A 72,089-nucleotide genomic window follows, 5' to 3' on the forward strand; every position below is an offset into this window, starting at 1 on the left:
CTGCAAGGAATGTAAAAGGCTTCGTAATCTATAGGCCCACTGAATAAAATCATTGTGATTTTTAACTTTATCTGGAAATCCTTTAGATATCTATTGTAAATGTATGTATTTTTAAAAAATTTTCAATCAATAAAATTGAATGCAAAACTTAAATTTCTATGTGCTGGGAGTGGTTCTTGCTTCTAAACGATCTACATGGACAAAGAAAAAGATCATAAACCCTTGAATATGTTACGACTCATTGAAATCAGTTGAGAAATAAATATTATAGGTAAAATATCAAATGTTGATTCTTTGTGGAATTGCTGAATTTAACTATAAACCCTACAAAAATATTGCCTGTGTCTTTTTCTTTTCCTTCTATTCCTCGATCCCATGTTATCAGTTATTATGTGATTAAAATAGAGTTTGGACATTTCTAATTTCTCTTGCTTTTAATGAGGAGCACTGCCAGTCAATACTAGAAACGTGGAACATCAAAAAGATGGGTGCAGCTACTTAAAACGGTGAGTAACCTCCAAACAGACACACACATAAGTAGACAAGCTCATCAAAACTGCACTCACACACAAACTGCAACAACATCCATGCCTGTAAACATGACTGTGCATGAACCCTGAACATTTTATGAAAAGACAAAGACAGTTTCAAATGGACTTGGGACACATGCACACGCTTGTCTACAAACACTGTACACACACACACACACACACACACACACACACACACACACACACACACCTCTAATATTGTTATATTGCTGTCAGGTTTTCAGTGGTGTGGGTTAATCAGAAAGGCAAGGGGAAGGGTGCTTTCTACTCACCACACTGCCACATTTATCGATTCCATTTACACACAAGCAAGCGCACACACACACACACACACACACACGCACACACACAAATTGACACCCTTTTCCACCACAAGAACAGGCACCCATAACACCCCTTTAACTATTCTATTGGCCCCAAATAGATTTTCCCATTTTACGCTGTAGAGGCAGGGGAAACACTGGAGCAGAACTGAAAGTGATATAAATGTATCAAAAAACAGATGAACAAACATTGGGGGAAGATTTATTACTGGGGATTTTAATAAAAATTGGAGGCGGATGAATTGATTTTGGTTTAAGGGAGGGTGTTATAAGGAACAATTTATCGGGATGGCCCAGGTAAGATGCATTATTTTCCAATTGTTATCCGGCTCCACTGTTTAAAGGGCTGATTTGTGTTGTGTATTGCATTTTATGGGAATGAAGGAAAGGGGAACTTTCGATGATTTAGGTAGGATGTATTAATCAAAGGCAGCCGGTGTGAACCATAGATCGCCAGGAAAAGGAGGTACAGGTGACAGCTCATTCGGCTAAAGAATGTTTTGGAGCTGCACATCACCGCTTCTCAATTCCCCTTTCTTCTTCTTCACACTTTCTCCACCTCCCTCCCTATCTTTTCTCGCCTCATCATCTAAGTCTTTTTCTCTTCCCTTTCTTTCTTGCTATCTTTCTATATCCATGCCTCTTCTCCACAGTTCGGTGCACGCTTGGTTTTAATTTTATGAGGCTGAGAGTAGCTTTTAACCATCCATGCGGCAAATAAACGGGGGATTAGGAGTATTTAGTGTTTTCCTCCTCCCTAAAAGCCTCATACTTCCTCGGTGCTCAGTGACCTTTGCTGCTGCCTCTGACATGTGAAGAGACAAGCCCATCATCATCAGGTTTACACATTCACTCTGCTATCAGTTGGTATGGTAATGCCTGTAAATGATGTACTGTTTGCCTTACTACCAACTGCTTGGTTTCTGCTCTGTCTGGCTCATGGTTTAGCTGTCTTTGTCTTGGTCTCTTGAGGTCTTTTAGTTTTTGCCGATTTTGTTTCTTTTACTGTCACTGTGTATTTAAATATCATCTTTCTTTGTGTCTCTCCATTTCCATAGATTTGTTTGCATCCCTTTTTTTTTATTGTATTTATGGATCTGTCTACACGTTTTCATGATCTACTACTGCTGTATGTTGCATTTTCAACAGTCAGTCACATTTTTAGCCATTAACAATTTCAACCCTCTATCATTTACTCAAAGGGATAGTTCAGATTTGTGGATGTGAGATGGTACAACATAGGCCTCCTTATCAATAGTCAGTGTATTAGCTACAGATGTCAGTCAGCACGCCTCCAGTGTGGAGAAACAGAGAGAACAAAAAACAACAAGAACAAAAACAAACTAAAAGATCACGGCAGCAGTAGACCAGCACCTCCCGTGTTGTGGGAGGTAAAATAACTGATTTCGCCCATGGAGTCTGGTTGGTTTGGAGAGAATGACCTGCTGACCACCATCTACTGTAGGTAATACACTGAATGAGTACCTCATACAACCTCACATTAAATAATCCACACTAGCCCTTTAATTCTATCAGGATAATCCACAAACTAACATTGATGCTTTCTAGGAAGTTGTGGGTACACAATTAAATACAAATAAATAAATAAAAATAAATAAAATTGTCTGACTTGGGCTTTTTTGACCTGACCATTGTCTTTATATTGTTCTTTTTAGGGTTTTTGCTTTTGGCATAATGTAAATTATAATAAATGCAACACATTTTGGCCCTTCAGTATTAAAAAAAACCCGTCCTCTGAATCTTCTAATCCACAACAAAAGACACAGGCAAACACGCATGCGTGAGCACACACACACACACACACACACACACACACACACACACACACACACACACACACACACACACACACACACGCGCACACACACACACACACACACACACACACACACACACACGCACACACACACACACACATTGTGAAAGGCTATTTGGCCAGGCCAGTCACCTGTGGCCAGGTCTGATTTCTGTTGATTTGAAAGTTAGATTGGTTCTGTGAGGAATGAGGCTTTTGTATGTGAGTGGGCAGATTTAGAGTGTAATGGTCTATATAAATACATTAATGTAATCTGATTACATTTAGTTCACTCTTAAAAGTTTTCTGTAGTTAAAGAAAAGATAAGGAGTGCAATTTACATAGAAGTAGAACTGGTTTTATAAACCTACTGAAATGAGAGTAAATGTAGGGGATATCTGCAAAACAAATTTAAATGGCATATCAAGTAATCATATATTATATATTTATTTGGAGTAATTTTGTATTACCTTTAAATTATACAGCATACTTTACAAAAAAGACTGTGAAGTAATAGTCCAATCATGGCAATCAGTTAGTGGTAAATAGCAATGGAAAAACCAATCCATCAGTGGGGACAATGGCCAAAGGCCAAAGCCAGTCAAAGTTCTTTGGACACACACAGTGAACCACAAATGCAAGTGTGTTGATGCGTGTTATAGTGTGGTCACTGGTAACCAGTAAGTACTTCACATTCAAAAGCATGGCCAGAGTCAAGTACAGATTGAGTAAAAGCAAGCATATGTTACCACAGCTAGGCCAATACACTGTCTCATATAACAAACATCGTGGAAAAGCACCCAAAATTACACTGACAAACGTAGTTACTTTCAGCCCTTCAGCTTTGTCCCTTCATATGGATTAGTTGGTATGTATTTGATGTTTATGTTTAGTATGAAAAGTTACCTACTATGCACTTTGTGTGACGGACATTGGGCAAGTTTATTTGTTTGTTTGGTAACATTGCACAAGTGAAATTGGCTCTACATGAGCGTGCACACAAACACATATATTAACATTAGATGCACACTTAAAAGCAAACCTTAATGTACACTCCCACATGTGCACACACCACACCAACACACACCACAAACAGATAAATGGGATCAGGGGTCTCTGTAGCCCGTGAATCATGCACAGAGGCCCAAAGGGGCCAAAGGTCAAGGTCTTTATGAGAAGCGGAGAGCCCCGTGCTCTGAGGAATGTAATATATGTTTTGCCCCCTCCTTTGCTCTTTTGCTTCTCTCCCTCTTTGTTCACATAAGAGCCAAGTGAGTACAAGATAATTCGGGAGTAAAAAAAAGCTCTATCTTGCCATAAGGATGATGGTTCTTGTGGCAGTGAGCTGTGGTTTTGGTATCAGTCACAGCGTTGCAGTAGCAGCTGCCATACATCGGTTGGTAATTAGCGCTCATGTCTATTTATCTGTCTAGCAGAGAGGCTAGGAGTCTGTTGTCATATCGTCAGTACACCTCCTGGAACCAGACATGAGTAACTGTTTGATCATTCAGTTGGGATGCAAAAGAAAAGCAACCAAAAAACACAACTAAAGAAAGTGAACCCAGTTGTGGTGGCCCATTAAGAAAGAACAGAATACTGCTCTGCATGGTCCTCTCTGTGGACCACAGTGGGAGTCTCTAGAAATACAACTTCACCTCACAGTGTTTTCCACAGCTTATGAAGATGATGTCATCACTGTAGCTGACATGTGGGAGCCGGTCTGCAGATGGGGGCTGTGGTCCTGGAGTCCCCAAGGCAGGACTCACAGGCAACCCCTAAAAAGTGTGTAATTGGGCGGGGGGAAATTCAGTGTCTGGGGAAACTCCTGGCCCAAAGGCAGGTGTGCCTCCAGCTAGACAAGTCCATCGCCATTACCGCTTGCCTGAAGCCCAGACTTAAAAATGATGTGAGGTGCTTAACATGGCTGGGCACAGCTTCTGGCTGCTGGTGCTTCATTCTCAACTTTTTGGTGTTGACCAGCCCCCTGACTGATCTTGCTTGGATGGGAGATCCAGCCCAGTAGACAGAGCAGTGCCATTTCTTGCATTTGACACCCTGGTTTTAACGCTGTCTCCATATGCACAGGTGGAAAAGTGACCGCACGCTGGCCTAGTCCTCTATTTCATCCGCCTTCTAGTCATTGTTCACTAGATGCAAAGAAAGCAGAAAATCCAACATGTTCATGTTTCTTCATGTTTCTTTAAATGTCCAACAAATTCAAACAAAAAACACAGAGTGCAAAGGCCTTAAAGAGACAATTCACCCCAAAATCAAAATTAGATATTTTTCCCCTGGCCTGTAGTGCTGTTTATCCATCTAGATTGTTTGGTGTGAGGTGCACAGTTTTGGAGATATCAGCCATAGAGTTGAGAGATGTCTGACTTCTCTCCACTAGGAATAGATGGCTCTTGGCTTGTGGTGCTCAAAGCACCAAAAAAAAAAAAAAAATACCCTTGAAAATTCAAAACCAGCATCTCTTTCCAAAAATCATGACCCGGTTACTCAGGATAATTCACACACCTTGTTGTGAGCCGTTTCGTGTAGGAACTACTTTTATTCTGCAGTAGAATCTTAGAGAACTACTTTTTTCTGCCAAGAGAAAGTTATTGGATGTATTAGATTAGATGGATAATGATAGCAAACAACATAGATGTAAATCTATTCTGCTTTTATATAGCATCAGAAGTTTGTCAACCCTGTAACCATCCAACATCCACAGTTCACTGTAGCCTCTGCATTTCCCCATGCAGTAAAAACAACTACTCCAGAGGGGCTGAGCATGAGTTAAACAAGCATGCAAAAAGGAACTTTGACAATAGCGACATATGTAGCTACAGATGTTCACACAAGAAGAGATTCAATTAATCATTAAGTCACTCCACATGTCACTGCCTCAACTAAACAAGGTCCAATGTATCTGAGCCAGAACCACTATACATCCCTGCATGTGTGTGTGTGTGCATGTATGTGAGTGTGTGTGCATGCGTGTGTCGCTGTTTGTGTGTCAGGGCTGATTGCTCTTGACTTCATTAATCTCTGCAGTGTGGTTATGATTAGCTCTCTGAGGCATGCCAGAGGACATCTGACACACACACACACACACACACACACACACACACACACACACACACACACACACACAGTCACTGTCAGGTCTGGCCACCTCTTCAGCCTGCCTCTCTCATGGTCCAACCAATTAGCTGTGAGCAAAGAGAAACAGACTAGCTCCTGTGGTGACAGGATATATACACACGTAGGCATCCTAAAGGTTTGTTATATTTCACTCAAAAGCAAGAGAGTATGTGTGTGTCCTTCTCCTCCAAAGCACTAGGTGCTCTGGAAAAGGAGAAAGTTGCAAGGGTGCAAAGTTTTGTTCCAGGAACAACAGACTAACACAAAGAACAGTTGGTTGATTGCAGTGCCTTGTATTTTTCATTGATAAGGTATCTGGAGAGGTGATCCTTCAGTTCCCAAATGGAATTTCTCAGGCGTGTAGAGATCATGTGATTCTAAACAAATAGAACCATAAAATCAATTTTTGAGACTCCTGTAAGCCGAATCACAGCTGAATTATTTGATGTGGGGTTGTATGAGGCACTTGTCATGTGTGTAGCGTGTAACCTACAGTAGCTGGTGACTGATATACCCCCAGTTTGGAGGCAAGCAGCATGGAAGCTAAGCAATGTACCAGGGTGGACAGGGTCAACAGAAAACATATAGCCATTTAAAAAAGATCCATATAAAAATCATCTGTATCAGTTTAACTGTACACTATATTTAGAATATTTTTCCTGCTCTACTTTGTCATCAAACAGCCATTTCTAATGGAAAACCACCAGGGTCATGATTTTCAAATATTCGAATAGTCATTAAATTATAAAAAAAAATCAAATACTTCATGTGACTATCATTTTGTCTTTTAAAATCTGTTTTCTCTTGTTTGTTTCCCTTATTTTACTGGCACCTGGAAATAACGCGATACTGCCAGATGTTGCGCTATTACAGGCCCAGGTAGTATCACTGACGGGACATCTGCAGACCCCGATGTGTTTTATTTTAGAGTGACAGGCTGTTTACTGCTCTACCAACTGATCTATAGGGGCATCCCAAAAAGTTTATTTTTGATGACAACATGTGTGAATGACTGCATTCTGAACAAGCGCCTGGCAATATCGGTTCAAGCTCAGTGATGGTTAAATACCAGCTGTTGTGACTTCAAATGGGAAAACTGTGAGTTTTTCCATGTTTTGTGTTGTTTTGTTTCTCCGATCTTCAAATAATTGTTGAATAGTGCCCAGTGAATGCTGAATAGCATTTTGGCTTGAAATGCCCATCCCTTCTACCAAACTCTTCAGGAAAAATCAGTAATTTAACCTTGCAGAACACAGGAGTTGCTGGTCTACTGCTGCCTCTATCGGTTAGTTAAATTTGTGTTTCTGTATGACTTTGGTGTTTTAACAGGACAGTTCGGATTCACTGAAGTCACATAATAACACAATCAAACTAACAGACAGAGGCAGTAGTAGACCAGCAGCTCCTGTGTTCTGCAAATTACTGATTTAGTTTGATTTTGGTTGGTCTGGAGGAAGCAATGGCTTCTTTAATGGCTGTTTCCAATCAAAAAAGGCTGTCTGATAGCAAGGTAGAGCCCTGAAAATATTCTGAATATCGTGTTCACTTAAACTGATAATAATTGTTTTTAGCTGGACCTTTTAAAGTGCTTAGTTTTGCTGCTGACCCCATACACAACAGTCCATTCGCTTAGTGTCTGTGCTGGCCCTCCTCTCTGCTTCTCCAAACTGCTGGCATGCTGACTGGCATTCCCTGTAGGTAAGATGCTGACTATCGATCAGTACCTCACACCACTCAAACAATTCAAACTATCCCTTTAAGTGACAGATGGGCACAGAAATAATGTCAAAGAAAGGGGAAAGGGAAAAGAAGAGACAAAGAGAGACAGTCGTGTGCAAGAAATGAAAAGGCCCGGGAAGACAAAGATAAAGCTAGTGCATAATACAAACCAGACAGAACAAGCAAAAGACAGACGCGAATCAGAACAAGAGCAAGAGACGAGCGTAATAGCGGATGGGTAGGGGCAGATGAAAAGAACAAGTGAAGTGTAAGTGGTGAAGTGCTACAGAGGGGGAGAAGATGGGGAATCCTCAGATGCTTGCCCACACCCTGCCATGATCAGAGTATGCACTAGATGATTTATTTTCCCCCTCCAATATTGAGTCCCTGGAAAAAAAAAATCTACATTCCATTAAACTACTGAGGGTTTTATTTTGAAAGGAGAATGTGATTGTGGGTGTGGATGTGTGGGGGTAAAGGAATGGCCATCAGATGTGGCAATCATGCAACTAAAAATCTCTCTCCTTATCTTTACTCTCGTGTTCTTGTCTTTGATTACTGTTCTCTTTTCCTCTCCTTCCTGTAAAAAGTGTAATGAACACACAGGAGAAAACTTCTGATAAAGTCTTGTGGTCACATTTACTAAGCCTTAGTTTCTGATGCAAATTGCACCTGTAGTCATGTTAGTTAGCAAACTGGAACACCGACCTGAGAGCAGTTTGTCTGACATCTGAAAAGCTCTCTGTGTTTTAGGATTGAAGCGCACCTTCCTTAATTTCACACATACGTTGAGACAGTGGTTTTCAAACTTTTTTTCAATAATGTACCCTGTAACCTGTGAAAATTTTTTTTCATCCATTTTCCCCTTGACCAGCACAAAAAAGTTTTGATAGGCCAAAAAGCTTATATAAAGAGGAATAATACAGACAGGTAAATGCAACTGAAGCACATTCTTTCTGATGGTTTCAGAAAGAATCAGTATCACTATCAGTACTGATATTTTGTTGGCTCTGTTTTTGTTTCCTCTCTCACTTCTTTCTCTGTGTTTTCACCTGTATTACTACTATGTTTCAACCACAAACCCATTTTCTTGATTTTGATTGCATTTGTTGCTTTCTTCCTGTGTGGGGTTTCATGCAGTTTACAGTTTTCTGTTATGACTGCATTGAAATATTGTATATAAAATGAAGATTAATCAAACTTACATTTACTTTTTTTGTTGAACATAATATAGTATAACTATTTTAGGAATTATGGATGACAGAAGTGCCCCCTGCAGTACTCCAAGTTTCACTGAGGAATACTTCAGTAGGATGTGGCTCACAGAATTTATGAGGGTATAGAGATTTGGAAAATTCTACAAAAAGCTATATTTTGATCAAACAATCACTGGACAGAGAGAGACTATAAATTTGCAACAATACATCCAAAAACGCGTCAACAGTAATAACTACATTTATTCAACATGTATAATCAGACAACAATTGTAACATTTAAGATAAAATGACTGTCAGAAATGAATTCATAGTATCAAGGGTGACGCGGAGAGAAAGTGGGTGCGTTATTTCAGCACCATGAACAGCGCCATGGATTTATTATTATACAGCAACCTGCTGATATTTAAGCAGCTCAATCAATAATCATCATTGATGTGCTCAAACCTCAGTCACATAAAGAAAAGTGCTGCAGATTTAAGTAGCAGGACAGACAACTAACAGCCACACAGACATGTAACAGGAGTCTACACAATAAAGCCACATAATGAACCACACAGACAACCAGCTACACGTGTGCCCTGTTGTTACTACGATGACCAGCAGACACTGCTTTAAAAAGGCCCTGACAACCAGCACGACACGGCTGTCATCTCAAATAATGAATCAGAAACAACTTACCATTGATGTTTTCATCAGCAGCTGTCAGTTTGAATCCAATCCAGCAAAATCACACTGTAGCGTCCATGAAAAGTCCAAAATGTCCAACATCCAAAGACTCTAACATGTTTAAACTCGCCGAACTCGAACTGAAACCACAGTAATATGAACTTGCTGCTAGCTAGCTGCGTCTTGCTAACAGCTGCACTTGCTCGGCCTTGTACGGAGCGAGCAGCGGGACACCTGGGACACGTGGAGGCTTGTGAGAAGTTTGTGCCTCTGCTCTGTTCTGCTCCTCAGTGTGCCACACTTTCACTGTTTAAGCCAAAACACAATGCGGAGCTAATTTGCACACCGCGGCAGAGTAAATGATCAGAGATCCAGCAGACAGACTGTAGCTTTTAAAACTCCCGCAGTCAGTCAGACGCCCTCAGAGTGGTGCAGCCTAGTTAAGAGGTAACTACAATACAAGCAGGCCTCAGTGCCCTGCTGCTGCTCCTGCTTCCTCCTCTGCGCCCTCCTGCTCTCTCAGCTACAGGTTACATCCACCTTGTTGCCATGACAAAAAGTGCATTAACCCCTTTTACTGTCAACCTGGAACACTTGTTGTAAAATTAGTTGGCTGGTTATTAACTTTGACATATTTCTTCATAAAAAAAATAATAATAATTTGCAGTGAACTGCACCTAAACAACTCACATTACACAGTTTGTTTGAGCTGTCTTACGCAGTTTAAATAGAGCGCACACATTTTAACACTGTAGGGCACCCTTTCCTAATTTTCCTGGCTCGCCGTGAGTTTCACCTTTGATCTTTGACTATGAAAATTTGATGATATCATTTTTGATTCCAAGTGAACATTTGTGCCAAGTTTTAAGAAATTCACTCAAGGGGTTCTTGAGATATGGCTTTCACAAGCATGGGATGACCTGAAAACATAATGCCTCTGAAAGATAACAGATGTTTGAATAATTTCCCCACTCAGAATTTGGTTTTGGAATATTAAAATTTCATTGACTAATTTCTATTTTGCCATCAGTATTTCTGGATTTTTTCAAATCCAATTAAATGTTTGTAATTCTTTGCTTAACTTTCTGCACAGAAAACATGCTGCCAAAGAAATGTGTGTGTGTGTGTGTGTGTGTGTGTGTGTGTGTGTGTGTGTGTGTGTCAACACAGACAGCAAAATGACAAATTGTTGAAAAGAAGAATGAGAGGAGTAATGATGGAACAATAATGCCACATGTGTACTGTAGCCTGTGTGTGTGTGTATGTGTGTGTGTGTGTGTGTGTTTGTGTGTGTGTGGTGATGAATCTCTCATTGTGACAGTGGGGCCGGCAGCAGCGAATGTCCTTCTGGGTGGGACACACACACGCACACACACACACACACACACACACACACACACACACACACACACACACACACACACACACAGACACACACACACACACACACACAGACAAACACACACTGAGACACGCATACACAGATGGAAACGACCACACTAATGGATCACCCCTGTCTGCACGCAATCCGCCACAAATAATGATGAACCACCCCTGCATTAAACTATTTTACACAATGCTCAATTCATTACTTCTCTCTCTGCCTCTCTCTGCGGGTATAGGTGAGCTAATAAAGGTATGATATTTCTCCTCTACCGGCACAATCATAGTTTTTATCCATTAGTAGGATATTAGGATGGGGAATGAGGAAAGGTGGGAGGGAGGGGACGGGATGGAGAGGGAAAAAGTGATGGCTTCAAATTGGTTTAAAAGCATTGCCACTGTAAAAAGTAACAGCAGCCCCAGGTAGAAAATATGAAGGAGCAATTTGCATAGTTTTGCTATGAAGACGAGGGCCAGCCTCGGGCCTTTTGAGGCCCCAGGTGAACTTTTGGTTTGAGGGCCCGCTCCATATTTTCACTAACAGTTTTGTGTCACACTGATGAACAAACTTAAAGTGTAAGTACTTTAATCACTTTCTGGAGTCAGCCCAGTGCACATGATGGGCAATTTTAATTGTCTTGGTGGCAAAAACTGTGAAAATAAGGCCTGTGGTGAAAATAACCTGAATTACCCTAAAACGTAGATTCAATAAAACTTTAAGCAATGCATCAGTAGTTTATTAAACACTAAACTCATTTTGGAGAAACAAACTACCCTCATGTATGTGTCACTGTCATAAAGTTTAAACTTTAACATTAACATTAAAGCTACTACAGTGAGTTTTTGATTATGAAGCAGTCGTTTCGAGACAGTTGAGACCATCTACAAGAAAATCAGCTATTTCTTTATAGTTTTTCTGCAGTGGATTCACAGGTCAGATTAAACAATTCTGTGTTTATATTTTACAGTGAGTACTATTCTACAATTAAAATGAAGCAAGATAATTATTTTAGATAATTTTATTTTTTATGTTATATTTTGTGGTTATTATGGCAGAAAAACTACTGCTTCTGTCCAAACGGGTTTTCAAAATCATCAAATTTATTCTGAACATATTTGTTGTAATCTAATCATTCACATATCCTACCCTCCAAAAACTGTCCTATTGAGAATTTGTGAGGGTGAATAATAACAAGTAGTTGTATTTTTAAAATTAACATTTCCCCTATATTTAAAAAATGATAGAACTATCCATAACCCCACTTAAATATATATACATTTAGCCATTGGGATAGACACTTGAATTAACATAAAACTGACACACAGAATTGTCATTAAAATAGGGATTTTTATTCACAATAAATCTCAATAAAATTACTGATGACTAGTATTACCATTTAAAAATGTAATTATCATAAAAACAGTGTTTGATTACTCCACATTGAAAAACTCACCGTAAATGCTGTTGAGCGTCAACCAAAGTTAGCAAAGTTAGTTTTATCAGTATTTTCAGCACATTTGAACACAGCTGTGGTAATACTGACAATTACGATAATGTTGTTCACTGCAATCCTGATGTGAAATTTTCATATTGTTTCCCCTCTACATTAAAATGAGAGCCAGTGGAAGGAAAAATTATGACAACAAAGCCCATGTATCCCAAACGGTTTTTGTCTGTTGATTGATTTGGCACAGTTTCTTTGCAAACTTGTGGAGCTCAACATTCTTAAATGGTAAGCGAGTATTTGAACAGGTGCAATCAAAAATAAGCCAAATAAATAAATAAATAAATAATTAAAATTTAAATTACAAATAAAAATAAAAGTTGAAAAAAAAAAATCTTTGTGCAAAAGAAACTGTGAGGCGGTGCACCTTTCCTTGTTTGCTGGTGGTTCAAGGCCAAAATAACACCATCATCATCAATCATACAATTCGTCTAAGCTTAACATATTTTGTGTTCAGCCTAAGTCTAATTTATTCTTATAATCTTTTGTCAGCTATGTATTTCATCACAATCTTTTGGTTTGTTTTGTTTGTTTCTATATTTTCTGTAGTTATATTTATTTATAATATGCTTAGAATTAGTTAAATATTTAATATTTTCTAATCATTTTATACAGGAACTAATGGACCAACTAAATGACACAGTTCAACATCTAAACATGCTTTATTAGTGAAATGTTTCAGGAAACACAGCCACCATATTTTATTTGTTTTGCACCAACCCTAGATGTATGTTAAAAGTGTGCAGGCTGTTAAAAATGTGAGAAGTGGTGATAGAATGATTTGATAAAAGCTGAGAGAAACCTCTCCTTTTGTCTAAAATACGTTTCCCAGCTTCACTTTGCTCAGTGTGGGAGAGAAGAGAAGAAAGAGTCATTATGGATTTCAATTAAGTGATCCCTGGGCAGAGAGGGATGCGTCAGAGTCGGGGAATTAATGTGCTGCGGACAGATGTTTAATAATAATGGCCGAACTGGTCCTGCAGAGAAACACACATTCCATCCACCGCACCCTACTGTGGCTGTAGGAACACACACACACAGATACACACACACAGAGACAGGCCCACATACACAGACACTCACATGTAATCACTCATACACTGTCACACACAACAATGATTCATATACACGCACTGTGCAGAGCAATGTGTGACAGTCACACACACACACACGTTCACCCATAGACACTGGTATCTCACTGGTGTGTGTGTGTGTGTGTGTGTGTGTGTGTGTGTGTGTGTGTGTGTGTGTCTTTATGACCAGTGCTGGCCACAGCGCATATGGCCCTCATTTAGGAACAATGGGCATGGAGAATGACTGGTTGGATGAGCTTCCTGACTGTGAGAGGTGACTGGAGGCATGTTAAATGACATGCCCCGTATGGAGAGATGGAGCGAGAGACAGAGAGAGAAGGAGAGGCAGAGAGAGGGTATACATGGGTAATCCTGGATAAGAATCATTGCCTCACTGAGCAACAAAAATGTTTTGATTGAGACAGTGGTGGACTCCGGCTGTCTGATAGGCAGGGGTGGAAAAAATTAAAAGGGCACCAACACATCGAAAGTCGTGATACACTTACAGCACCCAAGAGGGCACTGATCTCATTTTCTCCACTGGAAGGGCACTCTAAAGGGCATTTATCGCATTTTTTCCACTGCAAGGGCACTCCAGAGGGTATTTCATTCTGTTTTGTTTACTTGAAAGGCGCACAAAAGGACACTTTATCACATTTTCTCCACTGGAAGAGAACTCTAGAGGGCACTTCATTCTGTTTTGTCTATGGGAAGGGCACCCTAGAGGGCACTTTAGTGCATTGCCTTGGACATCGCACCACTCTAGAGGGTATTTAGCATGTTTTATCTACCAATCTCCTGCTCCAACTCTGAGTCCAGAAGTGGATTGAGAAGGCACAAAGCATGGGAAAAAGATAAAGGAAAGCTGGAAAATGAAAAGAGCAGATGAAAGCACAGAGGAAGAAAGAAGACAGGAGGAAGATATCCAAAGAGATGAAAGGGGATGAACTTGATGGAAGAGCGTATTGCAAGAGGAGAGGGACGACATGGAGAAGATGATGGTCTGACTGGGTCTAGAAGTGGGTCATTAGACAGTGTGTAAACAGCGTGTCTTCTTATGAAGTGTTCTCAGTCTCCTTTTTGTACTGTTCTCTCACAGATACACTCCTGGTGACACCTAATCAGTGTTGTGGCAGGACGAATGGCTTCCAGCCGTCCTTACAATCTTGTCAAAAACAACACTTCCCTAAAAATCTCTCCGTCTCTTTCACACGCTGTTCATACTGTCTTGTCACAACAACATTTCTCCGGTAATTACCAGGGTGGCCGCCCTCCTGCCGCCCCTCGATGGATGGACTGAGCCACCATGGGTTCGCCCCTCCAGCCATAACTCTACCTAGGACATCTGCCGACCGCTCTTCAGCACTGTGGTGGCCCTCAGACAGCAAATTGGCCTGAGGGAGAGACAGAGAGACAGAAAAAGATACTTAAATAAGCACTCCGCCTGGCTCACAGAGAAACAGGAATACCAAGACAGATACACACATTCATTCACTTTCACTATGTGTCGTTTGCCTGTCTCTAAGGAATAATTTATAATACAGACAGGTTTTTCCTTTGACCACTGGCCAGACAGATATCTTTCATCGCACAGATGCACAAGTGCACACGCGCGCACACACACACGCTCACCCTGCTGAGGTGATCATTTTGACAGGTGAATATGGCTGAGGAGGAGTGACGAGGAGGGGAAATAAGGAAGGAAGGAAGTGTGGGGAGAAATAACCTGATAACTGTATGATGAAGGGTGATAACGTCAGGAAAGGAGGCAAATGGATGGATGGAGGGATGGATGGAAGAAATGAGGCAGGTGCCAGATCAATACTCAGATCCACAATCTGCATCCAGAGAGCAGGCATTTTTATTAATGTCTTTTCTGGTCAGACCCCCCCCCCCCCCCCCACACACACACTTTTTTCCTCCCATTCCTATATTATTTACACTGTATGTCTGCTTCAGTACGGCAGATAAGACTGAAGAAGAAGCAGAGAAAAAAGTAGATTGCATGTGGTACATTTCATTTAATCTGACTGAACCAGTAAGGACACCAATAGTTAGGGCTTTTTCTACAAATAATGTCAGTACATAATATAAGATTACAATATACAGTAAATGCTGTCCCAGCAAATTAAAACATCAGTTACTATAAACCTTTAATTGCAAAAAAATAAATTAAAATATTGTAGGTAACCATTAAATCTGTAAATAAAAATTTGTAAAAAATGTTAACAAAAATATGTCATGCCATCTTGATTTTTTAAAGAAAATGACATATAAATTTTAAAAGAGAGGTGTTTTATGTTAAAACACTGAACAGAATTTATAGAAAATACCTAGTCTGTGTCAGAATGATCTCAATAAAGTGCAAATGTAAATGTTTTAGAGGATAAAACAAACAAACAAACAAAAAGGCTGATTTAAGTTAGTACTGCTTGGCTAGTAGAATAAGTTCAGCAGGTGCCTTTAACCTTAATGTTATACTTGACAAATATGGACAATTAGATCATCAGAGGTCAGACATTTCTGAAGATGACTTTGGTACAATAGGATCCGTGAAATAAGCATCTTTCCTCGGGTAGAAAATTCCTACTTTCTAAATGCTCTGGACACCTCTTTGAGAGGGTCATGTCTAGAAGGGAACCCTTGATTTGTGAAACTATCACGAAATACGCAAGAGTTGTTTCTCTATTGTGCACGCTGTATTAACTAATTATGCTTAAATCAGTGTAGGTTTACGGACAAAAAAAAAACACACGATTAGGGTTAGAGAAAGGTCATGGTTTGCGTTAAAATGATAACTCTCGCGAGAGTTGTCGCTGGACTGGGGTTCCCTTCTAGACACGACCCCTGAAGCTGTTGTCAAGACGACAGGTAAACTAGTGTGACCTGAGTAAAAATGGCAGAGTTGCTGAAAATAAAAAGTGAAGTTGAGGAGTTCCAAAAGGAATACGTCTACAGAAACGGGTATGTTATAAATCATATGTATGATTATGTTATATCCAGATATGAAAGACCATGGTGGCTGTTGTTAAGCGGTTTGGCAGGCAGTCAAACCCAAATAATTACACCAGTTAGCTAGCTAACGTTAGCCGAAATGTCAACAAACCATAGCGTCATACTAGCTTAAGTAGCATGTTAAGTTTATAGTAAACGTTAAGCCAGCTATCATTGCTTTGACCCTACTAGGAACAGCCGTTGCTGTGTTAATGTATACAATAGAGATTTTATCATGTTTTAGCGAAGATGGTATTTTAGCATAGACTATAATTTGTGCTTAAAATTACAACGTAACTTGTATATATTGGCAGTAGTGACATAAAACAGGTCATTTTGAAGCACCTGCAGAACACAGACCCACAGCCGGCCTTGTTACTTGAAAGTACAGATGTTAATATTGTTTTACTAAATATTAGTCAACATTAATGCACCATCACTGCGAGATAATGCAGCTGCAATAACTTATTTGTAGTAAACAATACAAAGGATTTCATAAATAATAGCATTAGTATTGTGGTTCATCACAGTGTTTCAGTGTGACATAACAATATAAAATCAATTCAGATGTTCACAAGTACCCTAGAACGCAGATAGGAGGCCACATCATACAACACAATTTAGTATTACTGCCCTCTACCTTAAAAATAAAGCAAAAATAAAAGGCTCAAATAACAAAAAATAGGTTTTATTCAGCTTGGTAAATGCAGCAAGCCTTTAGATTATGCTGATTTAAAGTGTTCCCACCATATACACAAGAACAAAGAGAAAGAGAGAATAGGGAGAAACAGAGATTTACATGCAACCCCATACTTTCAAAAAGCCAAATAAATAATGTCATTGTAATGTTGCAGGCATACAGGTTTTTGTCACAATGGTTTGCGAAAACACTACAGCTTGAGTGTCTTTATAGCGTAAGCCACGGGTGGGTGGGTAATGATCGTAACTCATATCACCACTGAGCAGGATGAATAAAACTTAAGTCATATCAAAGTTATATACACATTGTATATATCCTGTAATATTTGATTTAAAAAACAGCCCAACTCAGATGGTAAACCAGCTCAAATCATGTCCACCCACCCAAGCTCATTTAACCTGCAGAATTCAACCCAGAACAGTCCAGTTGGGAGAAAAAAACTGCCCAGTAAGGAAACACTGAGGTACACTGTTAATTTTATGTGTCTGTGTGCTTTAGCCAAACTGAGGAGAACAGACAGAGGGAAAACCAGGCCGCCACCCGGATTCAGAGCTGGTTCAGAGCCTGCAAGGTTCGGGCTTACCTCAGGTATAATATGTATGTGTGGTGAAGGTGTGTTTGTCCAGTTTGAATCTGTAAACTAGAAAAATAGATTTTTAGTACTCCTTCATATGCCTTAGGCAAAAAAGAATACAAGCCTTAATATTTTATATAGCAATTTGAGGTTTGCTTTTTTCCCTCAGGGTTTGAAAAACATTCTGGCAGGACTCTAAGAGTTAATTTCAATGGAAACCCTGATCCTAGCTCACTCTCATAATTATCCCACTTCTAGAGCTTTGCAAATGGCCTAGAGGAATAAATGTCGCTTGCACTCTGTGCTCCTTTCACGCACAGAGAAACTAATGCCTCTATCTCTGTGCTTGTTCCTGTACTGTGACCCCAGCACCATTCTGCAGGGTCAGCAGACAAACTTCCAGACAGTAGGTTAATTCAGATTACTTTAGTTAATTGATCAATGCGTTAAGTGGATAATTAGCAACAATTTTAGCTGCCTAAGTGCAACTCTGGGGTTGTGCTATCCCCACTATAAGCATTGATTTTCTGGGCATATGAATGGCCTTTTGGAAATTGATGGCCTCATTGGAGGCAGAGAATCGCAGTGGACTTGCATTTAGAGTATGTTTGAAGATGAATACAAATGTGTGCTGCCGACTAAAGGGGGTGAAAGGCTCATCAGACATGATCGAAAAGCCTGGAAGAGCAGAAATGTTGTGTGTGTCTTTGAGCATGTGTTTGTAAGTGTAATGTTTCCCTGACCTTTTAATTAAAGTCCTTTACAACCTAACATTTGTATGCAGAAAACAAACTCTTTTCTTTCTTTTCTAAGCAAAAATGTAATTATTTAATTTCCTTCCTTCAATGTGTATCTAAATGTGTTTTCAGTATTTTCCTTTCATTTTAACTTCTGAAAAATACACACCCAATCCTTTTTCAAAACAACTGTTTTTTTTTTGTTTTTTTTACAGCCATCTGCACAAGAAGGCAATCATTATACAGAAGATATGGCGGGGCTTCACAGCAAGGGCACGTTTCAGACAAATGGTGAAGGTAAGCCAGTGCCTGGAATGGCTATAGATATATTGATTATGTTATGATAGCATGCATTAGAATTCAATTGCTATATTCCTAAGTCCCTGCGTCTGACCTTAAGAGATATAATTCACTCATTACACATTGGGAAATTAGCACTTAGGAAATATGATGCAATATGATAAGGAATTCCATCTATATCACAACTCCTGGGATGTGTATAGAAAGAGTATGGAGAGGAATAGAGAAAAACAGAGAGTGGAGGAGTTTGTGTGTATGGTATGTGTGTGTGTATGTGTGTGCTTTACTAAAAACAAGGCCCCATTTTCAGCATATTGCCTCCAACTGCTTCTTAATTGAACAGATTGTTGATACCGGATCCAATACCCAGCGCTCTCACGTATAATTTTCCCCTGGATTGAGTTTTGTAAACGTATCACAACAAGCTATTTATCATGCCTGTAAATTGACTGTTTGCTAAAGCATAACTGCCAGCCGCCGTTTGGGAGGCGTTCAAGAAATGGAAAGGTGGGGGGTAGTGGTGGTGATAGTGGGGGTGGGGTTGAGGGGTGTTGAAATAAACGATGAAGGATGTGTCACAACACACATATGGGCTAAAAAGAGGCTGTTTGGTCTCATTTGGAAACAGACGAGCGCTAATTTGAATCACTCAAAATTGCCACAGTGCACTATTTTGAATTAGCCCTGAGACATTCTGTTCTGCCTGTCTTTTTTTTCTCTCACTCTTTGCGGACCTTATCATGTGCAATGTGACGCGCACAAAGCCTCATCTCAAAACATCAAGCTGAATTTACAACCTCCTTTCAAGTCTTTGTCTTCCTTCCCCTTTCTCTCCTCTCTCTCTTCCCTGTCGTTATTAAAAAAGACGTGTTGAGATATGAATCCCTTTTATGGCCGACTCTCCAGTTTGCTCCTGAAATGTGCCCCCAGTGGTTGGGCCGCCACGTTTGGTGTGTGTGACGGCTCGTCGAGTGCGCTGCTGAATATTCTCTGGCCCTTTTGTTTGTCACTTCTGGCAGCGCTGTCATTGATTATGAAATCCAGAGGAGAGCGTTTGGCCATCATACATCTCCATTAGCTCGCTGCTTGACTACCATAGATTTTCTTGGCCCTTGTCTGCGTTGGTGTATTAAGAGAGTCCCGTCCTCCCCTTGATACAAAGCCCCGCTAACTACTCTCTCTCCATTCCCCTGACTTTTTTCTCTTGTTCCTCTTGTCTCTCTTGCTTGCCCTCTCTCCTTTTCTGCCCCCTTCCCTCCTCCCTCCCCTCTACAGTGGCCCTATCTGTGCTGCCTCTGTGCAATGTATTATGTATAAAGAGCTCTTTATCTTTGACGCCTGCTGTGGACAGATCAGAGGACCGGGAGACAAGATGTAACGCCATCTTTTCCTTTGTGTTCACAGGCGGCATATTTTATCATGAAGATGAATTTCTACGAGGAGATGGCGGTCAGGGTAAATATCACCACAGTGTCTTGTTTTAGCAAATGGAGTGTCATGGTAGGGGGACACTCTTTTTCTCTGTGTGTGCTGTGAATGGGAAGTCCCATGAATAAACAGCCTGTAAGCACTTCATTGCAAAAAATCGTCCATCATAGCAACTTTTTAAATCTTACATGTGTTACAGGAGATTTTTCTAACATTTTTGCTATCATGTTAACTTTCCTGTACAATTTTATTTCATTCATCATTTAGGCCTATTAGAATGATAATACACACAAAAATTTAAGATTGTTTTATTTGGCTATTTCAAAATGATCTGTCTTTTTTCACTCAATTTACCATAAATTCCTTCTCTTTAATCGGTCTGAGTTAAAACATTTTATAATAAGTGTATTTGTGCTTAATGACACACATAACTGATAAATGGGCAAATAATAAAATGATGAACTTCAAATTCACAGTGTAAACGCCCATAAACTTATGGGTAATGTTTGCACATTATTTAGATAAAATCACAACTGTACTTAAAATTTTAGTTACTAAATATCATACTTATACATGATCATAAAGCTGGGTATGGCCCATGTGCCACCAACTGAATAGGCCAGATGCACACTTTTCATATATAAACTTCAAGGAGCAATATCTAACCATGTCACATCCAGAAATTAGTACTGCAGTGCAAATAGTGAGTTGGTACCAGGGACGGCATATTAAATAGGTTGAGTCTCTATTTTATATATGATCTACGATTGAAGGGAGTTGTTTCCCACCCCCTCCTCTCCAGACACGAGGAAACTCAGGCAGGTTGCAGGAACACTGCGGAAGTGCAAGACAAGCACAACATTGTAATTTGCAAATAACAAGCGAAAACAAGTCCTACACTCTAAGTTAATCAGCTGTTAGTGACTGTCAGTTATCTGCCAATGTAAAGCTAAGTTAGTTATCCTGAAAAGACAAGCCCACTGTTCTGAAAATGGAGAGTTCAGTGACTGCCTGCCAGGCACCATTAACATATTACTGAATTTATCCGTTATAAATGTCTACACCTTCTAAAGGTTATTAATGATTTCTTGGGACTCATAAACAGACACTGACTCAATTGATAAACAGTCAGCATTAATTTGAATTCTAATTAACATGAAACAAGCAAACAATAATACAAGTTAAAGACTGGAATAGAAAGAGAGAAAAGAGAGACACCACTGCTGTAGCGTTGTTGTCAGAGAAGCCAGTATTTCAGCTTAGCATGTTTCCTTAATCTCTGATGACATATCATGGCCATTTTATGACTTACTATTTATTACAGTAAGTATATTACAGATGTTTCCTTTAAAACCTATTCCCTTAATGCACAGTGCTTGTTAAGAGGCCACCTGAATACAAGTGTGGTCTGTATCCTCTATCCTTTATCTTAAAATCTTGCTTGTATTGCAGTTTTAGCAACATTTACTTTTAGTTTATCTTTTGTTTTTCCTCAGTGCCCATGGCCATCAAGCAGCTACTACTATTCAAGCCATAAATCATACCACCGTGCCTGTGACTGATGCTTTGACACTTTTACACAAGGATATTGCACAGAAACTTTATATTTTTTACAATTCCATATAGCATACTGTTTTGGCTAACAGTTTCATTCTGCCTAAACCATTAAAGTGTTTTATAGGCCAACAAAAAAAAATCCACTAGTGTTTATTGAAAAGGGTGTGTTGCTGTCCAGCTGGACAGAGAGGGTCGCAGTATTTTCATACTGGTGCAAAAGCCTGGAAAAGGCTTCAGGTTTTACACTTAATAGAAAGTCAAACAAATAAAGCTGACCACCCCGTCGTTTCAATAAATGTCACATAATAGGAGAGACATAGATCCAGGAGTAGTGTTTGACCCAGCTGTTTTAGGTCACAGGGTGAAAGGTTAGGGGTGATGTCACCATGTAGAGCAGAGCAAAAGCTTCTGAAGTTAGAGAAAAGAGGCCTTTATTACCCATATAAAATAACCACAGTTTCCTAAAGGAAGCAATAGGAGTATTAATAGAGAATGAAAATATGTGAATGGGGCAGCAAAGAGGCTCAGCGGTTAGCAATTCAAGAAGGTACTGAGTCTGAACCCCACAAGGGCTAAATGAGGTTTTTCTGTGCAGAATGTGTAGTTTATTCTGTGTTTTCTGGGCTGATCCATTTTTTTCCCACCCCAAGAGACATAAATGAAGGTTTTAGGAATAATCCTGCTACTGTCCTTCAGCACTGCACTGTGTACTGCACTAATCCTTAAGATATATCATGGAGCAAATGCAGAGAGAAATCAATTAGGCATAACATAAAAGTTCAAAAGGTTAAAAGTATAATAAAATGTAATGTGAAAATTAGGGGTGTGTATCTCACTGACTGAGACCAATTCGATGCATATCTCAATACATGTTCAACAATGCGATATAGCTTATAACGATAGTGATCGATTCGGTTTGATATGATTCAGCCCTGTCATGATACGATACGATATGATGATTGCTGTTAGTTGCAAAAAGAAATCCTGATAGTTTTACTAAATATAGTAACAGGAGAGACAGAGAAAAGGAGACATTACAGTGGCGTTAACATCTTATTATGAGTCTTGTGTAAATGAGATACTGAAGCCTAATTGAGAATCTGTGAACAAACTTTAAAACTGTTTAAAATATTAGTGTTTTTGCAGTAATATGATGTGCTGCTCTGTTTCATATGAAGAGTGCTGTGGTTTTGGTTAGCATGGGGGAACAGTGATGCTCCGTGTTACCTGCTCTCACAGTGACATGACTTCTGTGTGGCTCAGACTGCTGTCTCTGCTGTCTCTGCTGTCTGACACGCTTTGCATAAATGATTTGCAGCAGTGTTTCTCATCTTTCTTATAAAACCCAAACTTATTCTACACTTACGTATTATGAAAGTTTGGTCGTGCGACGTGGTGCAATGTCACGTCTGTCACTGTTTCCAGTGCGGTCTGTTTAGAGGAAATGAAGAGGAGACACAGGAGAGGGAGGAGGGAGCACATGTTTTGTGTAAGCGCAGCAGCAGGCGTCCAATAAGAGCGATGCAGACAGAGGCAAAAGGCGAAAGAAAACGGAGGAAAGTTAGAGCAGCAGCTCCTTTATGCCAAAAATGAAACATATGCGCGTCCTAATGAGAGGTATTGGTGTGCTAGTGCTTCATCGATTTGATTCCGACTCATGTTTAACATTTAACCCGATACAGGCTGTCTGAACCAATGCACTTGTATCTTACACATTAAAGTTCAAGATAAATTTTCTAAATAAAAATCTCTAAACAAAAACATCTGAACATGAAGAATATACAGTGTAAAATGAAGTATTTAGTTTCTTTCAAGGGGGTCAGGGGGGTCCTGTAGGGGACTCATCATAACATTGGTAGGGGAAACACCAACTCCTATCCTATGGCTGTGACAAGCCTTTCTGCTCTGTTGTCAACAAAGAAAAAGTTAAACTTCGAACATGTCTTCTTTGGAATGTAGCCATAAAACTATTTATGACAAAAATCAAAACTATGGTGGAAATTTCCTTAAAATATTTAATGAAAGACATATATGATGGTGTTAGGAACACTCCTGCCACTGCTTTTGAGCGCTACACTGTGTATTGCCCTCTGCTCCTATAGAGATACCGAGGGGCAAATACAAAGAGGAATCGAAATTGGTGTTGTGAAAATATATCTAGCATCTGGATTCTCCCACCTGTTGAAAGATAAAGAAGTTTTTTTTGACTATGTGTGCCAGCTTTAAAGATATACTAGATTTTCTTACATTGTTTGTATCCTGCAAAATATTGGCAGGACTGTGAGAACTACACTACAATATTAGAATCTCTTCTAATACATTGGCCATGTGGACAGAATAAACCAACAGTGTTTGTTTGTATGTATGAAACTGAAATAGAGAGACACACTAAAAGGAGAAACAATCATCTCAGAATCCCCTTGTGACACTTCCTTCAAATCAATTTTGATTCTTTTCTTTTTTTCTCTCTCCTCTTGTTGTCTTTATCAGGGCTTGGTAGCTAACAGAGGATAATGTATTAGGGCCGTAATAGAAACCAGTGTTTACATGCCGCACCTCGGATTTGTATTAGATTCAACAGCATCGATTTCACTAGTCAACAAAGGTCAGCAAGAACTGGGGAGGCGGCAATTACTTTATTTAAAATTATCTATTGACTGGCAGATCAATGCTAATTCTCATTTTGCTCTTTGTTGTTTTTCCCCATCCTCCACTTCTCCTCTCCTCTCTTCTTCCCTCTTCTCATACTGTGATTATTCTTTTACCTGCCATTGTTTTAATCTCCTAATTAGTCTGAAGGACATCCGCCCCCTTGCTTTAAAATGGTCCACTGGTGTGTGTGGGAGTGTGTGCGAGCTAGCTGATCTGCAGCCTCCACAATCAATGGGGACTGATACAGTTAAATGTGTGGAGCTGTGACGGCTGTCTGTACCCCCTTGGATTGTCCCTCCATCACTAAAATACTGTATGCATGTTTATATATGTGTTCTCCCATTATGTTCATACCTTGATCTTTCTTGTCTTTTGTGTTAAATGTGTCCTCTGTGAGTTTAAAGGGACAGTTCACCCCCAAATCAAAAATACATAATTTTAGTCTTACTTGTAGTGCTGTTTATTCATGTAGATTTCTCTGATGTGAGTTCCCAAGTTTTGGAGTTGTCAGCCATAGAGATGTCTATTTTTTCTCCAATATGATGGATAACATATAATTTGGCTTGTGGTGCTCAAAGCCAAAAAAAGTGGATCTACCTTGTTTGTATGGTATAATCTGCTTTGAGCCTCACAAGCTGAGTGGCATCTAGGTCCATTATTTTGGAGAGAAGGCTGATATCTCCAAAACTTGGCAAATCACCAAAACAATCTAGATGAATAAATAGCACTACAGGCCAAAAATATGTGATTTTGATGGTGGGGGGAATCAGGATCAGAGATCAGCAAGACTGTATGTAGACAGTAAATGTAACGATGAGATAAATAACAATGCCTTTGTTTCTGTGACTTGGTATTATGCTGGTATATTTTTTAATATTGTAAGTTAGAAGAGAAAAAAAATCTGAAAAATTAAGACCTGAGCATCACCATGACATGCCACAGTGCTTTATTTTACCATCTGTCAAGGGCAGCCCTATTAAATTTTAGCCATTGAAATGATTGCTCTGTGAAACAAATTGTGTATTTGATATTTGTTAACAGTTAAGTATCAAAGTTGCAACACTGCCAGATTTCCCAACTCCTACATTTCGCCATGTCGTTGGAAAACTTCTCTAGTACACATCTGTCATGTTTTAATCCCTCACAGATCCAGCGGAGATGGAGAGGATTCTTTGTGAGGAAGTATATTCATAATTTCTATGCACGCAAGAGCTATCTGGAGGGACTTTCAAGGAACAATGAACTTGTCAGGTAAAACAAAATAAAACGAATATTGCAGTATAAAAGGCTGAGTTGCCTGCTCCTCCTTTACTTGAATTTGTAGGTAGCCTGTTGATATTATACTGACTTTCTGTCGTAGCCTGCATCCCATTCTGTTGCTTTTGTTATATTTTTCAATTATACAATACAGTTGACAATACTCTTCAACAGAAATTACAACTGACATACTGCACAATACAACAGCTGCTTCACCAACAAGAAACAAACAAGGTGCATCTTTTTGTAAATGTGTTGTACAATTTTGAAAGAAATGGCAGTTGTTGAACACAATGCATCACTGCTTCTCCCATCTTTTCCCATCTCTCTTCTGTCACACTCGCTCTGTCTTGGTGAGTTTATCTACCATTTACCCTTTATGTATTATGTTATAACATATTTTTGCCCAGGGACCACTACAGGACCACAAAGGGTACCCATAACCTTAAACTGTACGTGTGTGTGTGTGTGTGTGTGTGTGTGTGTGTGTGTGTGTGTGTGTGTGTGTGTGTGTGCACGTGCATGCGTGTGTGTGTGTGTCGGAGAGAGGGAGAGTGAGAGAGGTGTTGGTGAGATCTGTACTTGTTTAGTTGTTACCTCAGAGGAAGAGAGCAGGGGCAGGGGAGGAGGAGAGGAAAAGTAAAGGAATGAAAGAGACAGAGTGACAAAGAAGAGAGAGAGAGAGAAGTCCTCTAAAGTGCTTGAGGCTAAGAGAGAGAGAGAGAAGTGAACGATGTGAAGAAATTAAAAATTAGCCTCTGATTTGAACCGCAGCTCGTGCATTAATAAAACATCCTGTGCTCCAGGGCTTACTGCTAGAGATACGCCATCTTTTATTTTTGACAAAAAAAACCATCACGTTTAGCTAATAGTCACATTTTTAATGTTGCTAATATATTTTACTGGAAAATATCTTTAGGCTTCTGCTAAAATTAAATGTAAATTTGTTAAAGTGCTCCTTGGATCACTGACTTCCCCCCTCACTACCCCACCAGCGTTCCACCTTTCCTCCACACTTCTTGCCCCTTTTAGAGGTAAGGGGAACTAAGCTGTTAGAGTCCATTAAGGAGGAGTTGCCTCTTTAGTAACACACAAAGACAGACACACAAACACACACAACTTTATCAAGTGTTCTGACACTGACAGAGATGAAACACTGGTACAGTTGCGCTTATAATAGTTAATCTTTTCCATTGTGCCATGAGAGATGCCAGAATTTTGAACTTCAATACAATAGCAGTATAAGAAAACAATACTCGATACCCCTTTTTATACCATGGCAAAGCCACACTAAATAGGATAATTATCTTTTTTTCATTTAGTAACATCCTGCACACAGAAAAAGTCACTGAAACCTGGTTTTGCTGTGCTGCAAGCCAATGTTGGGGCAAAACAATGAAGGCTGAATTAAGCTGAGGACTTGATTTTTTTTTTAATATCTCAGTACTTTCGATACTATGGGTGTGTGCTATATTGTATTGTTAATGATATAATATTTTTCATGATAAAAAAACCCCCAACAGATTCTGATAATGGCATTGGTGAAGGAGTTAATTCCAAAAAGGGAAGTGACTTCAGTTGTGGAAGTGGTTTGGTTACAAAGATCAGATGTACAAACCACTGTAAAATGTAAAACATACATGACGACTGTAACTGCAAAAAGGGGGCAATACAACAAATTAATTTCACTAACTTCTAAACCAAACACATTTATCAGTATTTTGCTGTATCATTGTGAATATTGTTATGGGAGAATATCCTAAAATATTGTGATATTATTTTCACCCACCCAAATACTATAGTTAATCAATATAATCAACTTATCTAAAAAGTACTTTGAATAAGCAGCAAATCCTCTCTCTTGGATGGTCTTTTTTGGTTATGTAGGTCAAATAAAGGCACCAGTAATTAATTGAGATTATTTCATAGCCCATTAAAAACTCTTTGTAGTAGCTTTAAACAATTCTACCAACACATTAGTTATGTGAAACATTAATTAATGAAGGACAAACAATTTGACCAAACAGAATGATAAACAGAGCAGGATAATAAAAAAGTTTGTTTGTTCCAAACGGCTGCTCTTGTCCACCTGTCCTTATTCAACAAATGGCTCTGCTGAACCAAACAGTGTTAAATGCAGTGCAATTACTGCCATTTCTAGACTAACAATGTAGACCAAACCAGATCATTAGACAGCCTGTGACCTCTGGAGAAATGGCGCACAAAACAGACATTATCGGTTAATACATTTATAATTGGTTAAATTCTTAACAGCGATTAATCGATTAATGATTAATCATTAACATCCCTAATGTGATGTCATTTAGCTGTTTGGTCTCACTGTTTCAGTGTCAACTGTGTGACATCCCCAGTCTCCTCATACACACACACCCACCCACACACACACACACACACACACACACACACACACACACACACACACACACACACACACACACACACACACACACACAGCCCCTCCTCCACAGTGGTTTGGGGTGTTGAGGTCACTTTCTCTCCAGTTAATCACATGTTTATTTAGTGCTGCCGGGGTCACGATCAATTAACGCCGTGCAGGCATTTATTTAAAATATCCTTTCTGTGTTAGCTGCTGAGCCCTTGGATCGCACGCCGCCTGATCACTCACCCCGCAAAGGTCCGCTTTTTAATCCACCTGCTCTCTCCCTCTTGTAAGTCTGTCTGTCTGTCCAACCCGCTGCATAAATTATTCAAAGTTGGACTAATGGTCCCCATTTAGTGCAGGCTGATCGGCTGCACATGGTAATGATATAGGAGTAATACATAGACTGCCGAACCTCTCTCTCTCTGTTTCAGTCCCTCTTTCCCGCTCATGACAGATCTCCCCCGCACGAAACCATCTGTATCATTTCATTAGATACAGCATCCAGCTAATACACGCTACTACTTACACTACCTTCTTCTATCCCCTGCTCTCTCTCCGCCTCCCTTCCTCAATCTACGGTCTCTTTCTCCTTCTCTTTCTCAATCTGTTTTGCTCTATATCTTTCTCTCTCCCACCGGTTCACTGTGCTTTAGTGTCCATCCTCATTCATCCTTCCTCTCCTTTCTGCATAGCCTAATGAAGTCAGGACCCCGGTGCAGTCCCCACTCTGCCACAGTTTTCCTTGATACCCCAACAATTTATCACTTTGTCAGGGAGACACTTAAAGTTCCTGGGCTTTAATAAGGGCATGCAGTGGGACGATGGGGGCAATTAGGAAAGCAGAGCAAGCCCGCTTTGCATATTTACTAAATGTGCTGGTGTCATCGGCGCCGCCACCACCAACACGGCCTGTTGACTGCATGAATTATTCCTCTATCTGCAATAAACAGCTGGGTAATTATTACCGCCATAATCAGATAAATAATTCTCTCTGTGATGTTGCAGCGACATGGCAAAATCTTTTAACTTATCCTAAAGAGAACAAGGGAGAATTTATGGACTTGGTGTTGCTAGGCTGAGCAGCGCCAGTGTTTTTTTTTTTTTTTTTTTTTTTTATTCTTCTCTTCTGGTGGTCTGCTGTCTCTCTTCCTCTCTCTACTTTTTTCCTGTCTCTCTTTGCTCCAGCCGTCTTCATTCCTCCCTCTCTCGTGTCCCTCTCAAGGACATTCATGAAAGGAGAGCTGCTATAGTGGAGAGAGTGAGGGCCTGCCTGCACGCCTGCCCTGCGATCACTCTCCGCTACTATGCGTCAGTCTTTCTTTTCCTGCTCTTTCTTTCTGATCCAGTTTGGGTGGAGACAAGTTCACTCCCTCAGTCTGATTGGATTTGTATATCCAGTGTGTGTGTGTGTGTGTGTCATCTGGGTGCTGTGCCCTTCCTGCCTCTTAAGGAAATAACTTATGAGAGTAAAATAATGGGTAAAAAGTTGTAAATTTTTTTTTCTTCTGTTTTTGATTATTAGCAGTATTTATTGGATACTTGCCTCCACACCTTTTCATGGCATCAGTTTTACTACGTTAGTGAATTAGTTAATCAATCAGTCAGTCACTTAACTGGAAATGCCGTGTTATGAGGGTGTTGAAGGCTCAATACATTGAGCCGGTCACTGTCTAAATTGACCGGCTGACTACCCCCTCCTTGCCAGCTATTGAATCATTTAATTGGAGCAATTAAAACAGCCAATCAGGTCAAACCTCCATTAAATATTTAGAACCTGGCCAATTAGCTGCTCTGGTGCTGGCCTGGACGACCGCAGGTGTGTCCTGCTGTCCCACAATGCCTCACTCTCTGATATCCCATCAGCCCCTGATGCCCCATTGTGAACCAGGGAGTAAATAATTGAAGAAGTAGTGAGGAATTTAGCTGTACTATATTAGCCATTTAAATAAGTTAACAGTCCGGGGTGAAAATGTCAGTTCAGTTTCAATTATTTGAAAGTGGTTCAAATATGCTTGATTAGCTTGTCCAACAGGTCAGCAGCCGTCAAAAGTAATCTGTGGTCCGAGTGCTAGCACTGCATTATATCATGTGTTAGGCACATTATAAGCAGCTGATAATCATTATGGGGTATGTTAGGGCTGCAACTAATGAAAATTTTCGTTGTTGATTAATCGGTCGATTAGTTTCTTGATAAATCGATTAGTTGTTCAGTCAAGAAAATGTCAGAAAATGGTGAAAAGTGTTTCCCAAAGCCAAAATTGATGTCCTCAAATCACTCACACTGGTTAATCTGTTATCAAAATAGATGGCAATGAAATTAATAATTTATTCATAATTGATTAATCATTGCAGCTATAGAGTATACTGTTAAAAAATAACGCTATGATGTGCAAAAATAACTATAACGGTAAACTATGTATCAAATAACAACTTTATAGCACAATGAAATGATATAAGTAATAGATAGTAGATAGTAGATAGTAACAAGATAATTGGAGTTCATTTGTAGTAATACTTTTGTCTAGACTTCCACTTGACTTCCAGGTAGAATTATGTTAGCTCTAAATATATTTTCCAGTAACCAGAACACAATAATAGATGGGTTTACAATTTTTGTTGTTTAAACAATAATCAAGTGGTTGTTATTATTATGATTATGATTATTATTATTATTATTATTATTATTATTATTATTATTATTATTATTATTATTATTATTATTATTATTATTATCATTTATTTATTATTATTATTTGCTTCATTCCTCCTGATCATACTGACTGTAAAGACACCACTACCAATGGACTTTGAATGTAAATGATGGCAGACAGCTGGAAGATACCCACTTTATATGTTTAGCTCAGAATGCTGAAGCCTCATATTTGCTTCAGATAAGCTTAAAAAGCAAAAGCTGTTATGTGGAAAAACTGCACTTATTGTGGTTGAGATAAAAGAATGATTTTAAAAAGTAGATGCGTTTTAATGAGCGGTCATTTTTAAAATGCTGTTTCCATTGATTATGCACATTAACATTCACTAGCAATTCAGCCTGTTCACCAAAAGTTAATTTGCACCCTGTATATATAACAGTAAAGTTTCATAGGTATTTTGAGTAATTTTTAAAATTAGACTTAAATTAAGAAGAAATATCAAATATATGTGAAAATGCTACCTATAAAACTAAAAGAAACAAAAACAATCTGCATTATGTTCTACAAAACAAAAAAGTCTTCATATTGGTGTGTTTCGGACAACAAAAACGGCAATACCAATATAGACCAGTATAGCTGTGATAGGCCAGCATTGGGCCGATATCATCTGACCAATATATCTGTCTGGCCTGATTTAACAACATTACAATATAAGAGAATGACAAGCCGATGCGAGACTGCACTGTTTCTTTCTTTCACTTTCACTCAGTCAAACACACACATACACTGACACACACGCACACACGGGGCACGTGCTGCGTGCCGAACAGGGCTAATGAGGGTTGTATGTTGTGGCGGCTGGTTGGGTCGACACAGATCGAGGTGCCTTCAGCCGTTACAAATCTGTTTGGCTTTTGTCCACTACACAGCAATTAATAACACTGGGGCTGGGGGCAGGGAAGCAAAGGTCACCCATTCAGCCTGACACACACACACACACACACTCAGCCTCACGTACACACACACATGCACATATATACACATGTATGGACATGCATACCAGCAAAAGTGTGTGAGCACATAGTTTGTACATTGCCGTACACTTGCAGCTCAGACATACACAGACATATGGGAACAGGTCCTGACCCCTGAAAACATTGCCAGTCAGTTTTTAATATGTGTTTTAAATACACACATATACTGTACTGTAAACACACACATGCACCAATTGGTTTGTGAACCAGACTGTCCCACAATAAGCTGAAACTTTATATTTTACATTAATAAGTAATATCCCTGTTAGCCAGGTGGACAAATAGGGGCCAAGCAACCTCTATATTTGCACACACGCAAACACACAAGCACAGTCTTAAATTACTATGCTTAATATTACATAAACACACACATTTAGACTTGCTCTCACTCTTGCCACACACACGCCCACACACACCACACACAGAAACACAGTGCTCTGCATATTTCATTTATTTTGTAATTTAATCTGGTGCCGAGGCAGGAATGAGAATGCAAAGGCAAAGGAGACGGTGTTGTGATTTCTTTTTAAATGTCAGTAGCCGCAGAATGTGTTAACCTCACATTACAGACACACTATGAATATTCTGATGCCTCTGTGGAGGCTTGTAATTGAAAACAGAGGCTGGGCAGAGAAAGAAGGTTGAGAAGGAGAGAAAAAATGAGGGATATAGAAAGAGAAAAGAAACAAGGATCGCCGATGAGCTTCAGCTTTATTCTTAGCTGTGTGTGTGTGTCTGTGTGTATTCACATTACTATGGCATGTGTGTTTTAGTAATTGTTTCCAATTCCCTCTTTAAGTTATTACCCCCTTGTAACAATAAGGCTGCGTGATTGCGGAATGAAATTGCTGTGTATGGGCTTTTAATGCATCCCATTTAGCCAGCTTCGCTTAACAGATGTCACAGACAGACCTGTCCTGGCTGCGGTGATGAAATATATCCATCATCCTCCCACTTATAGCCTCTTACGCTTTCACTTTGCTTTTTTCTGTCCAAGCAGGTTCATTCTCTTGTTTTTCTCCCACAGCTCCTCTGTCTTTTCACGTCTGTCCCAGTCTCTCTCTTATCGTTAGCCAGTTTTTTTTTAATCCATCTGAAGGATGCTTCAGGGAACAGTCAGCTTTTACGACAAAGTGCTGTGTTCAGAATACACACTAACAAGTGTGTGTATGAAGTTAAGTTTACATTGTGTACAAGTCTTTCATTTTTCAGCAAAGATGTGACATGACTCAAAGAGTATGATGTACTGTTGCTCCTGTATGATTTAAACTGATTTGACTACTTATAAAGTCATGAAATAACATATTTATTACATGAAATAACATATGTTTGTATACAATTATGTTTAAGTTAATTATTCATCTAATATTAATTTATTGTGCAGTGTATATTGATTCTGTTTATATTTGGCAGTGGTCTGTCAATTATCCATCATGTAAAATAATTAAATAGCAGTTTGAAGTTTAAATTGTGAACGTTTTTGTTGTGTGTGCCCTGTAGGAGGGAGCTGGATGAACTTGAGCAGCTCCAAAAGAGACAGAGAGACTGTCTGGAGATGGTCAAAGTGCAGACAGCCAAGGTCTACCAAGCTCACCGCTTACACCACCTCCTCAGTACGAAGCAGGTTAGTCTATAGGAACACAAACAGACACACATGCAATCTCACACATTTGACATAGAAATGACTAGGATTAGACCAATATTTGACTTAGGATGAGATTAAATTGCGATTCCTTTTTTAGATAGATATGTAAATACATTGTGTATAATAATCGTATTGAGTAAAAAACAAACCTCAAACTATAACAGAAATTAACACCATATAACAGGACCTTTGCCTTTGCAGAGTGAGTGTCAAAACTAATAACTAACCATCAACAAGATTATGTGTTGAGCTTGCAGCATAGCAACATCTACTGTCCAGTGTTACCAGTCATGATATCAGTGAGATGAATGTGATCTGTTATGTGATGGGAGTTGGTAATGGGTGGTACTTTGAGAGATCAGCTGATGGTCCTCTAAATTTAGTGCTGCAAATGATGTCATGCCTCCATCTATATTGTGTACTTATATATACAAAATGTGTTTTATAATCTGTATTTGTCTAATTTTGTGAAAAATAGTTCTTTAATTTCTTTTTAAAATGGTAATTTTAAATGATCTGCCATTAAATTAGTTAGGGTTTAGGATTTTGGGTTAATCCCTCGTCATTGCTGTGAAATAAAGATCAAGTGTAATTCTGAACAATATTTAAACAGAATTAAACCTGACTCTGTAAAAAAATATTTTTCTTTGTTTAAATTTTGTAAATTTAATTTAATTTAATTATTTTAATTCTTGGGGCTTTTTAGCCTTTATTTGACAGTAGAACTGTAGACAGACAGGAAAGGGATAAGAGAGGAAAGGGAAGACACACAGCAAAGGGTTACAGGCTGGAATCAAACTCAAGCTGCTGCTGAGGACTCAGCCTCTGCATTGGTCACATACTCCACCAAGTGAGCTTCCAGGGTGCTCCATCTTTTTGATTTTATATGAAAAGTTAATACAGCATCTTACACTCATATATTAACATTTTCTCTAAGTTTGAAAAGAGCACAATTAAAGTTTCAAATTCTTCGACTCACTATTAATATCTACAAAATATACTTAATACCTCTGTGGATACAACGGCAAAAAGACAAAGTCTCGGGCACATAAAATATTATCAACGCTGTCAAGACAAATTTCAGGCAAGACAATAAAGACTAAGCTGAGGCCTTGAATGAACACTTAGTTTTTTATGTCTAAAGTATTTTTGATACTATCAGATGTTCATGTTGAAAATGTATCACCACTTCAATACTTTTGACAGCCTTACTGTGGAACCTTTTACACTTACACCACGTAACATTGATTGTCTGGTGTTACTGTGTCTGTCTGAAAAGTTTGTTGTGTGAAGGATATACAGCCAACATCACTGACTCACTAGAAACTTAAGTTTGTACTAAGAAAGTTAGCACACACACACTCTTATACACACATGCACACCTGTATGCACATGTACTCATACAGGCAATGAGATAAGAGTTACAGATAGGGAGTTCCTCCAGAAACTACAGGCTACAGAGAGTAAAAAGAAAGATTCTTCTGTCTTTCCTCCTTTCTCTAACACAGGTGGGCTGTGTAGATCTGATGTGTTTGTGTGTGTGTTTGTGTGTGTGTGTGTGTGTGTGTGTGCACATGAGTAAGTATGTGTCCTCATGGCTCTACTGATGTGCTGAGTGGAGTATTTTAGTGCTTCCCCTGGCACAGGTGTGCACGTTATGTGTATGTGTGTGTCTCTGTGTATGTGTGTGGCAGCTACGCATCTCTGTGACTCCCCACTGGGATCATAATGAAGACAAAGCACACTGGTCACTGTTGATTCAGCACCACTACTCCTCTTTCTCCCTCTCTCTCTCCTTCATGCCCATGCGACCAGCATCGTCATCATCAGACTTAATATCTACTTCCTGCAGGTAGACCATGTTCACCTTAAATGCTCACAGAACTTCCAGCCATTTTATTATGGAGGTGGTGTAAGCAAGAGTGCAGCAGAATTTACTTTTGGTCAGATAATGTTTGACTTACCAAATGCTTAAAATTGGCTGTATACCCATATGTTCACTATTTTTATCACTGTATATATTGTAGATTTTAATAATAAGCATGAAGGAAAGAAAGCAAGACGAAAAGTTTGTGTGCTCTTCCCCGCCCTCTGTCCATCTCTTTCTCTCTATATATCTCCCTCTCTCTTTCCCTGCATATGGCAGGGGACTCTCTCCCTTCGTAGCTCTGACCTTGTCAGCAGTGAATAGATGGCTCTCCCACACAGTTCATCCTTCCTCACTTCTCGGACCCCAGCCCACACACACACACGCACACACACACACACTCACACACACAGCTTACCAAAAGGCCCCAAGTCCCTATGACAGAGACAGAGATGGTGTGTTCCTGGGGTCAACATCATTGCTCTTCCCGTAGCTAGGTTGGTACTTTTGGACTTGTGTGTGTGTGTGTGTGTGTGTGTGTGTGTGTGTGTGTGTGCATGTGTGTGTGTATGAGTGGTGAGGATTACATTTGTGTGTGTTTGTGTGTCCCAAGCCTTCTGTCCCTTCCTGTTTGAGTTAGGTGTGTACACTCATCCCTAATGCATTTTAGAGACTGACACTGAACACTGTAGAAATGTCGTTAAATACAGTAAGAATATCCTGATAATGAGAACTTGAGGTTCGTGTTTCACATATTTAAAGAGCCATGCACTTCTTAAGATGTTGCTGAATGGTCTATTGTGTAAACAATTTTGAGGGGATATTTTAGTCAGTCAGCACACTTAGATGTACTTCATTAAGTCAAATACATTTGGTCAAGTATAAAAACATTTGCTTGTTTGCCATTTTGTTGTTGTAATATTTTATTTGTAAAGGAACAAGTGCAGTCCTGCTGTAGTGCAATAATACGTCCATAGATGGAATGCAGTATCAGCATGTGGAGCTGGTGCAAGGTTCAGTAATGGTTCTCTGGAGGCATAGAGAGGCAAGGCACAAATATATAACACCCAAAATATTTTTTCAAGGACATATGTATAATGTCCTATTTTTAAAGTTGAATTTGTGCTTGAGTAAACACTACGTTAGAAGAGATTTAAAAGACAAGAATGCCAATACAATTAATTGTAGTAGAATGTATCTAATCTTTTAGACTATATTAATAACTAATGTCTCTTGTCAATATTTATATTTCATTTACTGCAGTGATTTAAAGCTTGCTTTACATTTGTCTTATTTGTATACATATTATGGCTGAGCAGGATGTTACGATTTGCCAACCAGCCTCCACAGTCCATCAGCCAGCAATCACAAAATGTCAAGAAAGGAAACATTCTTACACCTATTTCCCTCATTAAAGAGAAAAATACAAACACTCCCTTTTGTTGAACCAATACGCTGTGTTAACTCATTGTAAAACACAATTCGTTCAAACTTAACAGAAAAACAAAATGAAATTCACCCAAATCGTCTTGGTTTATCTGTTCTGTCTTCCAACAATCACCAACTGGCTGGCTGTCTGGTTCTACAGGCTGTCAATGGTTTTCTGGCTCAGTGGGTGAAAAAAAACTGTAAGGCATCTTACATAATAACATAAATTCATTTTTTTTGCTTGTGTATGATGCCAAAGGTCCTTCTCTTTTGTTTACTAAAAGGAAAAGACTATATGTTCTGCAAGTAGCTGTGGAAGTGATTATTATTTAATCTAAATTACTTAATCACACTAAAATTGTATTTTGATGTATGTGTGTCTTTGCTAACTAAACTCATGAAAAATGCTGGTGATTGACCTGTTTAAACCCAGTGGAAAAAACTGCATTAGCTCTACTGTCAGCTTTTTGCTGGCACAAAAAAATGCATCAAGACAGAGACTCATCAGTTAAAAATCTGTTATACAGTCTCCTACCAATGGATACAGAAATCAGGGTCAGTGAAGTTGAATTAATTTCTCTCTACTCGTTCTGAAACACTTGACATTTACATCAAAAGCACTCATGCTCTAATAATGAAACATTTACTAATTAACAGTCTGTTAATATGTTATTTTTTAAAGAGTGAGGTTTGGGTCGATATAGTTGGAGCAATTTTCCACTCATGCCCTTTTTCTCTCCTCTCTCTTGGTTGTCCCAGACTTTTAGAGTGGCCTAAATAGCAGGCGGTGTTATTAGCATATAGAGTAGATACAGAGTCCTCCAACTCAAAGCTTTGGTCTGGTAATTAACACACAGGCAAAAGGATCACTGTGATTTGAATAATTATTACTGAGGCCGTCTGTGGCAAATCTCTACCCCACTTCAGAACAGGGAAGGCAAAGTTTTGTATGTGTGTACATGTGTGTATTTATGTGCATCGAGTGTACTATGAGATTCATGCCTTGTATAGCGCCACATTTGAGACAGATACAGCCAGGTTGTTCCTGAAATCTTTTTTGTTATCTGTCATTATCTGTGAACTGCACTTACTGAACTGCTCCAGCCAAATATTTAACCTGGCAAAAGTTTTTGTTTGTGGTACATGCATTTAAGACTGTGAAGATCAACAGCTGTTGACAGCAGGGACACTGTTTAGGTTAATATATGGATAATATGAAGGGAAAATAAAATGCAAAACTTTGGTGACAAACTGTAGGAAAAAGTTTTTACAAAACTGATGTTTCAATTTTACCTCAGAATATTACCCGTAATTGTTTAAATGACTAACAGCTGTTACTCTCATTTTAAGCTGTCCCAGGAGGTGGCTGTTCTATTATTCGATGGTCCCGCTGATAAACAAAACTTCTTTTTGGTCCAAATAGATTTTAATACATTATAGCGTTAGCGGAGTAAAACATCAAGAAGGACATCTTTCTACCTCAAAATCCATAGTATATAACCCAATAAAAATAATACATCTGCAGTTTTCTTAGTTTGAATCTGGATAGGGATCTCTGTTGTATGTCAACTTCTCTACCAGGGTTTGGCAATGTCTATCAATGGGCATATGAATGTCCAAAGTGAAACAGCACCGATAGACAGTAACATTGTTGTTGTTTTTTTCTGAGGGGGCTGTCCCATAACAGAAAAGCCAAGTTGCTCCTTAACTCACCACTGTAGTCACGGCCGCTTCGAACTGTCACCCTGACCTCCAGAGTGACAGGCTCCAGCTGCCTCACTCAGCTGAGAAAACTCTCCAGTAAAGGGAGCAGGCAAATTAACTCTCACACCTCCGCCAGACGAGCATCTAACATTCAACCCCTGTGCTGGATTTAAATGGGTGTTCGTCTCTGCACCACATGTCTGTAACTTAATTGTGTTAAGCCCAGGGAGCTTGAAACAAAGTTAGGCGACTAGCTATACCAAGGAAGCTAAACTAGGAAATTGATAGCGGCATGATTGAAAGAAACACCACTGCCAAGCGGGCGATACTGTCTTTTTCAGTCCCTCACAGTCTATATAATATAGGGTTAACCTTTCTACTTCTCCCTCTCTCTCTTTCTTCAGTGCCCAGGGGTTTTCAACTCTCCATTCAAGCCAGCCCCCCATGAGATGGAACAACTGCTGAGGCAGGTCAAGTACCAGGCCCCCACCAGGCTGGCCCCCAGGGGCAGGGCTTGTCTCTTGGGCACGCCTGGCCCAGCAGCCTCCAGTTTCCCTGAGACTCCTGAATCTCCATGGATCAAAACCACTAGAACCTGCTGCTCCTCCAGACCTGTACTGCCCCCCATTGCCAGCAAGAAAGAGCAGGTGAGATGGCAAAAGCTGGGACCATGACATATTTAAACAGGTGAAGACTGAGAAACAGAGTGCAAAAATATAAAAGAGTAAGAGGTACAGTTTATAAAGGGAAAGAGTGAAAAAAGAAAGCAGTAGAGCATGCACAAAAACTGAAAGAGACTATTATTTTTATAAGTGTCATACTAATTATTAGAGCCCCACAACATCCCCTTCTTGTCCCAGTGGAGACGGTTCTTGATGAAAGGAGAGATCCTTTAAAGCTCCTTTTAAAGAAGAATGACATCATTAAAACATGGCAGACAGCTCTCTTGGGGGCTACTGCACAGAGCCGCTTAGTGTCTGTCTTTCAGTGAGTACTACACGTATGACTCTGTGGCTACTTGTTACTATCAAATGTTTCTGTACCACTGTGTGTGTGTGTGTGTGTGTGTGTGTGTGTGTGTGTGTGTGTGTGTGTGTGTGTGTGTGTGTGTGTGTGTGTGTGTTTATCTATCTATCTAAAGTGGGTCCCATGTGCAGCTCTCATTTGCTTTCCAGATCAGTTCACTGTGGCTTGCCCAACCATTATGATCTGTGTTGTGACAGGCACCCAAGGATTTATTGATAAATGTACTTTAATATGGAATGGATGTATTTTTTTCTACATGACCAAATTTAGAACTCTGGTTTTGATATTTTAGTTGAATTTCTCGTTCTGAAACTTTATTGTATTAAATAATGAAATTAAATTAATAAAGCCATTGTAAGTCAGTAAAGTATCCAATGTGCAGTATGCATCGGAGATAGCTATGTGAAAAAGTGGGAACTGTCTCCCTGTTACTATATTATGGCTGCACTGGCAACTTAGTCATTTTGTAAAATGGCAAACTAACAAGAACACAGTCTTGGCATCCTATCAGATTATCCATTTGTGGCTGAACCTAATTCTTTTCTACACATTCAGCCCACATAGGCATCCCATTTGAGTTTTCTTTCTTGCTGCCTATTAGATGTTAGTCCAGTATTCACTCAAAAAATCTGAGGAATGAAGAGGCCTTTTTTATGGAGGACATTTTGACATGTCACAGTGGGAAGAGCACAAGTGTAAATAGAGACATTATTAAAGATATCATTCAGATTATTTCAAGTGGGGTTGTATGAGGTACTTAATGATATAGTTGGTGTATTATTGACAGTCAGTGCCAGCTGACAGATCCCCAGTGTGGAAAAGCAGAGAGGAGTACCATCATGAAAGCTAACCAATGTGCTGCTGTGGACAGGGTCAGCAGCAAAATGTATTTTAGGCGCTTAAAAAAGACCATCTAAAAAAATCAATGTCAGTTTAAGTATAGGCTATATATAGAATAATTTAACCGTGTTACCTTGCCACAAATATTGCTCTCCCTTGTTCCACCAGACTCCGTTGAAGAAATTAAAAGTCACCTTTTTCACCAATGGAGTCTGGTTGAGTGAGAGAGAGCGATATTTGACTTATATAACAGCACTTTCCCCTTGTAAAAGGCTGTCTGAATGTAAAGTAATACACTGAGAATGGATAAGTATACAGCTAACCTTTAAATAATCCGAACTATCCTTTTAATGTTTGCTGAATTCCAGTAGGCTCAGTTTCAGGGTTGTGGTGTTGTGTATGCTGGTTCACTGTCACTGTCATAATGGAATCTTAAATAGAACTGAGCCCTCATTATAAATGGTCAGCTGTGTTTTTTTTAAGAGTCACCAGTCAAAATGTCCGCTGTCTGCAGTGTTAATATCAAAACTATCTCTGAATGGAGTTTTAAAGCATTGGAAGCATTCTCTCTATTGAGAATTTATCTTGGTATAATTCATCATAGTCAAGCTGTGCATGTTTTATGCAGGTGTCTATTTATGTATGTGACTGTGTGAATGCATGTGTGTGTATGTTGATGATTTGATGAGGAGCCATCTCACCATTTGTGTTATTTACGCTCTGTAGCTTTTTATGGCAAAGTGCTTTCCCTATTATTAGTTTCTAGTAATGTATAACATAAGTGAGCAGAAATGAGGCGTGGATCTGTCTCATTTTATTAGCTGTGCTACACACACACACACACACACACACACACACACACACACACACACACACACACACACACGTCTCCAGCTGGCTGTAGTTAGGGTGAGTTCATTAATAGTGTCAGGAAAGTCTCTTGGTGCTGACATGGAGAAGAATACATTATTTATCTATATTTATTTATGTCTGTGTTTCTCTGTTTTGAGTGTGTATGTGTGTGATTAGTGCAGGAAGTCCCCCTTTCTTTCTTTCATGCTCATCCCTACACCCCACACCCCCTCCCTCCCTGGTGTGATAACTATCTAGTGGTGATGGATAAGGTTGAGGTGCTGGCTGTGGAAATGGTCAGGCCAGGCCACCGATCCCGTGGTGATAGGAGCAAGGACAGGGTCCCCGTCCCTCCCTCTATCTCTCCCCTCTCATCCTCCCTCCTTTTTTTAACACCAAACAACAACTGAAGGTCACCTCAAACAAAGCAACAACATTTAAGTTAATCTGCACTGCACAAAGTTTATACACTACTCTCAGATAAGAGTGTAAACACTGACATGCAGTTACATAGTGATGCATGTTTCGAGGTTGTACTTTATTCTTCTTCTTAACCACACAAATATTTTTTTTTGTTTGGCTTTTGCCTTTATTTTTGATAGTGACACCTGAAGATATGACAGGAAAGGGTGTAGAGAGAGAGGGGATGACATGCAGCAAATGGGCCATAGTCATACCGATAGCCGCTGTAGAGGACTGATGGCCTCAGTTCATGGGGTGCACGCTTTACCAAGTGAGCTGTAGGGGCACCCCACAAATAAAAGTTTGAATATTTGTTAAGTTAAACAGATTTTTTCAGAAAAAAATACTGTCCTCTCTATGTAAAACTACATCATATGCCCCATACAAATACATGAAAAGCATTACCATTTTTCAGATAACCTGTCCAAAGGTCAAAACAATGGCATAAAAAGAGTTAACAATTGACATTTTGATAAAACCTGCTGACAATAGAGGCGTGATTTGTATACAAGGCAAACAGAAATATATAAATAAGAGATCATACTGCAATTGTCTTACTAAAGGAAAATTACTTGAGACCATACCTTGTCATTACAAAAAGAAATCTCTGCATTCTAGATGCTAGAGAATTTTGTCAACATCCGATTAGATCAGCTTCCTAAACTACACAGATCTTTAACAAAGCCACCTGGTCTCCTCATAGTGGCACAGATAAATTCACTACTGGCTTCTCTATCAGAATTTGTTGATCTTTTCATTAAACTGTCTGTGCAGACTTTGCCAATTTATATCAAAGACTCTACAGACTTCATAAATAAAATCTCCATAACTGATCTCCCTGAAAATCTTCTTGTCTTTACATTAGATGTGGCCAGTCTTTAACAAATATACCTCATGATGAAGGTCTACAGTCATTGAGCCTTTACTTGGAGAAGTGAGATCCAGCAGTTCATCATAGACTTGGCTACCTTTGTTATGAAGTACAATTACTTCAGTTTTGATAATGATGTTTATCAACACATTTCTGGAACAAGCATGGGTTCAATCTGTGCCCCTAACTATGCCAATTTATACATGGGGTTATTTGAACGAAATTTTATTTTCAGACCTGAAAAATGGCATCTTCCCAAACTGTTAAAATACCACAGATTTATGATGATATTTTCTGCATCTTTCAAGGTGATCCATTCCCTCCAAGCGTTCTTGAGATATCACATTCATGAGTGTGGTATGAACATGAGGTTACAGTGACCTTTGACCACCAGAACCTAGCTGCGTACAAGCTCCAGGTCCATCGTCATGCCCATACACACACAAGCAATTATGTGGCTTACAGGCTTACTTTTGCCAGAGATCTTAAAAGCAATGTCCTCAGCTTTCCTTGGCTTATGTAAAAAAAAATACTGCTTGTGTTATTTAGAAGTGACAAAAGCTGATTTATAAAATAAATAAGGAAAGTTTAGATTTGTTTTTTCAGTGAAATAACTTTTTCATTTACTTGTGAAAACAGTAACTACCTTACTGAATATTTTCAAATGTATCTGATGCCTTATTTACAAGAGTGTGACTGACATGACTTTATATGGTGATATAAAGGGGAAAGTGAGGTTAGATGGGGAATGGCACAAAAACTTGTCACTAAAAGTGACTTTTCTGTGTCTTTGCAACTTTGATATGTCAACAGACATCAGAAACCCATCACTCCAGGGCAGGAGCCACAATGTCAAGAAGATGTACAAGGAATAAAATTGACAGACAGTTGTTTAAAGTTTAACTGACTTGTTTGTGAGATCTGGTCCCAAAATATAGTTGGAAGAATAAAGTTAGAGAGAAAAGAGGATATATATTTTATACAGTTGCATTTCAATCTGAAGGTGATGATGGCAGTCCTTCATATTTTTGTTCTCTTATGTTTTATAAAAAGATCCCCACGAAAGACCAGAACCAACTATGAATTTCTGCCCTCTATTGAACTTTAATCTTATCAAAATCTGTTAAAAATCACATTAAAAAATAAAGATGCCTTGATAGATCGCCCTCTGACCAGAATTGGCTGGCACAGGGAGGGATAGACACCAAGAACAGGATGAAGAGAAGAGTTCGAGAAAGAGGAGAGGGAGAAATAAAGGAGAGGGCAGAAGTGAGGAGTGCAAGAAAATGTGAGAGAAAACTCATGGAGAGAGGAAAGGAAGGGAAAGGAGAAGGTGAAGAGGAGAAAATGTGAAAGTTATTTGATAGTAGATGTTTTAATATAATCACATAGTTTAATTTCCCATTTTAAACTTAAACAGAGACCAAAATTAGCAGCAACCACCACCCAAATGCTGGTATACATGGTTGGTTGATTTGCTTAAAGTGATAGTTCACCCAAAACTTTACTTTCACTCAATATCTACTCACCCCTGTGCTAATGTGAGGATGGGTGAAGATCTCCAGTTCACAAAACACTCTTGGAGCTTCAGTGGAAAACAGTGTTGCAGCCAAATCCATTACAATTGAAGTGAATGGTGACCAGTTTTAAAATGTAAGAAAAAGAACACAAAAAGCGACTCAGACAACAGAGAGAGATCTGCTTAGAAATAGTGACTTGTTATGCACACAGTTGACTTCGCAAACTTTCAACAAAGAAGAAAATGTCCAAGGAAATCAACATAGAAGAGGAACGTCATTTCTTTGCTGCAGCCGTGCCACTTGGGCGAGAGCCTGTGTACCCGCATCAGTCGTGTGCATGCGGATCAAGTCTGAGAGGCAACAGGTGACATTTGGGCTCAAAACACGGTGTAAGTGGCGTCTTTTTGGGTCAAATTTTAATGTCATGGCTTACGGACACTTGGATTACACCACACGAGCAGTATGGAGACATTTTGTGTTTTTTTGTGTTCTTTGTTTTACATTTAAAACTGGTCACCGTTCACTTCAATTGTACTGGATTTGGCTGCAACGCTGTTTTCCACTGAATCTCCGGGAGTGTTTTGTGAACTGGAGATCTTCAACCATCCTCACATCAGCACAGGGGTGAGTAGAGATTGAGTGAAATTTCATTTTTGGGTGAACTATCGCTTTAATCATCAGCCAAAAAATCAAAAGTATTCAATTGAGCCTGTAAAATTTGAACCTTTAATAGTTGCTTGGCTGGTAGACAAGAAAAGTTAATTTTGTGCTCTGGTTCCAAAAATGTTTATGTAAACACCCAGTCATAGTTCTTAGAAAGAAAGAAAATCTGCCAAGTAATTTGTAATAGGTGCATCATTCAAAAAGTATATACTATTATAGTAGGTGATACATTACTTCATTGTTGTCATGTGTTTCCTGAACTTTTTTTAAAACTTAATTCTCAAGAAATCATTTTTCCTTTTCCCTTTTTTTTCTTTTCTGCCGCACATTGATTACAAAGTTAGATGTCAATCACAGTGAAATTTTCCTTTCTTTTACAATCGTATTAAGGTGTTTTTTTAAGGCTTCAAAGTTGTGATGATGTTGCCTAGGCACATGAAACAATCCCAAAGAAATTATAAATGAAATGAAGACATGAAATGTGGGGAAAAAAATTAGAAAAAAGGATATAATCCTTGGGAGTAAGGGAAGATGTAGCCTTTTTAATCCACAAGTATCCTTGAGGTTAAGCAGACAATATTGTAGATGTGCAGCTGAGTGCGTGTGTTTTTGCTCTTGTCGCTTCTCTTTCTGTCCCTCACTTTTTGTCAGGCATGCTTGGTTTTGCTCCTCCCTCCTCCTTCTCTCTCCTGATATGATTTTCTTCACTCTCTTTTTCTCTTTCTCGCAGCCTCTCTCTTGGTCTTTATGTCACAGGAGAAGAGATGAAGAGGATTGGCCTCTGGTTTTAGCAGTAAGCCATCACTACCTGTGGGAGAGGGATCAGAGAAAGAAAGAGGCGGGGGTCTGAAACAGAAAGATACAGTGCTCATTATCTGATTCTTGTGTGTGTGTGTGTCTGTGTGTGTGTGTGTGTGTGTGTGTGTGTGTATTGGCGGTTGTCGTTATTCCAGGGTCTGTTCAGAGAGCCGGGGGAAGCCTGGGAGCAGCGCGTGCATTGTCCTGACCTGACGTTGCGTCTGCAAACCTCTCACACACACCTGGAGGAGGTCCAGAATCAGCTACGACAACACGAATTTGTAAGACTCCGCCAAGGCATGCTGTGAGAACAATATGCACACACAAAATCCACACAAAAACACACCCCCACACACAACTGGACTCCTGTACAATCACACACAGTGTTTCATAAAAAGGTTTTACTTAATTATGTCATTCTTTCTGTCATATACACCAAGGAATAAATGCTTGCGAACTCATACATGAGTGGACACATGTATATTGTATGCACTCAGCAGTCACAAGCAAATTCATGCAACATTAAGTAGCAAATGGACACATCCTTATTAAGAAAACTAATGGGGGTGTGCCACAAGATTATCTTGAGACTGCTTCAGACTGGGCTTTATTATAAACAGTCTCTCCCTGCTTTATTTAAAGGCTTGTATTAGTTTTAATTAGGAATCGTGCATGTGTGTGCGTACGAGTCTTTGCTAAAACACTTGACTATAACCTCATTACCGCTCACAGGCTAATCTACGCAGTTATGTGAGTGTGTGTGAAGCACTGTTATTAACCCTCTGTTTGATCTGTCTTGCACAATTTTCCTGACTAGATTATAAAAGACCACCCAGTTTTCTTTCCTTTCCTTTGCTTCTTCAGTTTTTTTGTCACACTGTAATAACATAACTAAATAGGATTTTTAAAGCAACTTGCATATGTGTTTTCCCCGTTTTTTGTGTTAGCTGCATTTTATCTACTGTGGATTTATGCTCAACCTAGTCAGTGTTTTCACTATTTTAGCAAACACTAACCTGAACTAAACTGCAACCTTTATGACATCTAACTTTTTGTTGTTGTGTCTTACCATTCGCCAACCAGAGGAACAGGAAGTATGCTCCACCACCTGAGCCAGAGTAGCAATTCTTTTCCTCAGCCAGCCTACACCAAGAGCTTCAGATAATAGAATACACGCCGACTCCAAGAGGAGGTAGGTTGAATACTACAAACACAAACATTATCAGGGTTAGATGCTAATATGTTCAAGCAAAACTTCCCAAGAAATAAAAGTCCCTTACAGGCCAAGTATCCAACAGTATCAGTTTAAAGCGATGACACCCCAAGGTTTCTGTCCCCAGATCTTTGAAGATAGATTGAAAACCATGTCATGAAATTAGGTCATGGTGTTTTAAAACTTTCTGTAATGTACTCCAGCTTGACGGTGTGGAATATCTATGAGCCCTTTTCCTAATCGCTGTACAAACATTTGTTACAGACAACATATTAATGTCCTTTGATCACAAACAGTGCTGTTTATTACTTCTCTGTGAAATATACATACATAGATAGGATGGGAGCAACCCAAGAAAGGTATTGAATATGAAAGTATACCAGTGTTTGTTCCTATGTGATGCTCAAGCAGGCCATCCTTCCTAGGTGAGAAGCTCACAGTGGTGAGTTAAGGCTTTACAGTTTTAAGGAATCAATGAATAATGAATGCAAGGACAGATGGTAAGCTGGATCAAAAATTGGTGACCAGAGCACATATTTGTGGCCCAAATGTAACCCTTTGTAGAAACAATACAGAAAAGGTAATTTAATGCAACTTAACACAGCCCTCCTTAGCTCTGACATATTGGTAGAGAGCCATGACAAGTACTGTTTGCTGTTTTTGTAGACTGTTCAACTATAAGGCACAATGGAATCAGGATGCTTGTAATGAGGGGATAAAACTTTGTTACATTATTGGATATGCATACCTAAATTAATTAAGCTAAATTAAGTCATCGTCGGAGACCACACACCCACCTAGCCATTGTGCTGTGTAGAGATGCATTGCTGATGAATGCTCCCTTTTCTTGCCAGCCTCCACACACAGAATTCATCTAGGTGGAAAACCAACACTTAAACCACTTTCACACACAAGCCCCGTGCGTTACACAGGATAATGAAGATTTTTTCTGTCTGGGTCACCTCATGTTAATGCAGCAACCTAAACTGGATGATCAAGAGTCAAAAATCTTGACTGAGAAGTTTAAAATTTATGGTTGAAAGGGAAAGAGCACCCACTATCTACTGTGTCATGGTTTCTCATACTTCATATTCAACAGTTAGCATCTGATTTTTATGTTTGACGTCAGAGGTCTGGAACGATTGCTTATGACAAAAAAAAACATTTAATTAACTCTTGTATAACTTTAAAGCAACATACATTCAAGTTCAAGATAGTCAAGACAGGGAAATAAGCCACATTAAAACCACATTCTTCAGGGAACAGGATCACCCTGAATGATCTTCAGCTACACTGTATATTCAGTGTCACTCACCATTTATTGATCCATGGAAAATGTATTTCAAAACAGGAAACGTTATATTTCATAACATATTGTATTCATAACAGGAAGTATGGGCTGTATGTGGATTTAATTGATGTTGGGTTCACATCTAGACCTTTTTCCAGACTTTCAGAAGCCAATAGGTTTATAGTAATCCTATAATCAATTTATAGTGACCATACAGTTATTATAGAAATCTGTGTTCACCCTTTCAGTCACTCATTGTCAGAACCGGACAGGTCCGGTGCTTGGACATGAAGCCAGGCCAAACGACACTTGTCAACCTCTGCAAACTGATGGCAGTCATGGGTTTATCGTAGTGTTGCTTGGGTTTCAGTCTGAAAGGTATTATTCTCCTCTAAAAGAAGAGAGCAAAAACACAGAAGCAGTGCAGCCTAACCCTTTCAACTTGACTTGCACAAATTTGTCAAAAGTGACAGCAATTTAATAAATCGCCGCTCTCCATCACACGCATATGCACACCCACCTACACACATACACACAATTCCCAGTTATGCCCTCCACTGCCCCCTCTCCATGTATACGTAAATGAGGTGCATGCATGGGTGTGTGTGTGAGAGAGTCTGTTAGGAAGAAAATGTGTGTGCGTGGGCCCTGCGGTCTGGTCCAGGCATTAGGTAATTGACTGTGTCTTTGCTCAAGGCCTTTCATGGATCACCGTCCTTTATTAGCTCACTTCCCAGCACACACACACACACACACATACGCAACACACACACACACACAAAGTTCCCAGCAGCTCCACCCCAACCTCTTACCCCCCACCACCAGCACCCAGACCCAATTGCCTGGAAACGAGGAGTGAAACGAGAGAGAGAGGAGCAAGGGAAGAAGGAGAGAGCAGCGACAGGGGAATGAACTAACATGGCCCCAGGAAGTGGAGATAAATAAGTATGGGGAGTGAGTGGGCGGGAGAATGGGGTCTCCTGCAGCTGACAACAGGGGCCAAGGGAGTAAGATCAGTGCATCTATGCTGTATTTATAAAATACTGTATTGATGGAAAGCTTGTAGGGTCTTTGGGCCTGATCTTACATCTGGTGCAAAGTGGCACGCAGCACAATACAACTGTCACAGCTAGTTTCTGACTGACGCAGTTGTCAGTTTTACAGCCAGCTCTCATGTTGTCTGTGTAGCAAATATATTTGCGCCAATTTGGGGTTGAAAGTGATTGTGCCATTGACCAACAGAAACTTGGTCTAAAGCCAGTGGCACTGTATTTTCCTGCTATTTAATGGGCACATCATTCAGATAGTAAGATGCACCTTCTTAGGCGGGTTCACAACATGCGTACACTCTTAGATTGCATTTTATGCAGTCAGATGGAGTTGTATGTGGGACAGAGGTTGGATGGCAAAGGCAGAGAGTCCCCCTGCTTGTGTGCTTTCACACTGCACATGAGCTGATCTATTTCCACAGCAGAAAATGGTTTGCTCCTCCAACTTGCCAAATCTACTTTTTAAATAGCAATGCACCATGTGCAGGCACACCTGGCATTTAAAGGGAATGGGGGATACCACTGATTGACTAAGTACACTTTACAGCGGGTACACAGAGGGTGTGGAAGTCCCCTTAAGCTGCCCTGAAAGTATGGCTTATTTTTTCCATGCTCCGCTCATTTACAGTAAGAGATGAGCAGTGCGGACACACAGACACAGGCAAGGGGGAAGTCCCTCGCCACAGATCATCATACAAGCCGATGGTCTGCTTGTTAACACATAAAAAGCTTGATTCATTAGGTTATTTTAAAGATCAGCTCTACTTGTGATTAGAAAACAGCAGAGGAGCAGAAGTGCTTGTACACCGGCGTTGAGAAATGCCCTCCTGGTGTGTTCAGCCAGGTTGCTACTCACTCCGGAACTGACGTGACGCAGCACTTTGCGGCACTTCTGTTTGCTGCGTGTCTCCAGGGTTATTTTGCACCCAGATTATACGCTGGTTAACAAGCAAAAGTGGATTTGGACACACCTAAATGCCCTTGCACCATGCACTTTTTATCATACATTATAGATTGTTTAAATAGTACCATTTGTGTTTGGCTGGTAAAGAAAAGCTTTCATTGATGCCACCAAAATTAAAGCCATAAGGGATAATATAGCTCATGATTCAAATTAGAATTGCTACACACAGACATATGCTAAAGATGAAACCTGCCAGGCCAGACAACAACGATGCACAATGCATTCCCTGGCCTTAACCCTAAAACAGCCCTTTAAAGTTGTGAGCTCTAGATTTTTGTCCACAAGCTGATATAGTTAATCAAGCCCGCACACACACACCTACCATCCAGACACACGTTAATGCCATTGGCTAAACTTGACCTCCATTTCCTCTGCAATAACATTGCTTCTACTGCTGTTGCTGTGTGGGATGTTGTTGAAGAAGATGATGAAGATAGTGGTGGCTGCTCTCAGCCCAGTTGTGTCATTCTGCTGTCACTCAGACCTCATCAGATCTCAGATTTCCCCCCTTCGTCCCTCTGTGTGAAGCTCCATCTTTCTGTATCTCTCTCTACCTCTGTTTACTCTCCCTCTCTTCTCTCGCTCTGTGGTAATTAGTGCATTAGTCCTATCGTTGGCATCACCCCCAGCTACAGCAGCAGCCAGCAGAGCTTCTTGTCACAGCTGAGAGGGCCAATGGAGTGGACAGCTCAACCCTGGTACTCATCATCTTCATACCGTGCCCAGCCAGCCTCCCCCCAGCCACATTATCTAGCTATGTTATCCAGCCATGCTCCTAATTATTTTCCAACCCCAGCCACAGCCCTCTCACCCAGCCTCTGCCACATTACCTAGCCCGGCTTGTAATCATCACCCTAAGCCTTGCTTCAGCCCTCTACACAGCCTGAAGCCTCATCATTAACATAGCCCAATTTTTTCCTCTTCCACGGCTCTCTGGCTTGACCATCACAGCTCTTGGCAGTACAGCACACAGCACACCCAGTCCAAACCAAAGCCTTAGAAATAGTCCCTGACTCCTGGACCTTTATTTACCTTAGCCATCTGTGTCACAGTAAGAAAATCTATCAATGCAAATACTGCACCGCCTGTCAGGACACACACACACAATCGCATAGATGCCAGTGCAACCTGTCCAGGAACTCAATGGCCCTGGCTTAGGCCAAGGGGGGCTGGGTAATGGTTGCCCTGTGTGCCCTTGCCTTCACTTCCCAGGTTTCTGACTAAAGATTAGCTTCAAAGACCTCTCCTGAAGCTCTGTCCCTAATTCGGTAACATTCCTCATCTCTTGCAAAAGGCTAGGGTTTGTGAACGAACAGTGGCAAATCTCTTAAAAATGTAAAGTTTAATTCAGCCAGCACCGCAGTGTTCATTGTCAGATAGAATACTCAAAGGCTTTTTAGCTTCGGCACCAGCGATAACTAATTTCAAATGCAGATGTGGGAAAGCCCTCTCTGTCCGTGCTAATTTTGTGGTTGTGTTATTAACCATGTCACCAGCGGTACTGCCTGTAACCATAGAGGATAGCTAATTAGGAGGCTACGTGCTAATCAAGTACACTACAGTGAGTGGTCACGTCTGCGTCTGTCTGTGCTTCGAGCCTTTCCTTCCTCTCGCATTAGATTGACACCCGTCACAACTTTCAAAACCTAGTGTCTGATCAGGACCAACACACACGGATGTGCACCAGAACACACGTTTGTACAGGCATCTCTGCTTTCCTGAACACATGCACACTGACATATACAATCACATGTATACACATGAATGCATGTATATACACAGACCATTGCCGATAGCCCAGCCGCATCTACACTTTAATGTTGTCCTCGTTACTGTTTCTCGCCAGAACACACACTCAGACACACACCCCTTCTTACCCCCACAGAGACACACACCATAGTCTCCTTCCAGCTACTATGGTGTAGCTTTATTATTGTCATTATTGCGTTGTGGGTGTGAAGCTTCAGGCAATGAGGACAGGGAAAGTGTGTCTACACACATACACACACGTGCTGGCTCACTCTTAATGGCCTCAGCCATAATGTATCACCATGATGCACACAACTGATGTATGAGGGATCTTTTTAATGGGAACAGTATTCATTAGCAATTAATACTTAAACTGAAATAGGCCACAAGCAGAGACAATGGAATTAGCTGGTAGAGGGGCAGCGAATGTGTGAACTCATATGTGTCCACCTTTTTATGTGTGTCTGTGTATGTATTTCCGATGTTATCATGTCCATCCATCTCTCCAGCCCTGCTGCATTAGTGTCCAGGTTACTGTGGTGAGAAAGACAGAACGCTAATTCTCCATAACAATTTTACGGCGTGTGTAAAACTCTGCAGCCCCTTCATTTGCACAGCCATAAAACATTCCCTCTGCCACACTCCTTCCTACTCAGGACCTCAGATTTATCAATTAACCCAACACTTCGCTTCCATTACGGTGGCATTTTGCACCGCGAGGCCTGCATACAGAGTAACGATGAGGGCCGAGTGCACACAGCATGATATTAAATGGACGGTCTCAATTAAATGATTAGCAATCATATTTTGGTGTGACTTAAGAGAATGAATGACATTAGACTTTATTATTTATGTTCAGAGCTGTTGGACCCGACTTGACCAGATTAACTCGGGTCACTTCAGGCCAATTTTTTAACTTAATCGTATGACTTGGTGTCAAGCTCCTGTTTAAAACTAATAAATAAAATGGTGCTGGCAATTTATCATTTAAAATATTAACAACTTCTGCCTTGAGACTGATTCAGTAGCAGGTTTAGATTTGCTTCTTTAGGCCTGAATGTAACCTTAAGGCCTACTGTAAATCTAGGCCTTTACACACCAAGCCTGACACAAATTTATATAGAAATAGAAATAGTGATGTGTGATATTGATTTTTTCAGCCAAAACCAAAAACAGAAAATTATATGCTCCTTTTGGCCAATAACTGATAATTTCACATTTTTGTATTTTAAAAAGAGCTTCATATAATCTGTAGTTTCTGCACACTTGGGGTCAAGAAAGATTAAGATTTATTGAGCAAAGACGGGTGATTTAGTATTCCATATCCAAGGAAGAGTTCTGATATTATAGTATAATTATAATTATAATTACATTATAATTAAGGCTGATATTTATCAGCTAATATATGCCATTAGACTGATTTCACTGTATATGCCAGTATTGGCTGATAATTTATTGACCCCAATATTTATTGTGTATTCCTAAAAAGAAAGAAAAAGAAAAGGAAGAAAAATAAAAAAAAACAAGAGAAGTTTTGCAATCCTTGTATTATAGCATGATGGTTGCAAGATTAAAGTTATACAATTAAGCAGGAAATTATACAGTTTAGATATACCATATTAAAGAGTGAGAAAGAAAAGATAGAAGGATAGTGTTTTAGTAGTGATGCATTTCATTTGCAATATGCTGGAGTTTGTCTAAATTAGTGATGAAACCATAGTCACCAGTCACTACAATTATTACCCATGTTGCTGCCATGCCTGAGTCTGGGAGAATGTTGCTGACTTTGGTTGATGCTGTACAGTGAACAGGAGTTTTTCAAAGTCCAGTAATGAAACATGATTATCAAGAAAAATAAAATTTGAAACATTAAATACTAATCATCAGGAATTTCATCGTAGTTTATCATGAAACCAATTATTGTTTCATCCCAAGGTTAAGGGTTAGGGTTACAGGAGTTACCAAACATTACAGTCATAAATTATTTGTATTATTAGCATATATACACTGTGTGGTCACTAGAGAAAAGGCATTATTTTAAGACATAATGCCCCCAAATAAAAAATAAAAGATACCTCCAGTATAAAATGCATCGTCATCATGATAATTCTGAGGCAAAGTCAAGATGGGTGATTGCTTTCAGGTTTATTTAGATAGTTTCCTCTTCATGTATACATGTATGTAAGAGAAAGCAGGAAGACAAGCAGGATAAGGATGTCTGTGCTTTTAATAGACCGCCGGTCCCTGTGCAGATATGCTCCACTGAACCATACTGTAGCGTGGTATAATCACTGCCTATCTCTATCTCTATCTCCTGCCATCACTCTCTTTCCCTTGCTGTCTTGTTTATTTGCACACTTGTTCTCCGTTTCTCTTTCTTCTTCATCTGCAATACCTAGCTGCAACTTTTTTCAGCTCCCCACCCCCACTGCTTTTCTGGCAAACTATGTGTTGTGTGTGTGTGCTATCAAATACCTGACTGCACAATACACAAACACACAAACACCAAACATACTTGAGGAACATGACAGCTCTCTCATATTGCAGTGTGTTGGTGATAGAAGTCAACCCTGGCTGTGAAATGCAAATGGTTTGTGATGAAGCTCCGGTGTAGACGGACACTGAAGATGGAGCAGACAGCATACATAGACTTACATGTGTGTTTTGTCGTTTATAAAAAAAAAAGCAAAGGAATACATTTTCTAATAGCAAGTAGAAGTATAAGTAAAAGTTTTGATTCTCTTATGTGTCCTGTTCCCTCTTACACTTTATATGTTATTTTCTCTTGAGGAGCCTTAGTCCATTGTTTTGTTCTTAACTCCTCTTATAATAGGAATGTTCCTGGTGACTGATCTCCCTGTTGATTAAACTAAAATTTAGATTTACACTAGTCGACTAGTCTAAAAGTAAGAAATAACCCAGTAAACAGTCAACATAGAGCACAATGTAGTAATCTACATTGAAATGTTCAAAAAATACTGTCTAACAGCCATGTGAAACCATTAATCACATTCTTCAGTAACGAAATTGGTTTTTAAATGGTGCTATCATTTGCGATAGTTGTGCACCAGTCCATGTGAAGTGATCATTTTGCACCCTTGGACTGTATATCAAGGCTCAGTATAGCCTGTTTAAGCTTTGGCCGTCAAGAAAGTTGAGTGGAAGCATATCTTGCAAAATTATTGCTATGATGAGCTGGGTGGGATCATAGTGTGTGGCTAACGTTAGCAGTGCTAGCTCCAGCATCCTTCTTTCCTTGCAGATTAATGTCAGTTAGAAAATGTGTCTTTTAGTGATATACGGTTTGTAATAGGGGTGTAACGATTCACTTGTTCATCCGATGCATCAGACTTTAATGTGTTTGATACGAGTGCATCGGTTCAGACAGCCTGTATCGGTAAAAAGCTGAATGCATATGTTTCATTTTTGGCATCAATGAAGTGCTGCTGTAACTTTCCTCTGTTTTCTCACTCCTCCTGCCTCTGCCTGCACCGCTCTCACTGGACGCCTGCTGCCGCGCTCACACAAAACAAGCGCTCCCCCTTATCTCTCCTTTGTCTCCTCTTCATTTGCTCTAAACATACTGCGTTGAAAACAGCAACAGAAGTGACACTGTATCACGTCGCACGACCAAACTTTAATACGCGCAAGTGTAGAATAAGTTTTGGGATTCATAAGAAAGATGAGAAACACTGCTGCAAATCATTTACGCAAAACGTGTCTGACAGCAGAGTACAGAGACACGAGTCTGACCCACAGAGACGTCATGTCACTGTGAGAGCAGGTAACACGGAGCATCACTGTTCCCCCACACTAATCAAAACCACAGCACTCTTCATATGAAACAGAGCAGCAGATCATCAGATCATCTAAGATATATCATATTGAGATATGTATTGAACTGATCTCAGTCAGTGAGATACACACCCTTAGTTTGTAAGCTTGAAAGCATGTGTGTGGGAATCTAGTCTTTCCTAGATGTGTGTGTGATTTGTATATTTTGATATATAGATATGAATATATAGATATATAGATATATATGTGTTGTGTGTGTGTGTCTTATTGTGGTCTCATATTATGCTCACTCGCCAGCACAGGGAGCATGTGTGGGGGGTTGGGGTGGTGGGATCTGGAAAGGGAAGCAATCACAAACACTTAAACCTGCAAATGGCCTTGATGTCCTGTGCTAAGCAGCCTGTGTTGACTGATGAGCCTGTTAACCCTGGCTGAAACAACTCCAGCACAGGGGATTAGACAGCAACGCTGGTCCCGGCTGTTCCTGGCCCATTTTGCATGGGAATTGTGCATATTTAATCTAAGGTGTGCCGAGGTGCAAAGACAAGCCCCCCTCTTCTCCGTTTCTCATTATAGATGTGTAATAGCACCCTGAGGCTGGGGGGCCTTAATTCACCAGCCCCGGCCCCAGTCTTAATCTTACCCTCAGTCTCAGCCCCCACCTTCCCCCAGTGCCTACTCTCAACCCAAATCAGTCCTAGTCCCGACCCTCTTCCCCAGCTGTGTCTCTTCCTAGTCCTTTCATGCCTTGTGCATTAGCCTGAGCACCGTAAGTCCTGGGCCAAAGCCTTTTTACCCTTCCAAGTGGACAGTCAGCTGAGTGTTAAAGGTAAAGTTCAATTTTATTGTACAATGTACAGTGAGATTCAGTCTCACTGTACGTGAGTGTACACCTTGTACAGAACCATATCAACTGTAGCCCCTCGTTCCTTCAGTGGGCAGCCACTGTGCAGCACCCATAGTTCAACACTAGTTATAAGTCACTGCCTTGATCAGGGGTACTGACTGGACTAGAACCATTGTGTTAAAGGATGTCATCAACAAAGGTGTTGCAGAATGCACAACAGCCTGTAGAATATGACACACCCACGTTGGTTCTGGTATCTGGGAACCAACTTTTCATTTATTTTTGGTGGAAATGCTCAGAAGGATTCAGAACTAGGTACTGTGGGGCGACTTCCATGATGGCGGAATAGGATTAACAGAAGGCACTGTCCTGTCCTGTTTGAACACACGGCCTACTTGTTGTAAAGCAAAAGTGCTAACCACTTCACCACTGTGAGCAAGACAAAAGGAGGGTTCACTGATGTCGTATTAGGTATACCTGAGACGGAAAGTTGTCATGGCAGCAGCTATCTTATCTTTTGTTGCAGTAATTACCAGGTAAACAGTAAAAATGCAGTTCATGTACGAGACATTTTCCTGATTATTACTGCAATAACTCCTTGTACATCACCTTGTACAGACCCATATCAGCTGTAGCCCCTCGTTCCTTCAGTAGTTGTATCCTTGTATGGACTTGATGCTGCTTTTTGTTTAAACAGGTTTGCAGGTTTCTGTCTTTGTTTCTCCATGTTGCTTTAGTTGTGAATTCTGCATCCGTTCCCTGATTAATGCAATTGAGTGTCAATGACAAGAGCTCTCTGAAGCATCTATCCATCTAATTCCATCTATCACTCCATCTCTCTCTCTGCTCTCATCCCCCTCTAATCCAGCCAACACTTCTCTCCGCAGGACAGAACAATTAATGTGTCTCCTCGTTTACTTGCTGTCTCTTACCCTTATCTCTTCTTCCTTCCCTCTTCCTTTGCTTCATATTCCTCTTCAGACGATGTTACTTTTCTCATGCATCTCTCATGCATCACATTACTACCCTTTGAGAGAAAAGTATGTAGAGTGCGAGTGTGTGTGTGTGTGTGTGTGTGTGTGTGTGTATGCGTGTGTGTACATAGTTTCAAGAGGGACCTCATGCTGTGTGTGTAATTTCTTGTTTGTACATGGTTCCAAACATCTTCGGCCACTGTGGAGCAGGGAAGAGATATTTAGAGAGACAGAGAGGTTGAACAAGACAGAAAAAGATTGAGAGAAAAGGAAAGAGAGGGGGGAGAGGGGAAAAACAGGATGATAACAAAAGCAGCTCGGATTTCACAGACGCATATTTCATCAATCATGTGAATAAGTCGTGGTGATTATGCATGGCGGTGGCAGGCCGAGGGGGGGCTGATTACCATACACCATAAAGGCTGCTTTCTTATCTCACACACACTGATTAGTTTCTGTCTGCAGATAGCCTCTCTCTCTTCGCTCTTTTTCACACACACACAAGCACGCACACACACACACACTCATCGAGTGCGTCTGTCTGTTCGTGCACATGCAAACACACGCTCATACACACAAAATGCTGCTAAAATTCCAGGTAAATTGTGAAAGCAGGCCAACCCCAAGAGCAAGATGAAAAAAGTTCACAGAGCCTCTCGTTGTTAACTGGTTCTTACTTAATCAGGAGGTAATCTTCCAGAGAATAGTGGTAAAGCTTTGACAAATGCACAGAGCACTTCCGCTCCAAAAATGCACATCAGAGGTAGATTTGGGTTCTAAATGGCATAAATTATAACAAAGTATGTTTTTGGTAGAAAACATGGAAGGGATGTAACAAGAAAGCAGTCTAAAATAATCTAATTTTTGTTCTCTTAGAATGAAATGTTTTTATCTACAGAAGGCATGGGTCCTCTTCCATGGAGTTGTCGCACCTCGATGTTTCTACAGTAGCCCACAATGGGCAAACAAAACACTGACTCTAGACAGGGCCATGCTTGGAAGGGGAGGGTGAGATGGGGTGTTTGCAATCTGCAGGTTTGCTGCTCGATGGCAATAAATCCAACACACTGGTCCTTTAAATCAGTGGTTCTCAACCTTTTCGAGTTTGACCCCCCAGAATAATTCTTATATTTGTAAAGTGTCTGTTCAGGACATGGTGGCTTATGTCATTTTTGTGCTGGTGTATAGTTTTAACCATTGGTGAGGTATATGTTATGTTTCTTGTTGGTCATATTTTTTGCATGTTTGTTTCACATGTTAAATGTCATCCAGAGGCTTATGGCACTGAGAGCTGCTTTATGGCTCTTGTTCTGTGCCGTTTGCCACAATATTTTATTTCATTCTCCACAGTCATCATATGGCAACCCCAGGTTGAGAACAACTCATTTAAAAGGGGTTGTGTCTTAAAAGGAGGAGCATAGTTTTTACCACAGCCTTTTCAGCAGACATTTATACCAACATGTATTTATTTATTTATTTTAAAAGGATCCCCATTAGCTAGTGTCTTTGACACAAGCTAATCTTCCTACCAACATGTATGTTGGGCTGGGTACTGAACAACAAAAGTAGACATCATCGAGGCATGAAAAAACCACCAGGTCTTTGAACTGCTTCTTCATTTTAAGTAATGTTACCATAAACTGTAATGTAATTTTTTTTTTTGTTGAAATGGATTTGGTATTGAAAAAAGTATCACTCAGGAACCAGTATCGAAGACAAGGTATTTATAACGGTACCAGTATCGAAAACTTTTCATCTATACCCAGCCCTACATGTATGTTGCATACTTTTTTTACTGTACATTTTTCTGGTGGATTGAGTGGTCACTATGAAATTAAAAGTGTCTGACTTTGTTATTCTTGGGACGATGTGTTGTTCTGTTTCAGTACTGTAGGTCATTTTTCTGGAACTGTGGCTTTTACATCATGCAGAACGAGAGAGAGAAAGTGAGGTGGGATGAGGAGGTGAGGCTGGGGCAAAATTAGCTACGTATGAAAGGCCTCGCTTTGTGTCTCAACCAGGGAATTAGAAATTACTCCTTTCTCTTGCAGTCCTCTCTCTCACTCGCTCTGATATATAATGTAAACTCATTTGGTAACCAGGCTGGAGCTGCGTTGCGCTGTCTGAGTGCCTGCATGTGAGAAGTGCGCCTGGGACGCATTAGGGCCTCCTGACAGGGGCCTGGGTGAAATAAGTGAAATTAATGGAGCTCCTTTCATGTCGGACAAGGCCGCGGCACCCCTTTCACGCCGCGTACAGTCACAGAAAAGTCAATACTTTTTTATTACTCCTCGCTTGCCCTACATTCCCCGCTACAAGTGCTCTGCTCACTAATTGGTTTCAGTTTGCAGAGACAGAGAGAGAGAGAAACGGGAAAGAAAGAGAGGGAGAGGACTCCATCCCAAAGAACACTGAAGCAAATAAATCAATCTCATATTTTTTCTCCCTGCTGTCTTTTTTCATTGAGTACCATCATGGCAGAGCAAGGGAGAGATGAGAGAGAAATAGAGGAGAGAGGGTAAATGGTTGGTTAGAGCACGCCTGGTCCCCAGGGAGCATAATGATATCTGGGAGCCTGTTAATGGAGACGAGTGGTTAAAGTGGTCTGGGGCCCTGGCCAGGTCACCCCTGGGGGTTTTTAACCAGCAACCTCACCTCCGGTGGCTGCGTGCGCTCTGGGCTCAGGGGCACATTGGAGCATCCCACCAAAATACAATTTCAGGCTTTGATGGATTTGCAGAAAATGACATTCAACTCAGCCGTGTGTGTTTGGAGATGAAGTCTTCAAATGCATCATGGCCTGCATAGCGATTGTTTGCATGGTGTTGAATTTCTCTAGCCTTTCTGTACTGATGTCATCCATTAAATTACCACAGATATTTTCAGTATCTGTTGTAGGGTTGGGCGATTGGACGAATGTATTGTTCTATTGATCGCCGGTTGCTTTTTTTTTGGCCAATTTTTAGGGTGATATTTGTCATTTTATTTTGCTAATGTAACAGCCTGCAGAACCAGACTCTTTGCACTCTTTTCACACGGTGAATTAAGGATTTATTTGGACCAAACCAGAGCTGGTGATTGTTGGTAGAGTGGACAGACTAACAAAGATGGTTTTAGTGAGTTTTACATGCTTTTCTGTCAAGTTTGAATTAAGTGTGTTTTCTGAGCCAGTTAAGGTCGTCTTAGTTCAGTAAAAGAGAGAAATTTGAATTCAGAAGGTGTGCAGTTGTGTTTCTCCATTTAAAATGGAAAATAAGTGTGAGAACTTGTAATTTCTAGACAGTTTGTGAGTTTATTTTGTCTATTGGACATAGTGAATGTATGCAGCATACATAACATAGTGAATTCGCTGCTTACGCACATCTCCCAGCTGAGACCCGAGAGGATTGCAAGAGGTTGGAAGGGAGACGATGATATCCCCAAGTGCTGATGGATGGGCTGACGATGATTGTTTGGAAAATTTTAACATATCACCCAGCTCTAATCTGTTGTTATCTTATATGCTGAATAAACACGTTTTTCAACTGAAGGCCTGATGTCAAACCGAGTCAAGCCAAACAGCACATGTGTATGAAAAGAAGCAAAAAAGCCATGGTAGTTGCCTACACAGGTGACAAGCATTCATTTTCTCTGCTGGAAAGGGGTGAAAATAAGCATGTCTACCTGGTTGTCATGTTTACATCACTTCCAGTTGGAGCTAAATATTCGAGAAGTACCCCTGACTACTAGAGTCATTTGACCTGGAATGAATGCTGAGCGTACCCTTTCCCACTGAAGACTAAAGCCAGATGTTAGCAGGTGTTAGTGGGGTTTTTGTCCAGTGTAAAAGGGGCTTAAGTCTGTGTGTGTGTGTGTGTGTGTGTGTGTGTGTGTGTGTGTGTGTGTGTGTGTGTGTGTGTGTATGTGTGTGTGTGTGTGTGTGTGTGTGTGTGTGTGTGTGTGTGTGTGTGTGTGTGTGTATGTACGTGTGTATACTGTATGTATGTGTCCTGTCTGCCAGTATGCTGTTCACTGTTGTGCTAAGCTTAAGTGGCAGTGGGGTTAGCCTCTTTCAGAAACAGCACAGCCACAAATTGATGTGACACTTTGAACCCCCTCCCTCCCCGCCACAGCCCACCACCTCCCACACACACAAACACACACACACATACACACACACACACACACACCCCAATCAGCCTCCAGTTAAAAGGAGGTTCCACCAGTCTCGTTTTCTTTCTGCGTCCCAGCTTTCACAGCTCTAGAGTGTGGGCCAGGGTAGGTTTGGGGGGGTTACAGCCTGTGTGTATGTATGTGCGTGTGAGTGTGTGCGTATGTGTGTGAAGGAGCTGTCACACACGGCTGGCATCACCATCCAGTTTGCCATCTCTTCCTCAGCTTGACAAGTCCCTGCTCCCTACCCCATGGCACACACGCACACACACGCACACACACACACACACACACACACACACACACACACACACACACACACACACACGCACGCACGCACGCACACACACACACACACTATCTCAGATACATATATGATATGTTAACACACTGATCACAAGCTCGCGTACACAGTGTGAATGCATACAATACAATGCATACAACAATATACAATAAATATATAAACACACACGTATCCAGATGTACAGTCACATTGAGTGTGTCTGAGAAAACATGCAGCGTGCTCTGGACACAATGACACACACACATCATATCACATCATCGTTACTGAAAAATGTAGCTGAATTTAAAGTGGAATTTGCTTCAACTTTTGTGTGCAAGAGTTTCTATTTGTGTGGCATCACCGTGTCATGGATGTGTGTGTGTGTGTGTGTGTGCATGTGTATGTCTGTGTGAGAGATCTTCTCGGCAGTTGTTGGCGTCAGATCGCGCAGGGGTTCTGTTTGTTACAAGGACAGGCTTGTCCCCGCCCCCAGGCATTAGCATTACGATGATTGTCATGGCGATGGAGTGTGAGTGACAGGCGGGATCACATGTGGTAGCCGGGGAGCAGGAAGCCCGAACCGCCCCAGTCCCTGACATTAGTTTGTCCTTCATCAAAACTTTACACTCGTTTATAACTACTCACTCCCTCTGTTGCAAAATCTCTCCCGTTTACTTCTTTTTTTTCTACCATCTGTCTCTCTCATGTACTCATTTCTCTTTCTCTCTTTTATTTCTATTTCTCCGGCTCTTCCCCTCTCATTTACATTTCATTTAATACTCTTTCTCTCCTCGCCTCTGTGTCTTTTTCTCATTTTGCTTTTAAATTTTTTTTCAAGTAGTCTTCTTCCAGTGCCAAGCTTAAGATATGTATTGGGAGTTTTTTGGATATCACACCGCTTTCTATATAATCTAAGGGATTGGTTAAGAGGGCAAAATCATTGCTAATGAAAGTAGGCTTAAAACCACCTATGGAACAGCAAAGTGTGTGTGTGTGTGTGTGTGTGTGTGTGTGTGTGTGTGTGTGTGTGTGTGCAAGTATTTTTGTCCATGTTCGTTTGCCTCAGGAGTGTTTTTTTTTTTTCAAGGTGTATGTGTTGATGCAAACGTATGCCTGTTTGTGTGTGTACACAAATGCACGTTTATATGTGTGTTTCAGCGAGAGAGCTTGAGCTTTTTGTGCATCGCAGCAGAAAAGGAGGTCAGGGTTTGCACGGAGACTCGGGCATTCATCATTAGCCTGCTGCCGCTGCCGGTAATGTTGCCCGTTACAACCGTGATTAAGAGCCCCGCTTAGTTCCAGCAGCCGGTGCAAACACACACACACTCGTGTGGTACCAACTAAGTCTGTGGTACTCCATAGTTTGACAGAAAAGTCTCTCTTTTACACCATCACCCAGTTCAGCATGCGTTCATGTGAGTGTGTGTGTTTGTTGTTCAGGGGCTGTGCTGTACATGGTCTCTAACAGCGAGGAGGCTTCAGGGCCTGATGAGAAACCTGTCACAGTCACTCATGAAAAGAGCAGTTCACTGCTACACACACACACACACACACACACACACACACACACACACACAGCAGGAAGTTGCATCCGGTCTCGGTGAGTGTATTTGTGAATCATAATGGATGTACATACATCTTCATCCCCATTTATGAAAGCCAGAAAGCCATCATGGCAGCCCTTGTACTTCAGCCATCCTTATGGGATCCTCATGTTATTTTTGTAAACAAGTATATGAGACAAGATATTAAGTGCCATCAAATCATACCACACCACATCCTGACGACTTTATTTTAAAGCAGCGTCTTTCTGTGATTATGTAGCACGTATACAAATGCAAATCCAGCAGGCAGGGACGAATACATTTTCAATAACAGTACTGATACGATACCTTGGTTTTGATACCGGTTCCTGAGCAATGCCTTTTTTCGATACCTTTTTATAAAATCCATTTTAACAAAAAGAAAATGACATTACACATTACAGTACAATTACTCACTTTAAAGGAAGAAGCTGTTCAACAACCTGAGAGTAACTAGAGAATCTGTTTTTTTTTACTCTGAGTACTTTAATCAACTTGGATAATGAAGAAACTGATGGAATATCTGTATTGGACTATATAAAAATATGAATGACAGTCAAAACCTCTTAGGTAACTAAATTTGGTATCAAGTGACAAGGCATTTTGATCATTTTGAGGCAAGTTAATCAGTACCATAAAAGTTCAGTACCCACAGTTAGATGGACAGCCACAGAAAAAGAAAATCTTTTAAATAAAACACAGTTCATTTTTCTTATCGCACAAGTCATCCCCAATTGTTTTGGGCCTGTGATTGGTTTGTACAAGAGAATCTTTTAAATTAATCTCAAATACAACTCTTTCTCTGGACACATTTGAAGTAGGTCACCCTTGGTGTTTGGTTTTAACAATCTTTTTGCCTCCTATTCCAACTGATATTTTAACTTAATCAGGACAAAAATATTTAATATCCCTTTTTTTGTTTTGTATTTTTCTTTTAATTCTCTCCATCCCTCTTCTTTGTGTCCTCTCTTCCTGTCCTCTCCTCCCCTCCAGCCACGCAAGATGGTGTTCAACGCCTATAATGTCTTTGACAAGTGTTCTCATCTGGACTCCAGGGCAGGCAGCTTTGGGTGGCACACCTCGTCCTGGTCTGAGAAAATGAAGAGAAGTACGCATAAATAAAGATTGCTTAATTTATTTGTGTAAATTGTGTTTTTTAGTGCTTCATATTTTCATCATCTTTCTTTCTTTGCATCTTTAAAGGAATAGTTTGGATTATTTGATGTGGGATTATTTAATGCACAGTAGATGCCTGTCAGCACGGGTTTGGAGAATCAGCCAGCAGCAAAACATATTTAAGTTGCTTAAAAAAAGAAAAAGATCAATTAGTTAAAGTGAACGCTATTTTTTAGAATATTTTCATTGCTTTACCTCGTAATCATCTTTTTCTAATGGTAAACTGCAGTTAATGGGAAACCAATGAGAATCAGTAGGTGAAGGCTGTGTTATTGTGTGACTTCTGTGAATCTGACCTATCCTTTTAATCTTTCCAAATCCTTTTAAAACACCAAAGTAAGTCACACAAGCACCTAGGTCCTTGATTGTGTTTTAGTGCTGGTACTCCTCTTTGCTTCTGCAAACTGAGGGTGAGCCAACTAGCATCTACCGAAGCTCTGACTATTGATATGTACCTCATCTCACAACCCTACTGAAGTGTTGTCAGCTAAGTTAGGGTTCACTTCATGTAACCTAATACACTTCACAGTGTTCTGCTGCCTAATATGTCAGTCGTATTGTCCAGAATGTGTGTGAATCAGAGTCACTGAGTGGGAATGTGCAACACAAGCAGGCCTAATCTGGTGACCCATTCTGAGAGACAGCATGTGTGCCTGTAGGCAGTGATAGTGTCAGCAATTGAAAAGATACAGAACAGTTCTCCTGTGCTATTCGCTAAAAGCTCTGCACTGTTAAAAACTATGACCGGGGCCACTGCATACTGTGTATTAACATACGCATATCACGCTACATTACAGTGCACCAAAGAGGGATGGGTTGAATCACGTAATTTTCGATAGCGGAGGTCCAGTGTCTCTTCAGGTAATGAAAGGTCAAAAAATGTTGAAAAAACAGCAGCAGCATTGGTACTAAATGCATACATTTGATAATTTCACAACCATAAAATAAAATTCAATAAAAAATTAGAAGCATATTTAAATTCTACAATGATTTCTATATGAGGAAATGTAGTTTTATGTATTTTTATGATATGATCCAGGATGCCAGGTCTTGTGTCATTATAGATGTTACATGAATTTTTGATCACACCATGGCTAAAATTTTATTTTAGCCATCATCAGTGTGCCAGTTCAGTGATCAAAGATTCAGTAGCATGGATACAAAGTGAAAACAGAGAATTCCCATGTATGTCAGTGTCACTGTCCAATGGCACCTCCCTCCTGAACATTCAAACAGCGGCAAGCAGCAAAAAAACAAAACAAACAAACAAACAAACAAAAAAAAACAAGGATATTTACTCCGCTCTCAGGAATAAATCAACTCCATGGAGCAGTTATAAGATGGAAGATAACAAACCTGACCAGGCGTCCAATCCGCTAGCTTATTGCTCTTGCTAACAGCTACTCTGTTTCATCAATGTTAGGCTGAAAAAGAAAACGTGTATGCAGGCTGAAATGCTGAAAGTCTTCTAGTCACCGAGCTAATTTATGCAATGTAAAATGCGATAGGTTTAAGCTAATAAAGTTTACGTGCAACAAACAGGTTTGTTTGCTCTATAAGCATTCAGTTGTTTTTGTCCCAAATTTTATGCATTTGCTAAATGTTCTTGTTGTTAAGCCTTATTTTATGTGTGTTGGTGGAGTCAATTTAAATTTAACTTTACTGCACTTAACAAACTACAATTATTATATTTTTATGGCCAAAAGCAGAAAAGAATGCAAGGCAAGGCAACTTGTCCTATAAATGATTATGTTAAACGGCCGGCTTCGGTGGACTTCAGCAAATATTGTATTGTTAACTGAAGAATCAATCATATTCTAATGAAACTTGTGATTTACACCCATAGTCATTGATGACATTCAAGATCTTTTTATTTCGAGCTTTGTCATAGCAAACAGTGTAATAACATCAAACATATGTTTCTTTATTCTGACACCTTTTAAAATACTTATAAAAAATTATCTAAATTATTTAGATTAGCACTGAACTTTGTCTGGAAGTGAAGCACCTGACACCTCCTCCTCCGAGGCCCTGAGGCAGAACTTCCTCATGTAGTTGTCTGTTTTGATGGTGAAGTATAAAGTGAGTTCAGAGTCTTACCTCGCCGTCACTTTCTGTGTCTGGCACAGTCACAGTGACACGACACGAAAGTTTTATCTTTAAATCTACTTTCTAAGACAAACTTCCCCTCGTCTTCATTCTGTCCTCCACCTGTTTATCTTTTTTTCCTGTCTGTCTGTCTTCACTCATCTCCTCTCCCTCTCCTCCATGTCGCTGGCGTTCCCCCGGGCCTGTGCTATAAGGCGTGGAAGAGGAGCAGAGACAGAGCATTTAGTAATGGCTTCTTAATGGGCTTGTCGACAGCCACATTAGAGCGCGCAGGCAGCGGGCGAGGCCGGGCAACGATATGCCAAGCCAGATGCCATGCCAGCTGTGGCACTCTGCTCTCTCACTCACACTCTCATTTGTAATCACATTTCTCATACGGATGGACGCCATGTGCGTAAAAGAGAGAGAGCAGACAGACAGGCATGTCCCCTCCCAATCCATGTCAGTATATTCTTTACATCTGCTGTCTTTTCTCTGTTCTGGTTCTGCAGCACTCGACTCTTTTAAGTCATGGCCTTAAGCAGAAACTGAATTGTTTTAATTTTTTTAAAGGGATATTGTGGTATGGAAAGGCATAAATAAACTGTGATTAGTAGGCTGGGGTTTTAAACAAATCCCCCGATTAGACTTCACATGAGCAAAGTCACAGCCAAGCGAAAATGCATTTCGATGTGGTACATGGTTAAAACCTTCATGGACATCCGGGTATCCTGACTGAAATGGTAGATGACATGCAGCAATAGGCTGTAGGTGAGAGTCAAGCCCACAGCCGCTGCAAAACACTCAGCTTTAGCAAATGGGTGAGATCTACCAGGCCACCAAACACAAGCATTTTTGATGAGGAATTGTATTAGATTTTTTTAAATTGTGTCTGTGATATTAACTGAGAGGGACATTTTGTACAGTTGACAGTAAACATTTTTAAAAGACACTGTTTCTAAACACCTTAAACACAGCTTTGGCATTTCTGTACTGCAATTTCATATTAGTTATTGATAGGTATACTATATACGCAGATACTGATAGATGTGTGGGAAGCTGATACCAGCTTAATGTTGATGTATCGACCTGGTTGATCTTCTGATTACTTGTGTTTCTTTCCCGGTCTGACTTTGTTGTAGTGAAATTGTTGTTCCCAAATCTCAGTGTTTTTTTTAGGTAGTATCATATTATCATGATGGATAGAATGATGATGGCCAAACAATTATTATATTCAAATGATTTACCATCCTTTTTAAGTGTTGATCCTCTGCCGGATTTGATCTTTAAAAAGTTTTATGTATATGTTCAAAGAGGACATTAAGGGCACGAAAGAAGAAGGAAAAACAATAAAGGAAAAATAAAAGAGTGAGAGAAAAGGGAGGAAACAAATATGAAAAGATGGAAGAATACCAGGATACAAGTTTAGCAACGAAATAAGTAAGAAAGGAGGAAGGAAAGAAGGAAAAGTTTGATAAAGTGAGGGGAAAGGATGGCAGAGAGGGAGGAGTGATTAAACGAATAGATGGATGATTGAATCAATCAATTAATGAATGTTAATGTGCTACAGTGTAACCAGGGACTGGGATGTCATTGCCAAAGGTCTTATAGGTCTCCAGTAGGGGGAGCCATGTGTCAGTGACTTCACACTGTGTCAAAGACCTTCATCAGTGTGTGTGTGTGTGTGTGCTGCCAAAGATTGAATAGTCAGAAGGTGGTTCTTTGTTTCCTCATCTGATCTGATCTTGTTGCTACCAAACGAAATTTTCCTGCGTCAGCGATGATCAAGTGTGATGAGGGTGCAAAGAGAATAAGGTGGATGTGTGTGTGTGTGTGTGTTCCTGTGCATGTGAAGCTGTGCATGTTCTTTTTCTTGTGTGTGTGTGTTTATGTATTGGCAGCTGATAGTATTTTAGGAGCAGAAGCCTATATACAGACTGGTGGCCCTCTACACTGCATCGACAGCTGCCAATTGTCACTCCAGTGACTGACAGTTCTGTATTGATGGACGGGACCTGCTGACAGAGAGATGGAGGACAAAACAAAAGGAAACAGAGCATCATCGGTGGAGAGGGGCAGAGGAGACGGCACAGGGGGGAAAAAAGGCCGGGGGAGTACGTTGACTGGGAACTGTGAAACTTTCTCAAGGTCACGGTACGGAGAGAGGGGAAGAGGATTTTCTAACATGGGTCTGAAGCAGTTCACCTTCAACGCTATTAAAAGACTACATCTTCTGTAGAAGTCCAACAATGAAAATTGTTTCTCTTCAAATGATTTGTCAACATGATGATGATGATGGTACTCTATAATGAATTAATTTCCAGGTGTGCCATTTAGATTCACATTTCTATGTGAGACATTGAAAACGGGTTACATCTCTGAATATTAGTATTGTAAAACTCTTAACACTTTTTGCATTTATTTTCATTACTTTACATTTATTTGCAGACACTTGTCCAGAGTGACTAAACAAAAGGTCTTCCTCACAGCAGACATTTTGACTTGTCATGGTAGGAAAAGCAGTTGATACTAATAACATTAACAATGGCTCTGTTCCATTCAGGTGTCCCAGTAAACCATGACTGTATGACAGTGAGCTCAATGGAATTCAGCCATCATTAATTTAATTAGTTACACCTGTGCTTTTCCTTTTGTTTCGTATCAGTCTTCCACGAAAAAGGCCAAAAAGTGCATTCCAGAGTGAGTTCAGTTTTACAGTTCAAGTGCTAAAAGTTTTTGTTGTTTTATGTATTTTTTCTCTTTTTTTTTAGGAAATTAGATGTTAGCAAGGACTAGCTGACTGAAAAGGAGAGTTTTCAGTATGTCATAGAAGGTACGTACTGCTTTCTACTGTCCTGACTTCAGTGGAGGGTTTTTTCCGCCTTTGTGGTGTCTGGACAGAGAAAAGCCTTGACTGAGATGAGCATCTGCAGGGACGGGTATGAAAACATGACAGTCTTGACCTGGATGCAAGCTGCAACAAGGGACCAGTGTAATGAAACTACATGCACATATTTTTAATTTTTGTTTCATTTTTACATTTTTTCAGAGGCAGTCTGAAAACAAAATCAGGCATTTAAATAGGCGGATATGCAGGATTTGTCAGTTGTTGTTTTTAAACATGCCATTCAAAGTTGGCCCATCCTCTCTGGCTCAATGGATGAGAGGGAGAGAGTGAATAAAGTGAGGGAGCGGTTACTTTCTAAAAAATGCCAATGCAAGATTTTGTGTCAGTGCAATGAAAGCAGTCCTCAGTCTGCTCTGCCTGTGTTTGTGTAGGTGTGTGTATTTCTCATTGCAGCTCTCACCGACAGAGAGCAGAAGGGAGAAATGGAGACAGTGATGTAACCTGGTTGCTATGGTCTCTTTAGATCCAGACATCATTGGCTTACTTTAGGCTTGCTCATTGGCATTTTATTCTTTGGCTTACTACTATAAAATCATCATGGCTCTGTTGAGGAGGAAGGCTCTGATAATCACTTTTTTGTTTTCTCATTGTTTTGGCAGAGTAGTTTTGGACTGAGCCACAATCTTTATGTGTCTTCTGATTGACCTTCGCAGCCCATCCCCAGTGCACACACACACAGACTTCACAACCAAACTATGTAGCACACATACACACACACACACATACAGTACACACACTTGTGATCGGTCTGTATCTGTCTGTCTGTGAGTGTGTGTTGCCTCACCTCAGGAAACTTGTGGCTAATTCCATTAGTGGGAGGAGAGAGTATGTAAATGAGGGGAGACAGCTGGTGGTGAGGGGAGGTTGATGGAGTGAGCCTGGGGGTCCATAGACACACACCCACACAAAACACACACACTTTGCTACACTTTCACACATGTGCAGACATTGTCTTCATCACTATATAAGGAGGCCATATATGCTCGCACTAAACATGTTACACAAACACGTGGCTTTATCTATTCTATGTTGGGCGAGGAGTGGCCTTCAGTTTGCTTTAATGATGAGGAATACTCCCTGTAGTCCAAGAGGGCTGTGCTACGAAGGGAGATTGATGGGTTAGCAGGCTATGCTGAGTCTAAAGTCAGACTTTCCAGTGTCACAAAGGTGGCTCTCTTTTAACCTGGCTAGATCATCATGGTAATTTATGCTGAACTCATAATCTGGTCGGTAGGTAGGTAGGTTATGTTCTGAGTTTCAGATTAAATCGGTTGTAAAAAGCGCCGTTCTTTAACTAATTATTTTCCTAAATAAGTTCGATATGAGCGATATGATTTTAAACTGAGTGAAGACATTAAAAATGAAAAGTTGCTGAGCCATATAATTTAGAAATGTAGCATAATGTCATGTAACGGCAGCACGAACTGGATGCACATGGTAACCTCCGTTTGGTGACTGGTAACTCCACATCTCTGTCATCATGGGACAGTGTCACACTGACAGCATCTGAATGAAGTTTAACTGTTTAATGTCACGGTAGAAATAAACAGCAGTATTAAGATCGTATTCAGTCACCAATTTTCTGATAGCATTCTTCTCCTGCTGTATTTGCAGCAACAGCATTGCTTTTTGCGATAATATATTTTTTATATTTTTCCTTACCTTTTAATTATAACAACCGGATCATTTTGACTGAAGTGGGCGGCTCACGATCGCTTCACTTTGTGCAGAAGAAGAGTCACATGACGCAACAAACGCCCCTTCATATGCCACCTAATGTAAAGACGCCTGGTTGTGTTGAGCTTCCTTTGTAGTACAGCCCTCAGGTGTATGTGTTGTTGTGTAGTGGGTGTATGCAGCCTTGGCCTGTCTCTTCCCCAGTCAATCCCCTAATCAGGGCCAGGCAATACACCTGTTGGCCTTTGTTCTCCCTTTTCTGCCTCCTGCTCTGTCCCTGCTGTGTCTCTCCATGGTGTTTGCACCATGCACAACTCAACCTGTACTGCCTATTATAGTTGCCTTTGTTTTTTAGCAGTTGTGTGATGTGTTGGCTGTCCAAGTGCAGAATCTGAGTGTCCTCCTGCCCACCTGAGTTCAGTTAAAGCCCCATGCCAAAGAGGGTGAGCAGGGTTGCACATAAAATTATAATGTACAGTATGTGGAGCCTGGCTAATTTTGGTTTCTTCCTTTTTGAGGTTCACCCACATTTTGCCCATTTTCATTTATTTAAACTTTAGTTTTTCCTTCAATTCAACCATTACTTTATCTGTTTTGTCCATTAATTTATTTAACTATTAGTTTAGCCATTAGTTATCTAGTGTTTGCCCATTACTTTTTCATAGTTTGCCCTGATTGATTTTTTTCTGTTAAGCCAACTGGGGTACTTGTTTATGATTATGGTTCGAGGCAGAGAGCCATATTGTTGGGAGGCTAGGCAATTATGGTCCCTTCACTTTTCCATGTTTGTAAATGCACAGGGACACCATGTAGACTGCACCATTTTTTGTTGTGAGCATTGCCATGATGTTTGCTGTGTGCACCTGTGGTGAGTAGTGGTAGCACCCCTGGACACTCCTCTCCACAAAGTGGCCTCTGTTTAGTTTGGGGTTACTTTATGTAGGAGTTTTATATTCTGTACATTCACTGATTTTAGAATTTATATTGAGGC

General features: G+C 40.2%; 1 protein-coding gene across 1 annotated transcript; it reads left to right on the plus strand.

Annotated features, from left to right (window-relative positions):
• Nucleotides 1-16,281: 16,281 nt before the first annotated feature.
• On the plus strand, nt 16,282-46,541 carry spata17 (spermatogenesis associated 17). The gene is made up of 9 exons (XM_084724917.1): nt 16,282-16,349; nt 17,578-17,667; nt 18,606-18,687; nt 20,095-20,145; nt 25,475-25,578; nt 33,174-33,297; nt 38,722-38,964; nt 45,505-45,653; nt 46,433-46,541. Exons 1-9 carry the CDS (start codon nt 16,282-16,284, stop codon nt 46,512-46,514), a joined length of 993 nt encoding a protein of 330 aa, XP_084581043.1. The 3' UTR covers nt 46,515-46,541.
• Nucleotides 46,542-72,089: the final 25,548 nt, after the last annotated feature.

The sequence above is a fragment of the Lutjanus erythropterus genome, chromosome 1 (assembly GCF_056507025.1).
Source record: "Lutjanus erythropterus isolate fLutEry1 chromosome 1, fLutEry1.hap2, whole genome shotgun sequence".
NCBI lineage: Eukaryota > Metazoa > Chordata > Actinopteri > Lutjaniformes > Lutjanidae > Lutjanus > Lutjanus erythropterus.

Bases quoted from the DNA above. Each gene is read 5' to 3' on its own strand.
- spata17 (XM_084724917.1), top strand. From the start codon at position 16,282: ATGGCAGAGTTGCTGAAAATAAAAAGTGAAGTTGAGGAGTTCCAAAAG. The intron at 16,350-17,577 runs GTATGTTATAAA...TGTGTGCTTTAG, and splicing joins GAATACGTCTACAGAAACGG to CCAAACTGAGGAGAACAGAC. The intron at 33,298-38,721 runs GTTAGTCTATAG...CTCTTTCTTCAG, and splicing joins ACCTCCTCAGTACGAAGCAG to TGCCCAGGGGTTTTCAACTC.